Source organism: Felis catus, chromosome D3 (assembly GCF_018350175.1).
Source record: "Felis catus isolate Fca126 chromosome D3, F.catus_Fca126_mat1.0, whole genome shotgun sequence".
NCBI classification, from domain to species: Eukaryota; Metazoa; Chordata; class Mammalia; order Carnivora; family Felidae; genus Felis; species Felis catus.
The window spans coordinates 11,544,418-11,615,533 of record NC_058379.1 but is presented as its reverse complement, the minus strand read 5'-3'; the positions used below and the strand labels follow the sequence as shown (position 1 = coordinate 11,615,533).

General features: G+C 51.2%; 2 long non-coding RNA genes and 1 pseudogene across 2 annotated transcripts in view; 1 reads left to right on the top strand and 2 right to left on the bottom strand.

Moving 5' to 3' along the window:
• Positions 1-20,064: 20,064 nt before the first annotated feature.
• On the bottom strand, positions 20,065-21,314 carry LOC101087176 (annotated as a pseudogene).
• A 46,593-nt stretch (positions 21,315-67,907) lies between these two features.
• Positions 67,908-68,746, bottom strand: LOC109493204. The gene is made up of 2 exons (XR_006588142.1): positions 68,664-68,746; positions 67,908-68,549 (listed from the first exon to the last, which is right to left on the bottom strand). It is a non-coding gene; the product is annotated as an uncharacterized LOC109493204 (long non-coding RNA).
• Positions 68,747-68,763: 17 nt separating this feature from the next.
• LOC109493205 overlaps positions 68,764-71,116 on the top strand; it is a 5,338-nt gene continuing 2,985 nt past the window's right edge. The window contains exon 1 of the long non-coding RNA XR_002147301.3: positions 68,764-68,893. This is a non-coding gene — a long non-coding RNA (uncharacterized LOC109493205). The remainder of the gene's footprint in view (positions 68,894-71,116) is intronic.

Sequence of the window (71,116 nt, the reverse complement as noted above, 5' to 3'; positions counted from 1 at the left end):
TCTTTCACAGAGGGACGGCCAACCCAGGCCAGGTCCCAAGAGGGCTACCAAAAGTTTTCCCTTGCCTCTAGATCATGAGGACGGCTGCTTGAAACCCGGTTTGGCTCCTCTGTTTTCACAGGGGAATGAGCTGGCACAGAGCTCCAAGGGATCGGAAGGTCACAGAAAGGCACAGACGCTGCATTATGAGCCCTCGGGTGGAGCCGACGATAACGCGCACTGAATCCCGGTCACCGCCTGTTTGGGCTGCGGGGGCTGCTAGTCACCAGGGTAATCTGATCTTACAAAAAAAATAATAGGAGGAAAAGGCAAACCCCAGGCCCTCCCACGTGCGCCTATCTTGCTCGATGGGTTGTTTCTCACTGGATTCGCTATCAATATGGGAACAGCTCTGAGGGGTGGGTGGTGGGGGTGATGAAAGTTTCGAGTTCTTCTTGACTTGAGTCCAGATCCTGGCTCAGGGGCGCCCGGGCGGCTCAGTCGGTTCAGCGTCGGACCCTGGGTTTCAGCCCAGGTCACGATCTCACCGTTTGTGAGTCCGAGCCCCGCGTCGGGCCCTGCGCTCGACAGCGTGGAGCCTGCTTGGGAATTCTCTCTCCCTCTCTCTCTGCCCCTCCCCTGCTCGCTCCCTATCTCTCTCAGAGAAGTAAAGAAATAAACTGAAAAGAAAAAACAATCCTGGCTCCGCCTCCTACTACCTTATAACCTTGATTACGTTTATGGAACCCGTCTGTACCTCAGTTTCCTCGGCTGAGGAATGGGAACGAACACGATGACCCACATCTCAAGGGGTTGGTCATGGGAGACAGGAACGAGGCAAAACGCCCAGCGTGGCGCCTGGAACATCAGCAATGGGGATGGGTTGTTAGTCGCAGCATTTTTACTGATGGTATTAGGAAGTATTCAGTATCACATAATTAGTAACAGCAGTCATGCCCTAATTCCAGATGGGGACACTGAGGCATTGAACGATAGCGTGACTCCGGGCAAACCTGCCCAACTGCCATGTCAATAATGGGCTTTGCAGACCCAAAGAGTGGGATTTTTAAAAGTCTTCCCCATAAATAAGGGGGCGGAAAGCAGTCTCTCGGCTCTGGAGACAATTTCCTAGCTGAGGATCAGCCAGTAAGATATTTACGACGCAGCCTCAATAGAAGGATATTGTTCGGGGTGAACTGAGCATCTAAAACGCTTCCACTGGTTTCGTGCGGGGCTGTCTTTTTCATAAAGAAAGATCTCACTGCCTCACGTAGGGGCCACGGGGATCATTCCGGGGGTGGCAGCACTCTGGGAAGACCCCGGGAGAATATTCCAAGTGAGGAAGGATTTGGGAGGGAGCTGGATCAATTACCTACCCTGGTTTGCAAAGAAAGGAGAGGAAAACATCAAAACGGGATCAAGGTCAGCGAGGGAAATCGGCCAAGGTTATGCAGCCAGAGGTTTGCACTCGTGCGGCACCTACTATGTGCTCTGCGCTCATGGGCGCTTGATTTTCCTTTTTCCCATTTGCTCCTTAAAACATCCTGGTTGGAAAGAGAGTGATTTTTTTTTTTTTTTCACTTTACAAATGGGCAAAGTCAGGCCTAGCGAAGTAGAGACATGCTCTACTAAGCCCTGGATTCCAGTTCAAGCCCGGCTGGCTGCTCTCAAAGCCCGTTCGCCCCCTTGTTATCAAACTGCCAAACCAGGGTAACGGATGTGGGGTGCGGGGATCCACGCGGAGGAAAGGGAGGCCTGGAGGCTGGAGGCTGGTGCGTGCAGGGCCCATCCTTGCTAGCTGGGGAAATTCTGGCCCCTGCAACAGCCCTCCTTCCTTGCCAAGAGCCAGAGGCTGGAGCCCTGCTTGCTCCCACCTCCTGCCGCGCCCCCCCTCGCCCCCCAACCCCGGGTCCCTTCGAAGGGTGGAGAAGCCTTTGAAGTGACCGGTGACGCCGTGGAAAGCAAGGCGTCAGGGACTGAGGAAGAGGTGAACACGGGGCCAGCAGATAAGCAACCTAAACAATCACGAGCGCCCTCCCCGTCACAGAATGAGGGATTTCCGACAGCGGGTCCTTGCCTGGGTTTTGCTTAGTCTAGTTTTTTGGAGCTTTGAAGGATGATGTTCCCAGACTCAGCTAAGCCAGAGACCAAAGGAGCATGAGCTCAGCATTTCGTTTCCACCGGCTTTCTGCAGAGCTGGGGCTCTGGGCTCTGTCGCCCGGAGGTTGGCTCACGCGTGGCTTCCCCTCTCTCTCCCTGCCTCCGTGTCCAATGCATCCACCTGGGGCCCACAGAGTTCTGGAAGGTGCGCCGGGCGTCAATGTGCATTTTGCGCTTGGGAGCACACATAGCCTGTATCAGAGCCTCTGTGATCCCTCCCTGAAAAGACGAACGTCGTTCATAATAAATGTGTCAAAAAATGCAAGTAGTTACCGAGTAGGTAAAGAATGACAACTATTTTTTCTTGTTACTAATACTCTATGGTCTTAGGTAGCGATTCCCCTAGAAACAGAGGAGAATCTGGGTGCCTGTAACTTTTCTTTTGTTTTGTTCTACTTCTGGAGGTGGTCCCAGTAAGCACCCGGAAGGGTGCAGAGGAATTTGAAGGAGAACAGCCCGTACAGAATGTGACGGGGGCGGCCGGGTGGCCCGGTCGGTGGAGCCTCCGACTTCAGCTCAGGTCAGGATCTCACGGTTTGTGGGTTCGAGCCCCGTGTCGGGCTCTGGGCCGGCAGCTCGGAGCCTGGAGCCTGCTTCGGATTCTGTGTCCCCCTGTCCCCTCTGCTCCTCCCCTGCTCTCACCCTCTCTCTCTCTCTGTCTCTCAAAAATAAATAAACATTTTAAAAAATCAAAAGAAAAAACAGAATGTGTTTGTGAGCAGGTTACTGCTGGAGGAAACTGAGGCTCAGTCCCGCTGGGGACCTCTGAGAGACTATACAGAACACGCTGTGGGGTTCTCCACCCGGGGGACAAAAGCTGGAGTCTGTATCGTCCAAATCCGGTCTGTCACTGCCCGTGACTCCAGGGCTACCGCGGGAGGCTCCAGCTCCCCAGGACTGCTGGTCTACCCCGGGAGCTAAGGCCAAGGGCACCTCTCAGGTGCAGTTGCAAACATTGGCACCAGGAATCCATCAAGGTGCATAGGAAGGATGCGTGGCTCGGAGCATAGGGGTGAACTCCTCGCGGTATCTACTGCATCCATAAATTCACATTTCCTGGTTTCATCGCCGAGTGCGCTTTCTCCCCGCGGGAGACCAAGTTCTAAAGATGACAACCTTGGGTTTTGCAGTAAATTAAGAACAGGGCTCATGTAATATTTATAATATAAGTATTTACATAAATGCGGCGGGCTTAGAGGTGAGCTTCTGGGCCAAAGCGTCGTAAAACATGTCACTGCGTCGAAAATACATGTGTGTGAACGTGGCAGAAGGTACCACGGGGAACGTGAGGCGAAGGAACATCGAGGTCAAATGGGACTTCCGTAGCTAGCCCCAAGTTTAAGAGCCAGGGTCGGGACTCACAGAGTTCAAGTCCCACCTCTGACTATGACCTCCAGCGACTCGCTTAACCTTTGAGCTTTAGTTTTTGTCTTTATTCCCCCTTGTCCAATGGATGCTCGTCTTGATTTTTTTTTTTAACCTGTCCAATGATATAAATACCGCGCACAGCTGTCGTGAGAAATAAATGAGGGAGGGCACAGAGGCCGTAGCTAGCAACTGTATTATTTGCTTGGAATACTTTCTTCTCCACCCTTGCTGTGGCTTTCTGCCTCAGGGATATACGTGCCCATTCCATTGACTGTCGGCTTGGCCACGTGGCTTACTTTGGCCAATGGACGGGAGTAGATGTAACACGTATTCCATCGGAGACTTTAAATGTGCTTATAGATCATTCCGGAGCCATGAGAAGAGCAATCCCTGGGTGGTTGATGAGGCTTTAACTGGGGTCCCAGAGTTCTAGACACTATAGAGCAGCATCGAATCGACCCACAGCCAGAAGCAGAGGCATATGAGCGAATCACAGGCCAACGACTGTGATTTGTGTATGCCGGGGAGATTTGGGTGGGGGGGGGCTGTTCATTCTGCAGCATTATCCCAATATTAGCTGACTGTTACACAACGTGTTCCATTTGGCATAAGACCTAACACATTGTATTGCTATTACTGTCATTGTTCTTATTGTTACTATTAGAAAGAGGGGTTGTTAGGCAAATGCATCCGGGCACACTGTATGTGATACCCATCCCCCCCATGGAAGATTTAGAAATATCATTAGCATATTAAAGGCTCTGACAAGTCCCGTAATTTTTTAAACATTGGAAAATTTTCTGTAATAGACACGCCTTTATGTAGTTTAAAGCATTTGGGGACATTTGGGGCACGCAGGCTTCATGTTCCAGCTCAGGAATTGGTTACTCCCCATCCCTTGTCTGATGGGATCCGAGAAGCCTCAGAGCCTACCGGCTACAGCAGCTGCTCACACTTTGCAGCATCCTGTTAGCCAGCGAGGGGAGCACCTTCTTCCTCACGGCTGTTGGCAGGCTGAGGATTTGGCAGCCACACGTGCTCCTGGCGGGGAGCGGAGATGCTCTCTAACACTCAGAGCTATCATTTCACGCGTTCTTGTCGTGTACTAAGCATTTTACGCGTTCCATTCTCCCAGAGCTCCACAAGGCAAGAATTTTGTTTGCCTCCCGGGACAGAGGAGGAAACTGAGGTTCAGAGGAATCGAACAGACTCGCCAAAGGTGACCCAGCTGATAAGGGTGGCGTCAGCAGGCAAATGCAAACCTGTCCGATGCTAACTGGCTGCAAGCCTTCGAGCGCGCCGCGTGCTGACAGAGAAGGCAGAAGGAGAATGCTTCATTCTCTTTGTCCCATCCCCGCCTCACCAAGGGGGTGGGCAGTCGCGGAACCAAACTTTCCAGGCACGTGCCAGGACCTGGAAGTAGTCGGGCATGAGCTAGATGGGCGCGGGGAAGGAAGGTGTCGTGGGAGCCAGAGGATCAACGGTGTGTTGCCCAAGGTCACGTAGCCAACCAGGGTCAAAGTGGAGACGAGAACCTGGGCCTTCTGTCTCTCTCTCTCTTTTTAATGTTTATTTTTGAAAGAGACAGAGCACGAGCAGGGGAGGGGCAGAGAGAGGAGGAGACACAGAATCCGAAACGGGCTCCAGGCTCCAAGCCGTCAGCACAGAGCCCGACGCGGGACTCGAACTCACGGACCGCGAGATCGTGACCTGAGCTGAAGTCGGGCGCTCAACCGACGGGAGCCACCCCGGCGCCCCATGACCCACGAGTCAGTACTTAACCGAGGAAGGACCAATAAAATAACCACTTTCTCTCTACTGTCTGGTGAAAGTCCCCCGTGTGGCTGGAAGCAGGATTCTTCTGAGTCAAAAAGAAATTAATCTGCAAGACGCCGTGCAGGTAGGGATGTTAAAGAAGACTGATCTAAGCAGCAAGGAGCAGGTGGAGCACCAGAGAAGCTCTTACCCTGCTTTCTTTCCTTCCCCTTCCCCGGCAGGATGGTGGGGCTCCAGCGGCCGCCTGTGATCATGGGACAGCCCGCCTTGAGGACCGGGGCGCAGAAAGACACGAGCCGCCTGCGGTACCGGTGACATCACGGGGCCACCTCTCAGCCCTGGTTGCTCAGCTCCAGGGGGCGCCACTCACACTTTCCGCTGTGAATGGGGCTCTCTGCGGTCACGTGACATGGGCGCCCTCGCTGGCCCCTCCCCCCCAGTATTTTTCCACGAGAGAAGGTAAGAAATGTCTGTCTTGCTGGTTCCATGTGTCTCTGACGTGCAGCGGAGTGCCATGCGATTGCATACGTCCTTCGCCTAGTTTCACCTGCCGGGGGGCAAGTGACTTACCCACGGCCCCACGGGCGAGGGAGTGGGATAGCTGGGCTTCGAACCCCGGAGTATCCAACTCTGACCTGGTGTGAATGCTCCACGTGACGCTGTCTTGTCTCCGGCTTGAATGTAAATGGAACCACGACCACAGCTGTCATGCTTAACTCATACACCTTAGGACATTCCCAGGCGAGGGTGTCACACGGGCCAGGGTGCAGAGGAGACCAACAGCGTTTCCTAAGGGTTCAGAGGGGACCCGGCCTCTCTTTCACCCCCAGTTGGGACTACAGATCTGCCAACAGACACCTTTAGGCACACACACACTCTCGTACGCACACCCACACGGGTTCACACTCGCACACCCACATGCGTTCATCCAGGCACACACGCACTCACGCGCCCAGGCACTCGTGCACGCCTCTCCGTGTGCGCGCGGCCCCAGAACCTCCCCGGGCATCCTGGGCTGGGGGAAGACGCCCGAGCCTGATTCTGCGGCAGGTGAGGACATTCCTGCTCCAGGCCCTTTTTGACTTACGACTTAAAAATAACCTCACCAGCTTTAGGCGCCTCGGCTCCACCGGTCTCCCCGAAGTTCACATGTGACGGGTTCCAAAGAAAATGTCACCGGGGGCCCAGGGAGGCCAGAACACCTGCTCTGCCGACAGAGAGGCCAATGGAGACGTCCCCCCGGGGTGTTTCGCCGGAACTGCCGTGTCTGGGGCCTTGGCTGGCACCTGCGTGGGTCCCGGGGTCGGCAGGGCTGAGGGGTAGCAGGTCCCTTCTCTTTCCTCAAAGCCGGCTGGGCGTCAGAGTAATGAACCTGTTAACATGCACAATACGGGGTGGGGCTAAGAGGGGGCTCAGAATCCAAACCAAGAGCAAGCAGACCACGTGTTGCTTCCAAACCCGGGCTTTGAGTCAGATCTGCCTAGAATCAACTCTGGCCCTGACGTTGGCTCCCCTTGGCAGGACATTGGCCCGTGAAAGCCTCAATTTCCTGGTCAGTTTACGGGCGGGAGGGGGCGGGGAGGTCGTAATAGCAGCTTCTGGCGGTTTCTGCGGGAAGTCACTGAGATAGCGCCCGTGAAAAGTGGGTCCCAGGGTCTGACGCAAGGCTCGTTCTCAGGGGCCGGGGGAAGTTATCTCTCAAAGAGGACAGACGAGAGAGGAACTCGGAATCCTAAGCGCGGGCCCCACATGGCTTTCACGTCCCCAAGGCCGTGCACCGTTGCTTCGTGAATGCTGCCGGTGGGTCCCCGCGAGGGGGCTGCGGGCGTGGGAAGGACGGATCCCACCAGCCGTTTAACTGGGATGACGGAGGGAAGCGGGTAAGGTGCTCAGACACCACGTTTCAGCGTCTCGTACCCGCCCCCCACCCCGCTCAGCCTTGGCCGGTTCCGGAACCCCGGCGCCTTCCCTCAGCTCGCGTTTGGCCCGTGTGAATCTCCGTTCAGACGGTTTGCATCCGAATTGCTCGAATGGCGGCGAGATGAGGGCACCCAGCTGGGTTACCTGCCCCCTCTGTGCCTCAGTTTCCTCACCTGTAAAACGGGCGTCACGCTCTTTGCCGGACAGGGTGATAGCATGGTGTCTGTCACGGAGTAGGTGCTCCAGGGGTGGGTCCCGGTCGTATAAAAGCGGCTTTGGGTCCCAGGAGACGCTTGGAGAAGGCGTTTGTGTATTACGAAGATTCTCTCTGGAAGTCGGGAGAAGTACGCTCTTCGTGGACTGGGTCAGAGGTCTGCGGACTTTTGCGATTATGCGTTGCCCTCTGTCTGTTGGAGGCTCAACCGACCGAGCCACCCAGGCGCCCCCACAACGACTATTGAGAGACGTTCTGATGTGTTGTCCCAAATCCCAAAGGATGATTCTAGGCGCCCCCACTTTGTATCCCACAGAGTCTAGGTCCTTCTATTATTCAAAGTGTGCTTCCGGGATCCACGTAGGGCTTGTGAGAGACAGGGAATGAATGTCACAGCTCACCTCGGACCCGCACCCGCTGAGGCAGAATCTGCCTTTTAACAGGGCGCTGAGGGGACTAGAATGTACCTTCCAGTTTGGGAGCCGCTGGTCTCAGGAACGTAACCGGGGGGAAAGCCCTCGATTTTCACTTTCCTTCTCTGTCTCGTACCTTCTCACCACCTGAGGTTTGAACGGCTTCCGTCGACGTCCGGGGAAGAAGCTGGGCCCCCGGGGTTCTGCACCAGGTCCCGCGGATCTGCCTCGGAATAGAATGCCCCAAGCCAGGCTTGCTGAATATTTTCCATTTAGCCTATATTCAGCGGTGCCAGCCAATTTGGAGTCATCCCCAAAGACAGGGCTCCTGGTCTCCATAGTTTGAAATGTAATTGCCGGGCAATTCCATAAATCTGCTTCGAGAAGGCCCCGCGATTTTTTTTTTTTTTTTTTTTTTTTTGGAGGTAAAAAGCTAACAAAACTAATCCCTGGCCGTGCCTTGAAGTGGACTCAGATGGAAATAAAATCTTTCCACAAAGTGAGCTTTGGCCCCACTTCCTCATTTCAGGTCCAGAAATGACTTTCAGAGAGCATGTTAGCAAGAGCTCTGGCTGGAGCCCGGGAAAGGCAGGCCCGCGGCAGAGGGGCGGAGGGGGGAGGGGGGGCTCCGTCACCGGGCAAGCACGCTAACGGGCAGGGCTGCACAAACATTATGTTTTAATTCTGAGGGTAGAAGTAACCGTTAGAGAATTCATCAGACGCTAGACAGGAACTGGCCTTGGAGTCTGCCGCCCCGACGCTGCCCGGAGTCTGAGTGGAGTGGAGTCTATGCCCGCTATTCGGGTCCCGGCCAAAGCGAGGCCTTTGGTTACCAGCAGGCCGGGTGGACTTTCTGAGAGCGGAAGGAGGGGAGCGGTGGCCAGGCCGTCGGCCCGGGCCGAAGACTGTAAAAAGAGCCACATGGTGAGTCCCTGCTGGAAGGCAGGATGTGCTGGGCGGCACCATGGCAGGACGAGTCTGTTTTTCCTCCTCCACCGAGTTTGCCCCCTCGGACGCCATGTTGGAAACCAACAAGGGCCTTAAGGGGGACAGATCGTGCAGAGGGACCACTCATCCCTTTGGCGCCAGTCGCTTGTGATGGCAGATGGCTGACTGCTGCGAACTGTAATTCCCAGTGTCCTTTGCGTCTGGCTAGGATTAGCCAATGGGAGCCTCCACTGGGGGATCGCGGCTACAGTGATGGGAGATGCTGAGGTCATCCTCCCATACTCCACGCTCTCTCTGACTTGAGGGGCCTCTCCAAGCGGTGGCTCTATTTCCTAAATGGCTCTGGCTTTTTCGTTGTCCCTTCAAGGGGGGTAGCCCCGGCTACTGGACTCTGGTGACATCACCTCCTCCCTTGGTCTCTCCCGGCTTCCCACTCTTGCTGATCTCTGAGCCGTGTCCCATGCCTGTTTGCCCTTGAAGCTCCTCCAACATCTTTGTAACTAATGACCTACGTTGAACCCTTTCTCTCCGACTACCTGGCTGGGTGGTCAGACTAGAGACTGACCAATAAATGTTTAGGGTCTGAAGGAGCAGCTTGAATGAGCTCAAATGAACAAGTACTTAGGGAGCGTTGCGTCAGTCAATAACTCCTTCCGTCAGTCAATACATAAACAATGTATCACAAAGACACGGGTTATTCCAGGGATTTGGAAGAAAAACACTGAACAACAGACCAAGAACAAATAGAAAGCAGAAAGCTTCCAATATCTAGATAACAAGAACTAATAAGGGAGCCTCCTTAGGATACAGCTTTCGAGATGAACCGGTTCCAACTGCTTTCCCTCCACGTCTCGTGGGGCAGGCATAACCTTGTTTTTGTTTTTTTTTTTTTTAATGATTTTGAATTTTTTTAAAACTGTATTTTGAGAGAGAGAGAGAGAGCAGAGGAGGGGCAGAGAGAGAGGGAGACAGAGAATCCCAAGCAGGCTCCGCACTGTCAGTGCAGGGCCTGATGCGGGACTAGATGTCATGAACCACTGGATCGTGACCTGAGCCGGAATCAAGAGTCAGACACTCAACCGACCCAGGTGCCCCGGGCATACATTTGCTTTATTGAGTTTTGCAGACACTGCGATTGTCACAAATTATGGCACCATTTTTCCAACAGCATTTGCTCACTTCGTGTCTCTGTGTCGCATTTTGATAATTCTTGCAACAGTTTCAACGTTTTCCTTATTATTGTCGGTGTGGTGATCGGCGATCGGTGATTACCACTCGCTGAAGGCTCGGATGACGCTCAACGCTTTTCAGCCAGAAAGCATTTTTTGATTACAGCTGTGCCCCTGGTGTTTTTCAGGCACGACCCTATTGCACACTTAATTAGGCGACGGTAGAAACATGACTCCGATAGGCACTGGGAAACGGAAACATTCACTTGACCCACTTTATTGTGATACCTGCTTTATTCCGGTGGCCCGGAACGGAACCGACGGTATGCCTGAGGCTTGCCTACACTCGTGGTTCAGTCTTTGGGAGAGAGGGGCTCCCGTGGCCCGGGTCCTGAGGCCACGAGTTGACGGGAAAGCCCAGGGCACCGTGACTGACAGTCCCACCCAAACTGCAAACATCGGGAACAGGAGCTCGGGTTAGAGAACAGGGCAATTTGGTTGGGGTGGGGGTGCTATTCAGTCCATAGCGGTTCCCTTACTTAATGTAGCAATAAGGGCATCCGGGATGAAACCGTAAACCCAGAGTACCCTGAATGTACCCTGGACTTGAGCTTGTATCTTTTTTTTTTTTAAGTTTTTTTTTTTTATGTTTATTTATTTTTGAGACAGAGAGAGACAGAGCATGAGTGGGGGAGGGGCAGAGAGAGAGGGAGACACAGAATCAGAAGCAGGCTCCAGGCTCTGAGCTGTCAGCACAGAGCCTGACACGGGGCTCGAACTCACAAACCGTGAGATCATGACCTGAGCTGAAGTTGGTCGCTTAACCGACTGAGCCACCCAGGCGCCCCTGTATCTTCTTCTTCAGCTAGGAGTGCCTCAATTTCCCTTCGAATGACGTCCGTGTCAGACTGCTGGGTTGTCACTCTGAGTGAGCTGGAGGCCACCGAGGTTTTGAGGAGAAGAGGAACACGATCAGATATGTTTTAGGTCGGATCCCTCAGGCAGAGAACGGGTGAAGGTTGGAAGGTGAAGGAACAAATGGGTATGGAGCGTTAGAGAAAGAGAGATTTAAGGAAGAATTCAAGGCAAGGTTGGCGGGGCACTCAGGCCCATGCCTGATCCATTTCCGGTGTTGGGCATAGACGGGATTTGCCCTCCGTGCCACCACGGGAGTTCGTATGCAGAGGGAGAGCTTGAGCCAGACGGGGTCTATCTGCTAGTTTCAGGCCAACCAGGATTATTAATCTATCCAGCTGTCGCGGGTGGGAGAGTGATGGATGGCTCTTGGCTCCATTGGCACCGGCTGGGTCTCTGTGTCATCCTCGGGAGCCTCTGAATCCTAGCCTCTCTGGCTGGCGGAGTCTGGGCTTCTAAGTGGAGAGTGAGTGGGTGAGGCAGAAGGGTCTACAGGCATGAATAAAACACGCAAGCTGCCTCCCCAAGGAGCTTACGTGTGAGCGAGAGAGTGAGGTATTAAGCAAGTGAAAAGGAGAAATGTATCATTGTAAATCCTGGCCAATGCCAAGGTGGAAAACGTCAGAATCGGGCAGGGAGAGGGTGGAGGGAAGTCCTCCTGGGGTGAAGCGGCATTTGGGCGGAGACCTGAAGAAGCCTCAGGTTTTGTGCAAACCAGGAGGGAAAAGCATTGGTGGCCAAAGGAACAGGGGATGCTAAGAGTTCGGGGCTAGAAAGGCTTTCTTGGATTCAAGGAAAGAAATGTAAGAATGCAAGTCTGGTGGGGGCAGCAGGTGCAAAAGGAATCCTGTTTATCCAATAAAGATTCTCCAGTCTTTTTTTTTTTTGTTTATTTGGCGGAAAAGTAGAGAAGGATGCACAGGCAGGAACATGGAGTTTCGGGGGGGGGGTATTTTATTGCCCATAATTATTTTTTGTATCTGGAAGAATTACAGGATGGAGGTGTGAGTAGCGGACCATCGATGCTGCTGGTCACTCGGCTGGTTTCTAGTATTCTCATCACGGAGTCGTCATGTCCCAGCTTGACTGAGTCACGAAATCTACTTGAAAACTTTATTTTGCCCGGCGCAGAGCCTTCCATTCCAAAGCCGGTTCGTGTTCCATAGGGTTTTTTTTTTTTAATTTTTTAATGTTTATTTATTTTTGAGCGAGAAAGAGAGAGACAGAGTGCAAGCGGGAGAGGGGTAGAGAGGGAGGGAGACACAGAATCCGAAGCAGGCTCCAGGCTCCGAGCTGTCAGCACAGAGCCCGACGCGGGGCTCGAACTTACCAACCATGAGATGGTGACCTGAGCTGAAGTCAGACGCTTGAACAACTGAGCCACCCAGATGCCCCAATGTCCTAGAGGCTTTTAATTCATGCCGTTGAGATTCATTCGCACCCACCTCATCAAAACAGATTTGTTTGGTTTCAGAATCCACACAACATCGTTTGGTACCCAAGAAACCTCACGATCTATGCAGCCTCCCCGGCCGGTGGTGTTCCGTCAGTTCTGAACAGGATCCGGGGTGAGCTGGGAGCCCGGCAGTCAGAAGCTTTGTGAATCATCGGCAGCTGAATTCTGCATTTTTTTTTTAACTTTGTTTCCAGCTTGAGAAAAGGATTAGTCCCTGACAGTATTTCAAAGAGGTCCTACTCGGCCTCGCTGCTCTCTGAGACGAGGTGATCGCTCATTCATTCAACAGGCGTTTAGTGAGCACTTACTATGTTCCAAGCGCTGAGCTACAACGGCAGGTGTGCTATCAGCATGGGTATGACTCATGCCCCGTCCTCGATGCAATCCCTAAATGGAATCTGCCGTCTAGTGAGGGAGACAGTCTACAACGACACCCTCACGACACGCGAAGTAACTTAATAGCACCTGCAATTTTTCCACAATCGGCAAATGTCTCTGGAAGCAGCTGCAGGTTCTAGACAGCGTTCTGGGCGCTGGAAACACAGCAGGAAACAAAACAGACACCGCCAAAGTGGGAGACTAATAGCACCGAGGTTGAAATGAGAAAATGTACGCACGGCCCTTAGCTCTGGGACGGTTATTCCCAGGTTTTTCCCTCGCTCTAAATCTTCGATGGCTCTCCCGTGCTCAGGGGGTGATGACGTTCCATCCAGCTTCTTTACCAAATCAGGCCGGTTCTGCTTTGACCACTTTCCAGCCGTGCAACTGTGGGTGAGTCGCCCGTGTTTTTCTGAGCCTCAGTTCCCTTTCCTGTCGACCGGGGATGACAATGGGACCCATCACAAGGGGAGTGTTGTAAGGACAGGACTCAACACTCAATGAATGTTAGTGATTATTATTATTATTTTAAAATTTATTGCTACTTGTGGAGAGTCTTAATTATTTAATTCCTCCATTTCACGATAGTTAGAGCAACTTCAGCTGGATACATGGCAAATCAGCATAAAAATATATTTCCCAGGGGCGCCTGAGTGGCTCAGTCCATTGAGCATCCAGCTCGGGATTGTGGCTCAGGTCATGATCTCAGGGTCATGGGATCCAGCCCCGTATCCAGCCATGCTCAGCATGGAGCCTGCTTGAGATTCTCTCTCTCTCTCTCTCTCTCTCTCTGTCTCAAATAAAATAAAATAGGGGCGCCTGGGTGGCTCAGTCAGTTAAGCATCTGACTTTGGCTCAGGTCGTGATCTTGTGGTCTGTGGGTTTGAGCCCCATGTCGGGCTCTTCGCTGACAGCTCAGGGCCTGGAGCCTGCTTCGGATTCTGTGTCTCCCTCTCTCTCTCCCTCTCTTTCTCTCTCTGCCCCACCGCCTGTTCATGCTCTGTCTCTCTCTCTCTCTCAAAAATAAATAGACATTAAAAAAAAAAGAAATGGTCATCACAGAAGGCTTCCCTGAGGAGCCAACATTTGAGCTAAGATGTAAATGATGAGAAGGACCATTCATGGATAGATCTGGGGATGCCTGTCCTAGGCAGAGGAAACAGCACGTGCAAAGGCCCTGAGGCAGGAATGAAACTGGTGCGTTTGGGCTAATAGCAAGAAGGGCAGTGGATCGGAGCAAAGTGAATACGGTGGAGAGGGTAGGAGATGATGTCGGAGCGGTGGGCAGGGCTGGATCGTAGGGGTCCCGGTGGCCAGAGTATGTAGATTTTATTCTTTTAAAATTCTTTAAGTTTGCTTATTTATTTTGAGAGAGAGAGAGAAAGAGGGAAAGCGGGAGAGGGAGAGGGGTAGAGAGAGAGAGAGGGAGAGAGAGGGAATCCCAAGCCCCCTCCACCCAGTCAGCACAGAGCCTGATGTGAGACTCGAACCCACGCGCCGTGAGATCACGACCTGAGCTGCGGTCAAGAGTCAGACACGTAACCGACGGAGCCACCCAGGCGCCCCCAGATTTTATTCTTCATGCAAGGGCAAGCCACTGGGGGAACCTAAGGTAAGGAGCGAAAGAAGGTGACTTGTACGTTCAACATCATTCCGGATCATAGGGGGTCCCCGGGGGCTTCTGGGAAGCCTGTGGTCGTCGACCAGGCAGGAGAAGGGCCTGGCTTAGGTGACAGAACTGCAGAGACGTAGATGAACCGCGGATAGATTCCGGGACGAACTGACAGTGTGCTGCGAAGGTGCTCTGGGCTCATAACCCTGGCCTGGAGCCGCTCATGACCCCGTGAGAGAGACAGAATAGGCGTCGTGCATCCGCTACCCGTGACGAGAAAGCCTCACGCGGCCCGTCGCAGCCCTGAAATCGCCACCGACCTTGCCACACGCGGAGTCCCGTTTCCTGCACGAGGCTCCTTGAGAACTGAGATCCTTCTTTGAACCCCCACCGGCCCTGGGCCCGGTGGACTCCCCGTCCCTGTGCACCGCGCATATCCTGTTGGATGCCTTGAGAGTTCACCCAGCCCCGGCTGTTAATGCCAGTATATTGGCATTTCGTATTGACTGAAGTCTTTGCAGTCTTCAGCCACCCCCACCACGATCCTGTAAGCTGGATCTTATCGGGACCCCCCCCCCCAGGCCCCCCATTTTACAGCGGAGGACCTTGAAGCTCAGAGAGTTGAGGCCGCTAGTCCCCGGTCACACGGCGTGTAGATGGCGACAGCAGGACGCCAGGCTGGCTCTGCCCGCGTCCGCAACGAAGCCTCTGAGCTGCAAAATGTCATCCTTTCTCCCTCGGGGATAACCAGGCTTCAGCTCCCATCTCCTTAAAGAAGAACGTGGGAATAAGCGGACGGGCTGAAGAATTCAGCCCGCTTACCTCTCGCTTGCTAGCTGTGTGCCCTTGGCTAAGTGACTCGCCCTCTCTGCTCTCCCACCTCAGGTAGTGTCTGTAAACTTTGGTAGGTTGGGGCGAAGAGACCGTCCCAGACCACAGGGGCACATTGGTGTATGTTCCGCTGTTGGCTTAGAGTGTGGAGGATCATTTGTGGTCAGGAAGGTCCGCTCTCGGGGCGCCTGGGGGGGGGGGGCTCAGCCAGTTAAGCGTCCGACTTCCGCTCAGGTCATGATCTCGCGGTTCATGGGTTCGAGCCCCGCGTCGGGCTCTGTGCTGACAGCTCGGAGCCTGGAGCCTGCTTCGGATTCTGTGTCTCCCTCCCTCTCTCTGCTCCTCCCCTGCTCGCACTCTGTCTCCCTCAAAAATAAACAATAAAAGAAAGAAAGAAAGAATGAAAGAAAGAAAGAGGGGTCTGTTCTCACTTCATGGCTGTGTGGCCTCGGGAGAGTTACTTTACCTCTCTGGGCCTCGTTTGCCGAAGGGGGCGATAATGAGAACGTCTATTTCGGTGGGTTGCTGGAAGGGTTAAATGTGTCCAGCCCAAGCACCCAAAGCTTATTATCACTGTTATCTTACAAGGACAGGTTCAAGGTTCACCAAATGGAAGAGAGGCTGCCTCAACGACCCCTTTTTAAAGCTACAGAAGGCAGCGGCTGAATTCTCCTCGGCGCGAGTTATTCGGCCTTTACGCGTCCCCTGGACCCACCCCTCCCTCTAAGGTCCCCTTCCCTTCCCCTCTTGCGATTTGATGCTCCTGAACCCGGTGGTTTGGGTCCGGGAGTTCAGACAGCCGGCGGTGCTCTGGAGCTATAAGAGTTAAGCCTCGTCCGACTCACAGACGCAGAAAAACGCCACAAAGACGCGAGGGAAATATTTCCATGTCCGATAAGGAGTAGAAATGGGGCAACTCATTCCACATGGGCTGGCTGGGCGGGTGGGGTCCGCAGCCCGTGTAGCCGTGGCCGGGTAAGCAAGAGGCTCGGAGTCCTGGGCGAGGAGGGGGGCATTGCGGGAGGGCACCCGAGCTTTCTTATGGGGCACGGGGGGGGGGGGACGGCGAGAACGCGTGTCAACATCTGTCGTTTGGGAAGAAATCGCCGCTTTGGCGACAGCGGGCGGCGGGGAGGGTGACATCCGTTGGTTTGCAGCTCCGAGTCCATCTGGGTAAGATTCGGGTGGATTTTAGAGGAAAAAAAAAAAAAAAAATCACACAGCCCATCTTGGTGGGCTGTTTGGCAGGACCGGAGAATGTGATTTCCCTTAAAAGCCGTGCCTGAAAAATAAATTAAATTCCGCTTGAGTTGAATTTGATTAACCAGCCGTTTGGCTGGCTTCAGCCCATTGATGTGGGTTACGTTGTGTGCTATTCTGATCCTGTCCTCCGGGCTCTTACCCAGCCTGTGCCTCCTGCCCGGAGCGCTCTTTCTCCTAATTTTTTACCAGGACACTTAACTAACACTTACCTAATAGTGTTTCCCGGCCAGGCGTTCTCTGAGTGCTTTCTAAAACGCTAACTTCTCTATAGTCCTTCCAATAAAGCTGTAGGGTCGGTACTATTATTATCCCCCATCTGCTGAAAGTGAGGCTGAAGCGACCCATCCCCTCCGCCCTCAGCTGCTCAGAAACCGGGGGGGCCCCGCCCCAGGTCCTATGCACTTGACCCCCACGCTGTACCCTTCCCTGACTCTCAGAGTGCCTTCTGGCCTCCACCTAGATTTCCTGGCCCGGGATGCTCTGTGAGCCTTAAGAGCCAGGCGGCTTGGTGCTCCTCTCATCTCTTTAGGACCATTTATTTGCCCCGAGAGAGTCACAGAGGTGACCAAAGAGGTGGGCGGTGCCCTCACCCACACAGCCTCCCCGCGGGGCCTTCAAGACCCGCCTTGGCTTCAGACAGGTGCTAGGGCCTGGCCATGTTGGGCCAGCGATCTCTGCTCTGGAGGGCCCCTTCTGTTGACCGAGACTGTCGCTGGAGGCCATTCTGCTCCCCCCTCTTTCCTTTTCCCCAGCCTAATGACAGCCTCGTCCCCATGCCTCCTGTGTTTCTAGTTCTGAGCTCTGTGCCTGCTCTCTATTTGTGATGGGGTAATATTTTTTTAAGTTTTTTACAATTCATGTATTTACTTTGAGAGAGAGAGAGAGAGACAGAGAGACAGAGTGTGTGTGTGAGAGAACAGGGGAGGGGCAGAGAAAGAGAGAGACAGAGACAGAGAATCCCAAGCAGGCTCCACACTCTCAGTGCAGGGGCTGATGTGGGGCCCGAACTCAGGAACCGTGAGATCATGACCTGAGGTGAAATCGAGAGTCGTCGGCTTAACCCACTGAGCCACCCAATCTCCCCTGTAAACTTTATTTATTTATTTGTGTTTTAAGAGAGAGAGAGAGAGAGGGAGGCACAGAATGTGAAGCAGGCTCCAGGCTCTGAGCTGTCAGCGCAGAGCCCGACACGGGGCTCGAACCCACGGACCGTGAGATCATTACCTGAGCCCAAGTTGGACGCTTAACTGACTGAGCCACCCAGGCGCCCCTGAATAAATTAACTTTGGTGTGTGGTGTCGGGCTTCAGATTATCCCTGCTCCCCCATCTGGGCACGCCCTACCCCCATTTGAGCAAGGTCCTTGGTACCCATTGCTTCAGAGAGAAGTTGAGACGGCAGAAAATGAAAGAATACAGAGTCTCATCCTGGCTTTTCAAATTCGAACTCCTGCCACCTTTAGTGGGGAACTCAGGTCATAGACAGTATATTTGGTCTTGATTATGAATCAGAATGAGCGTTCGTATCCCAAGTGAGAGAACAACGCCCAGGCTGAGAGGGACAGAAAAGCTAGAGAAAACTTGAGGACGGAAAGAGGGAAGGGGGCCTAAGGGAGAGGTCCAGCCTGAGAGGCTAAACAGACGCCAGGGCCTGGATCAGCCCCTTCCTGAAGGTACATCCACGAACCAGGTGGGATCTGAGCGGCACGAAATTGTCCAGCCCTGCTCCAGTGAGTCCTGGGAAACGCCTGGCCGGGAAACTACACCGGCTGTCCTTCCTGGTGTTGTCCAGCGGGGACCTTATTTCAACCACGGCCAGAGTGCCGCGGCCAGTCTACAGGACGCGAGACTACCCGAGACTTTGCTGGGTCCTGGTGTGTTTTTTTCCCCTCGGAACAACCTCCCCTTCCATTCGTTATCTCACGCACCTGTAAGATGGGGCCCTGAGCATCACCGTGATGTGTGGTGGTCCAGAGGATCAGAAAGCCCCCCACGTACTCTGTGTGGGTGAGGCTGAATGGGACCAGCATGAGTCTGCCCCTGAGCTGGGTGGGTAAAAAGATTCCCCTGGTCTATGAGCTTCTAGCTTTATTTAGGTCTTGGCTCAAATGTCACTCTCCAGAAAGTTCTTCCCTGACTTTGGACCAAAGTCTCACGTATTCACCAACTTACGAGCCTATTTCTTCCCGCTTACCACCATCAGAAATTGTCTTCCCTATTTATTTACTGGTTTAGCATCTCTGACCTGCCTCAAAGGTGAACTCTACAACTCTAGGACCAGGGGATCTTGCTCATGGCTCCACACCGGGTGCTTGGTCCAGGGCAAGCCACATCCACATCCTGTAGGAGGCACTCAGTCCTCTAGAAGGAATAACTGAAGTCCTCCTGGTGTTCAGAATGAAGCCCAAACACGCAGTGTGTTTCTGCGGACTTCTTGTTGGCAAATGGATGAATGGATCCGTTGAAAGGGGGGTGAAGGGGAGGGTGAGAATAGCCACTGAGATGTGGGTTGAGGGCATACCAGTCATGGGAGCCGACTTAGCCAGAGCCGGGGCCAGGTTGGTGAACTTCAGAGTTGGAAACGGTCCAGGTGGACATCTCTTGCTTGAGGTTAGCAGCAGAACACCAGCCTGCCTGTCTCACTCCTCTTTCTGTGAGGTAGACCTTGGCCAAGTTTGAAGGTATAGCTTCTTCCCCACCTACTTTTATTTCAGTAGGATGAAATTCCTGATCACTTAACTCGCTTTATGGCCTTTTAAAAGCTTCTCTGCTGGAGCCACAAATCCTTCAAGGGCCACCCCGAATGGGGAACATCATTGGCTTGCTCTCTGTGCGGGCCCTTGGTGGGCGATAAATCAGTGTCCTTGATTCACTCTGTTCTTAAAGCCAGAGACAAGAGTTGCTTGCCATAGATGGTGAACGGGCCAATGACTTTCTGGAGAGTGGATCTTCCCTGAAGAGAGCAGAGGGGCCGTCAGGAAGCAGCTCGAGGGGTATACTGAGAACACTTGAGTCATATTCTTTATTGGAGTCTGGGACCCAGGGGGTATCTCCAGTCCCCACTTGTTAGTTGGTCAAGGGGAGAGAAGACAAGCCGGTCAGTGCTCGGGAGGGCTGGTCTGTCCCGGCTGGCTGGCGAAAGACAAACAGCCTATGAACGGTGAAAGGGAGCGTAATTAATGAGTATTCCAAAGACCTTGACAAAAATGTATTTGTACCTCTATATATTCCTGTAGAAATCCGTGTTTCTAAAATGAAAATGAAAGAACGCAGGCAAGCCAAAAGAAACAAAAAATATATATACGTATAATCCCTCTACCTAGACATAACATCATTAATATGTTGTGGTTTAGCCTTCCAATAATTTTATGCATAAATATATATGCTTTTTATTAAAATGGAGCTGTACAATATATTCCGTTGTATGGCCTGTCTGGCAAATAAGGGTAGAGCTACATCATCATTTTTGATTGTTACATAAGATTCCAATAGATGGATGGCCCGTAATGAAATAGTAATTTAACCCACCTGCTACTGCTGACATTTAAGCCATTTCCAAGTTTTTGCACTCTTGAATAGCGGTGCAGTGGGCATCTTTTCATGTCTGTCCTTTCGTATATTTCTGCATATTTTTTAAAGCCATCGCAAATGTGATGTCTGAATTTTAAACAGATTCTTGGATTGGTGGCTCGTAACCATGAGCTCGTTCAACGTTAGCACAGGTCTCATCCCCAGCAGCTTTTCAGAACTACTCCCTTCACCGCGCAGTTCCGTGAGCTGTCCTTCTTCAAACTTGGCCTTCTTGAGCATTGTTACTTTTCTAACAAAGACATCATGGAGTGGATAAATAGGCTGGCAAGACTCTTCCGTGTCTTTTCGATGCCGTCTGGAATCAAATTATTGACTGCTTCTTCCAACTCATTTGCACCTCTTGGGTCATGGTATCCATCATCTTTTCCTGAATCTGGTGGACCCATTGGTGCTGAGCATAAAAGGGCTTCCCAATCTGATTGTTGAGTTTTGTAGTAAAACCAACACAAAACGGACAAAGCAAATACCCATCGGTAGTCTTGACATCGACATGAGCTTCAGTCATGGTCTGCCGTGTTTTGACCAGAGAGCGCATTTTGTCACGGGTAAGATCAATGCCATGGAAATTAGGCAGCTTTTTCCCTGACCCTCCTCAATAATTCACTTGGGTTTTCTAAATACGACTTCATCATTCTGCAGATCAGCAAGGCTCACCTCAAAAACATGACCCTTGAGACCATCAGGTGCGATTTTGGTTCTTTGAGTTCTCGTGTCTGGTGTTTTTCTAATATTTCTTACATTGAACATAGCCGGTGTTTTCACATCGCACCACTTTCTTAGAAAATGGATCAGGGGTTGGGGCGCCTGGGTGGCGCAGTCGGTTAAGCGTCCGACTTCAGCCAGGTCACGATCTCGCGGTCCGTGAGTTCGAGCCCCGCGTCGGGCTCTGGGCTGATGGCTCGGAGCCTGGAGCCTGTTTCCGATTCTGTGTCTCCCTCTCTCTCTGCCCCTCCCCCGTTCATGCTCTGTCTCTCTCTGTCCCAAAAATAAATAAAAACGTTGAAAAAAAAATTAAAAAAAAAGAAAATGGATCAGGGGCACCTGAGTGGTTCAGTCGGTTGAGCGACCGACTTTGGCTTGGGTCATGATCTCGTGGTTCACAAGTTCGAGCCCCTTGTCGGGCTCTGTGCTGACAGCTCGGAGCCTGGAACCTGCTTCAGATTCTGTGTCTTCCTCTCTCTCTGCCCGTCCCCCAATCATGCTCTCTCTCCCTCTCTCTCTCAAAAATAAATAAACCAAAAAAGAAAAAAATGGATCCACCACTTTCTTCTTTGCTCGTTTCTTGCTGCCTTTCGTAAGGTGCTTGTTCTTGCCAACCACCATGGTGCTGCTGGGGGAGCCACAAGGGCTGTGCATATTTCTTTATAATAAATTAATTTAAGTGGAATGGCTGAGCTGAAGGGTATGCACATTTTTATGATAGTTTTGGATAAATGCTGCCAAGAAGACTTTCAACAAATGTGTATCAATTAAATGCTCACGAGAAGTATTTATGAGAAGACGCCCTGATAGAAATTACTTTAAAAGCAGCATGTGTTTGTGAAAAGGCAATCAAACAACAGAGAACAATAAAGTGAAAGTCATTGCTTTAATTTTCCTTCCTAGAGAAAATTATATTTTGACTGCACTGGTCTCGGATCCCAACTTCTATCCAGTCTCGATGCTGACAGGCGAACTGCACCCTCTTTGTAAAATTTGCTTCTGGACTATAAGCTCTGGGAGGGCAGAGGCTATATTTGCTTTGTCCACTTTTGCACCCTGGTCCCTATTTCAGGGCCTGGCATACAACGGACATTTGTTGTATCAGTGATTAGTAGGTGTGGAACTAATTACCCCCAAATTCAGCAGTTGAAAGCAATACACGTTTGTGATCTCAGTTTCTGTGGGTCAGAAATCTGGAAGTGGCTGGGCGGGTCTGGCTCAGGGACTCTCATGAGATTGCGGTCTCATCCGAAGGCTTGGCTGGGGCTGGAGGCTCCATTTCCAAGGTGTTTCCCGCACATGGCTGAAGTCATGCTTGCTTCTGGCAGGCAGAGGCCTCGATTCCTTGTGATGTAGATTTCCTACAAGGCTGCTTGGGTGTTCTCGCCACATGGTGGCTGGCCTCCCCCAGACAGGTGATCCAAAGGAGGGGGCAAGGTGGAAGCTGAAGTATCTTTTATGAACTAGCCTCAAAAGTCACACTCTGTTATCTCTACAACATTTTCTTGGCGACCTAGGTCAGCCCCTTTCAGTGTGGGAGGGTCTTCTGCAAGGGCATTGAGTCTAGACAGCAGGGGTCATTGGGGACCATCCGGGAGGCTGGCCAACACCTTTACTAAAATGAGCTGAATGAGTGATTGAGTGAATGAATGATAGCCTCAGAACTGGAAGGGGCGAATGATGCTCCCTATGTCTTCTAAGCCGTTCTGTGTAGAGATGGGATAATTATCCAAGAACTGAGTTTGGACTAAGCTGCGTATGTGCTGTAGAAACTGCTGGTCTGAACTATTCCTGCCTTGAGTCAGGATGGGCAAGCAAAGGCTGACAACCCTTCAAGACATCTGGGAAATTCCCAGTGGAGCCTGGTGGTTCAGACCATCGGCCCAGAGAAAGGCTGGTTCTTACCCATCTAAGGAATGCCAGGCTGCATGTCAATCAAGGTAGGGTGGGTCATTTGGCCAAGGGAGGTCACTCTCATCATTGGAATACTCAGTAGTTTATGACCTCCATAAAGCCATTAGCCCTAGGAGATGAGGGGAAAGTGGTTACCAGCACCCTCTGCCTCTCTGGGGTCCATTAGCATCAGGGTTGTAAACTCGGTCTCAGGCCATGGGTGACTGCTTTTATTATCAATCAATTACTCGTGCTTGTCAGCAAGTCTCAAGCTTCCTACAAGCCTAGAATGTGGCCAGATAACCGTGGTGACTCTGTGCAATTAAGATCTACCCTCCAGGGCTCAGTTTCCCCATCTGCACCGCAAAGGCTCGTGCTAGATCAGAGGCCCCCACACATCTCACTTCCAAAATCGATTTCTTTTATTCTACTTCCGTTGTGTCTATTTCACGTTTTGAAATGGTTTCTCCAGCAACCAGCATTCCTTCAAAAAACTTATTTTTCTTCCCCAGTAATCTTAGTAAAGACAAGCGTCTTTATATAAAAAGAAACATACAACTGACAGACGCAAATTCTGACTGCCACAGGTGGGGCTGCACCCGGAATGCATATGAGGCCCCAGACATATATTTTTTGCAGAGCCCTGTCTATGTAAATGATTTGAGTTGCCTGAAATCGGCATGTGAGGACCATTTGGGTGGCACGGGTCTGTGAAAGAAATACCACGCAGGCCTGCGGAAGTGATCTGTATCCTGCAAGTAGGGCTGGCCATGGGGCCCTGTGACAGCCCCAGAGGTACAAGTCCTGGACCTCCTCAAGGCGTCTGGTTGGTCTCACGTGTGGGTCAGGGGGTCAGAGAACCACAAAGGGGAGTAACATGGACCAGGACCCATATGGGTCCCATCCAGACTCAGAGCACTCTGCTTAGACAGCAGAGCTGTCTGATTCCAGGCATCAGAGGGGACGTAGAAAATTTCAAGGGGTGGGGGGGCTGGGGCTGGGTCCCCTCTAACTCAGATCCAACGATCAATCTAAGGATCGACCCCTGGACAATCAATACTTTCGTGATGAGTTGTAAACGCTCTGGCCAAAAATGAAATAAACACATTTCTGTTCATCTGCAAAGCCGAGTCACTGCTAAAAGAACAATTCTGTCCGTGCACTGGAAATAAAGAACAAAAGTTGAGGCTCAGTGTTGGTACCTTCTAAGATCATGGAGGACCAACCACTCCCATTGCTCTACTCACTACTTTTCATTGAGCAGCCATTTTGCCCGAGACCTTCTGCACGTACCATTTCTTAACCTTTATAAGAAGCCTGTGAGGGAGTCCCTCTTACTGATGCATAAACTGGGATTCATAGCACCTTTGGGCAGAGAATTTGCAGGCGTGGTTGGTCTCCATGAGTTATTCTCTGATAATTGCATCCAACATTTACTGAAGGCTTTCGATGTGGCTGGCACTGTTTTGAGTACCGAGCAAATATGGACTTGCTAACCCTCACAACTGTTCTTTGAGGGAGGAACTACCACCATCCCCATTCTATAGACAAGAAGACAGAGGCTCAGAGGGGTTAGATCACAGACCAATGTCACAGAGCTCATGTGTCTCGGAAATGGGGTTTGGAAGCAGACCATCTCCCGCCAGCCCATGACCTTTAGCCACCAAGTTACACTGCCTTTCTCTACCTCACTTTCCCAAGATGCTGAGCCGAAAAGTATCTAGCAAGTGGATCTTCTGGAAGAAGTGTTCATGGACAACACAAGTTACTCAGCTCTGTCTTTGGAGGTAGAAAACTAGACTTAAAATTCGTAATGGGCAATTCATTTGTCCCACCTCTCCGAGCCTCAGTTTCTTCCTCTGTAGAATGGAGACGATCTCATCTTGCTGGAGGACCACCCAGGGAGGTCAAGGTGGTGGGTGAAAAGAGCCTTGCTAGCATTTCCATTCTTAGCCCAAATTACCCAAGGAAGTGATGACTGACTCATGACGAGGACAATCTTCATTGCATGTGCAAAATGGAGGTAAGCTCCCAGGTAAGCAGGTGGGGGGGTGCGTGCTGATGTCAAAAGAAACGCCGATACCTTGTTTGGCAAGACCTGGTGTAGGCAGAGCAGGGTAGGTTAGAGACTGGAAGAAGTTATGCATCTGTGTCCCGGGTTGGGTTTTCTGGAAGCAGACACTGAGGCAGAGTTTGGGGTGCGAGGTGTTTATGAAGGATCGATACCCATGAAGGAAGAGGTGAAAGCATCCCTGGACAGAAGGAAGGACGGTCTTCAGTGCAGACCTGGAGAACATCGGCTGGCTTGACGAGGAGGCTGGGAGCGAATATTGTGGCACAGTTGTCCTGCATCAGGGCCATACTGGCTGGGCATTTAGTCCTCCGTCCTGGGCCCCTGGAAGGGCATGACCTTGGGCCAGTGGCTCTCTGCAGCTGAGAGAGACCTGAAGGGGCTGGCTGCTGGGGGCCACCTACTGACCTCCCTCCCTGCAGCTGGACAGCAAGTCCTTCCTTGAAGAAGGATCTAGAAGGCGCATCTCTGTGCTGACTAAGCCTGCCGGAGGGGGGCAAACCATTAGTTTAGCAGACTCCCTGCCCTCCTGTCTGAGTCCCCCAGCCCTGGAGGGGGATACATGTGTCTCACTGCCCAAGTCTCGTCTGGCCATCAAGAATGCCCTACAACACGTCCTCGTGTGGCTGCCGATGGTGGCCGTCACCTCTGCAGAGACCCTCAGGCTGGTCAGTCATCACAGAGCTTCACTGGGAATCCTAGGAGCTCTTCACTGGCCTCGTGGCCCAAAAGCTGGAAATGGATGCTTTTGAGGTTTCTGTCCTTCAAACCCCAACATCTGAAAACACGGGAGGCCAATCCTTGGCCAAGTAAGGTTTACAAAGACAGCCTGTTTCTGGGGGAGCCAAAGGCTCCCCAGAACCCAAGGACTTCAGGGACCCCTGAAGGAACACAGGCTCCGGGTCTACAGAGAAGTCACGCTGAGGTCCTGCTAGGTTCTGCCTTTCGGCTTCCTTAAGATGTCGAAGGATGTCAGCGTACTTTGTGGACTCCGTGAATTTTTGGAACATCTGAAGAGAAATCAGCAACAGAGGCAGAGTCAGAGTCAAAACTGAGGCCAGTGGAAATGGTGGGGATGGTCATTACGTGAGTCAGAATTTGATGGCTTCAAATAACAGCATGACCAGTAATTATTGTGTACCGATGTATAAAATAATTAGTGATTTATTACTGCAATATTTCCCTTTTTAAAATGACCTTTTAAAGTTTATTTATTCTTGAGAGAGAGAGGGAGACAGAGCATGAGTGGGGGGGGGGGGCAGAGAGAGAGACACACACACACACAGAATCCGAAGCGGGTTCCGGGCTCCGAGCTGTCAACACAGAGCCTGACGCGGGGCTCGAACCCATGAACCGCGAGTTCATGACCTGAGCTGGAGTCCGACACTTAACCGACAGAGCCACCGAGGTGCCCCTATTACTGCAATATTTCTATAATTAAACACTTGCATAAATATAAAGCGATTAATCGTTATTATAGCTGATATTTACCGCACGCCGCTGGGTGCTTGCACTGTCTCATTTCGTCTCCCAATAACCCCGGTAAGGGAGCCACAATCATCCGCATTGTACACGTGGGGAAATTTCATCTCAGAGAAATTAACTGACTTGCCACGTTCCTGATGAGCCGTGGAGCGAGTTGGAGCAAGCAGCAGGCTTACTCGGAGCAGCATAGCGTGGTCTGGCTTTTAAAAGCACAGTCTCTCGAGCCGGATGGCCCCGGTTTGACTCCCAGCTGGACGATGCTTACCTACTGTGCACAAGTGATTTAGCCTCTCTGTTCCTCAGGTTCTCGTTTGTAAAGTGGGGTTGGTGCTATGTCCGAACTACAGAGGGGCGTCGAGAGGGTTGGATGAGTTAGCACCAGGGCATTCGTAGGACAAGAGCTGGCATATGATAGGTATTTCGTTTTTTTTTTTAAATTTTTTTTTCAACGTTTATTTATTTTTGGGACAGAGAGAGACAGAGCATGAACGGGGGAGGGGCAGAGAGAGAGGGAGACACAGAATCGGAAACAGGCTCCAGGCTCTGAGCCATCAGCACAGAGCCCGACGCGGGGCTCGAACTCATGGACCGTGAGATTGTGACCTGGCTGAAGTCGGACGCTCAACCGACTGTGCCACCCAGGCGCCCCTATGATAGGTATTTCGTAAGTGACTGCCTTTCGTGTTATGTTGTGCAAATGTGTTCGCATATCTGATCCCAGAGCTCCCACCCGCTTGGGTCCCACCACGGTGATGAGAATCATGGCGTCCTTTGACCACAGAACACAGGACGGAAGGGTCTGTGCAAATGTCATAAATAGTGACTCAAAGGTGTTGTCACTGGACCTGCTAACTTCGAGGTTTTAGACAGCTGTTGGCGGAACTCGTGATTCTGCAAGGCGGTAGGCGGGGTGGGGTGGGGCGGGGTGGGGGGGCTCAGCCAGGCGGCTTTCTGGTCTCCCCGGGCTCACTCGGGCATCTGGTGTTAGCAGCGGGTTGGTTAGGGCTGGTCTCCAATCCCTCCTGCTGGTGTCTCTGTGCCCGGGTAGTATCTCTCCAGCCAGCTCGGTGGGGTTCATTCCCAAACTGGCCGGGGCGGGGGGGGGGGGGGGGGAGGGGAGCGCGGTTCTCAGAGGAAAAGGGGAAGCTGCAATGCATCTTGGGGCCTTGGCTTCGACCAGCATTGAATTCCTTCTCCTACATTCTATTGGCTAAAATTCTATTGGCTAGAGTAAGTCACATGGCCACCTTGCATTCCCGGGGTGGAGAACAGGATCTGCCTTCTCCTGGGAAGAGCTGAAAGGTCACGTTGCAGAGGAACAGAGGAGCGGATAAAAGCGTCCATGCTTGCAGACAGACCACCTGCTACCATATAACCTAGGTGCGAGTGGGTCAGTTTCAAGGTTTCTGCCCTACCGTCATCATAGACCGTCGGCGTGTTCTACAAATGCCAACCCTTTGGCGTCCACCTTTGTTCATCAGTCTCTTGTATGCTAAAGCGAAAAAAAAAAAACAACAACCCTCTTTTTCATTGTATGTGGCCCAGATTGTAGCTAGAAATGTAAAGCCGTCAGTAGAATATTTACCTGGCGACTTTGGGGTCTGGGACCTGGATTCAAATCCAGGCTCTGTCGGCTACTTGCTGTGTGACCGTGGGCAAATCACTTCCCCTCCCTGAACCTTGGTTTCCTCCTGTGTAAAATTGGACTCATTAGACTGTCTGTCACGGGGCTTTAGGAAGGCTTATGGCGTCACTGACTTCACAAGAGCTGGCTTCCTCAATTATTATTGTTATTATTACCATTATTGTTATTGTTATTCCCACCCCCGTTGGCAGTTGGAGCTATTTTGTTTCCTTCCGTCCTCTGGAAATTCCTGAGGCAAGAAGTGAGAACGACAGACCGTGACCTGTAACCGTGTGAGGAGCTACGGACAGCCGTTTCCAACCCCATTTCCTCCTGCGTCAAGCATCAACGAAGACACCTACCTTCTTAAGTTCTTTTTCATGTTTTTCTTTATTTTTGAGACAGAGAGAGACAGAGCATGAGCGGGGGAGGGGCGGAGAGAGAGAGGGAGACACAGAATCGGAAGCAGGCTCCAGGTTCTGAGCCATCAGCCCAGAGCCCGACGAAGCGGGGCTCGAACCCACGGACCGTGAGATCGTGACCTGAGCCGGAGTCGGACGCTCAACCGGCTGAGCTCCCCCAGGCGCCCCATAAGACACCTACCTTCTTGAAGCCAGAAGACCAAGACGAAATAAATAGCAGCCGAGTGCCGTATTTAACCTCTTGGTGCCCCTGAGAGGGGAGACCGGCAGGAAGGATCAGAAGGCCGGTGGGAAGTACGGAGCATAGCGTCGACAACCGCTTTTGGGGCCCAGTCTTTCTTTTTCTCCCCCCCCCCCCCCCCGCCCACATCTCAACGGTAAAAGACCCAGACTGGGCAGTCATACCACCAGCCACATTTGAAGGGATTCTGGGCACTAAAGGGAGGGTGATCCGGCCAGAGAAGCCTGTGCCTGGAGGCCTTCCGAGCCCGGCTCTGTGGCTCGGGCGCGTGGGGATGTGTTTCTGATCGACACCTCAGCTCGGAGCCACGCCTGCCAGCTCCAGATCGGGGCCTGACCGGAGCTGGGGCTGGGGGAGGCGGGGGTACAGGTTTCCACCAGCCAAGGCTCTCGGGCTCACCTTGGAAAGTGTGCCAACTCTGAAGATCCTGCCCCAGATTCCCGACCTTCCCCAACTCTTTTGTTGCTTCGCTTAAGCCCGCAGCTCGGCACAAACCTCTCTTCTCCGACAGCACCTTTGGGGCTGGGGATCGGGGACAAAGAGGCTGCAACTCTGAGTGGAGGCACGGGCTGTGGGGCGGGGGGGGGGGTGGGGGTGCTGCTTGTGTGCCCTGAACTCCTCTGATCGCTATCGGATCCCTTCCATTCTGACGGGGGGGTGGAACGGGCATTATTGTTTCCTTTCGTCGGACAGGAAAGCTGGGGACCTCGAGGTCTGCGCTGGTAACTAATGTTCGCCGAGCATTTCTTACGTGCCGGGCAACATGCTAAGTGCTTCCGATGCTCGGGTCTCATTCCAGCCCATCCATTTTTTTTCCCGTTTTACTAATGAGTTCGCGGCGGCCCCCGGGAAAGTGAAGCCACATGCTCCGGGCCACACAGCTGGGAGGCAGCACAGATGGGCTGTGCTGTCGTTCGGAATCATGAGCGGTCTTTCTAAACCTTACGTGCCAGGGGTTCGGATGAGCTAAGGAGACCGCCATCCCTCCCCGCAATGAACTGCCCGCGTGGCATAGGCTGGCAAAGTCGCCAAGCTTTTTATTCTTCCTTTTAAGTAAACGGTTCTAGGTAGCTATTGCTGCGTGAAACTAACACCAAACAAAAAACTACCCCCACGTCTGGTCGAGTAAAACAACAGTGCCAGGATTTTGTAGGCCGGATATACAGTCGCGGCCGAGTAAAGAGGTCCACGATGGCCGAGGCCTGGCCGGGACGGCTTGTCTGGAGCCGTGTGTCTGGGGCCTCGGTTCTGGTCATCAGCTTGGTTCTTTGTTTCTATTCCACATGGCGTCTGTTGGGGCCGGAAAACCCAAGAGGTCTTCTTCCCGCCGCATGTCTAGGCTAGGAATTCTGGAACGGTTGGGGGGACAGTTGTGTCCCTCTCCACGTGTGCCCCTCCGCGTGACTCTGCTGGGATTTCCTCACAGCATGGCCGTCTCAAGGTGGCCAGACTTCCTCCATGGAGGTCCGGGCCTCCAAGGGTCCGTGTTCCAAGAGGTCCAGGGAGAAGCCGGGAGGATTCTTAGAATTCAGCCTCGAAGATTCCAGAAAGTCAGCTAAGGTCCTAAATGTAGCCGCCACCGAGGAGGGTATCTTGCACCTCGCTGAGAATTTGTCATTCGGCTGCGGCACGTTTTAGGGGCCGCTGTGGAATCCCAGGCAACGGGGCCTCCAGCTGGGGACTGAGCATGGTGGGGGGCTCCAGGGCCCGGCCATGTCTCCCCAAGGGCCACACTCCACGAATGAGCGACATTTTCTGTGGAGCTCCACGTGGGGTGGCCCAAGACGAGGGATCTGGACGGTGGGGTAAGGCTGTCCCTGCCCAGCTCAGCTTCCATCCCCCTCCCCTCCCCCACCTTCCAGGGAGGCTTTGCTTCTCCCCGAAGACGCTCTTGCACTCCCAATGCCATCTCACCATCTAGAGACCTCAGCTGCCACGCTGAGGTAAGCGCAGATCCGAGGGCAAGCGCCAAGAGATGGGCAGCCGTCTCCCGCCAACCACACCCGCTCCACCCATGTCTAACACGCACTCCCACGAAGAAAAGTCCGCACGTGGCCAGTGTTCGGCTCAACGAACCGCCACAAGGCGGACACACGTATTTCCCATCGAGACGAAGACATAAAACTCTCCCAGCCCTTCCAACGCCCTCCCTACCCAGGCACGGCCTTCCCAGCCTCCTACCCAGAGGTAACCATCATCCTGACTTCTAAGACCACAATTGAATTTGGCTCCTTTTTGTACTTCGTGCGAATGGAATCATAGGGCGCGTCCTGTTTTGCGTCGGGTCTCGTTCGCTTTGCGGCGTGCTTGAGATGCAGAATGAGGGCGGTGGCGTGGATTCATCTTCACGCCCTGCCGTCGTATGAGCACATCCCCATTTATTTCTTTGAGCATGCGCTGTGCATTTCACACGCGTCGCCGTGGTCCCGGTAAACTTCGGACGTTGTGAAACATGTGCGGACATGCGTACCCATGTTCCAAGATGAGCTTATCTAGAGTGGTCACTGTTTTCTTTCTGCATCCCCGTGGATCGTACACGCACCCAGCCCTCTGTTGGCCCCTGGCTTGAGGGACAGGATTCTGGTGACATAGATACACCGACAATCATGTGACACGATTGGATGATCATAGGCTTTGAAGTCAGGCAGACCCGGATTTGTCTCTGTTTACTAGCCGTGCGGCTCGAAATAAGGAATGTTATTTCCTCGTGTATGGGGGCGCGCGTCTGTGCCCTTGCATTCATCCAGCAAAGGTATCATGCGAACCTACTGTGTCCCAGGCACAGCTCCGGGCACCGGGAGGATAGCAGAGACTTCACAAAACCACAAAGCAGCGGGCAGCGCCCTACGGTTCGAATTCTGGGAGAGGCGAAAGGACTGGGTGCAGCGATCCAAAGAGACCGCGGTGTTTTGGGCAATTCTCAACGAAGTGCCGTGTTGGGAGCAGACAACACGGGGTCAACCAGCCCACAGCCTGCCTTTCCCGGGACTTTCCCGCACTGGACCTTCCATCCACCCAGTGGCCTCTCTGCCTTGGGGGCTCTCCCTCCCCGGGCCTGTCTTCCAGGGTGCGGTGGGAGGGGGCCAGTCTCGCGGCAGGAGGAAGAAGTCAGAGGAGCTGGGGGAGGCAGGGATAGAGGGGTGGAGGGCGGGGTGAAGGGGGGGAGATTTCCGAGACCCCATGGCTTCATCAACCACCCCTTCCGCACGCCCACCTAATAGTGCCCTGCTTCTCCCTCCCTCTGCCCGAGTTATCTGGACGTGGTGTCTAATTGAAATTGAAGACCTGTTTAGCTGTGTGCCTACACAGTCTGCTCTCAAATGTGGGCGACCACAAAGTATGCGTGGTTCTTCACGTTCCCAGGAATCTGACAAAGTGATTGATGCCCAGTGAAGCTATTTCTTCAGAGGTCTGGAGCCAGTCTCTTGCTTAAGCCCTGGAATTGAAGATTCGTCCAACACGCCAGTCTTGTGTTGCCCGAGCCTGAGAAGAGCCAAGGGGGACGGGTGCCCGGACGGCCCCGAGAAACACCTACAGGCTCGTGTGGAAGCGGGGATCCGTGCTGTCAGGCCTCCCGGCTAACAAGCCCTGAGATCTCACCGGCCCGCAAAACCCTCGGAGGGACGAGGCCCGTCTGCGAACGACAATAGCTCCCTATCCACGTGATCGCGACAGGTCCGAGTTAGGGGACCGTTGTCTCGAACGAGCAGGGATTCTTTTTTTGTCTTCATCCCAAATCCCTTGGAAAACCTGGTAAGAGATAGAAATCCCTTAATCAGGATGGATAACATTTGTGCGTACGGTTTGAACAACGGCAACAGGTCAGACTTGAAACAGGAGAGGCAGTCTTCCAAGGACTTACGTTTGCTTCCTTAATCCTTGGGCAAAGCTCCAGAGGTCAATACCCTTAGGTTGCCTGCGTATCCAAGGTTGCTCAGCTGGGACATGAACTCTGGAGTCAGATCGGTGGCCCTGCTCCTGACCGGAAGCGCGTGCTGCCAGGCAGGGGCCCTGGTGGGGGGCGATCTAGTCGCAATTCTCTGTGGAGCCCATGATAGCGTGTCACGCTTGGTTTTGAACACTCATATTTTACACGTTCGGGTAGATGCCTGTTGGTTTTGCCCGTCCGACGTCCTTTCCTGTGTGAACCACCTCCGTAAGCGCCCCCCAGCCCCATCTCAGGCCCGATTGTTCAGACCGGCTGCACCCACCGTCTACGCAGGTGGTATTCTAGACCTGGCCAATGAGAGCCGGCAGTCCCCTGGCCACAGAGGTTGGCTTTAGAGGCGGGTACACAGTCCAAGCAAGGCCGATCGAGTGCCTGTGAGTGTTGGTCGGGGGACTTTGGATGCAGCTGCCGGGAACGAGAAAGTCTCCTTTCTGCTGGGGTTGCTAAGAAGTAAATGTCAACATTGTGGATTGATCCAAGGCATGAGCCCCATCAAACATGAAACGAAAACAGAAAAACAACAACAACAACAAAACCAGATGCTAGAAATAGAGGGTCTAGATAGACGGCCACTACTCAGTTATCACATGGTCACCTTGATCCATCCATGCCTGATTTCCTCTTCGGACAATATGTGTGTGTGGGGAGGGGGGTAGTTGTTCTGTTATGTAACTGAAAGAGTCCTGAAAAAATACACAGATGTTTTAGCATCTTCTTCCTTTTTCTATCTCTACACGCACTCAGTCTCTCTCCAGGACACAGATGGCACATGGCACAGCACTGTTTGAAGCACTCACCCCTTGACCCCTCAGTTATTTTTCAGACCCCTAGGGTAGGTGTTAGGTCTCAAATATGGGTGCCCTACATGCTCCGTCTGCGTAGATTCTTTTTTACGTTTTTTTTTTTTTTTTTTTAATTTATTTTTGGGACAGAGAGAGACAGAGCATGAACGGGGGAGGGGCAGAGAGAGAGGGAGACACAGAATCGGAAACAGGCTCCAGGCTCCGAGCCATCAGCCCAGAGCCTGACGCGGGGCTCGAACTCACAGACCGCGAGATCGTGACCTGGCGGAAGTCGGACGCTTAACCGACTGCGCCACCCAGGCGCCCCTATCTGCGTAGATTCTTAAACAGTAGGCGCTCCATAATTGCTTACTAGCATAATGGGATTAAAAATAAAGCCTTTGCTATCTTGGAATGTGAGCCAAACTTCAAAGAAAGGGGCTGGACCCACTTTGCAAGACAAGCGGCAGGAGCTGAAACCCTGGTTCTTATCACCCATCAGAAGGGGAGGAACGTGATGGGGGGGGGGGGACACTGGAGAGAGTTGTTACATGCCGTGCCTTTCTGTTTCGGCTGTCCTCTCTCCCAGGACTCTCCTTCCCCTGTATGCAGGCGGTGAATGCAGTCTTCCTGTAAAACAGCTGTGGTGTTGCCCTCTAGGGAGCTTCCCGTGGCTCCCACATCTAGAGCTCTTGCTCCTATCCCCTGGCCTTCTTTTCAGAGCCCTTCATGTTTATGTGGGTTATAGTGCTTGAAGATACACACTAATAGTGTACTGGTATGACATGTCTTCTCTCTCTGAGACTAACGGTGCCGACCTGGCACGGACCTGTGCTGTTCCCCTCTGTACCCTGGAAGTCGGGCGTGGGGTGGAATTCATGTGGCTCTGTTTTCCCGCTAAAGGAAAGATCTTTTGTCTTCGTATACATTTCACGGGTTTGGATATGCAGACAGGGGCTGAGAGCTGAGTTTGGGAGAGAGCGAAAATCCCTCTGGAAAATGGGGCATGGAGAATTCGGAGCTCATTGAGGTGGAGTGTAGAGGTGGGGTGGCGGAGGGATGAGAAGAAGAGACAGAAGGAGGGGCGCCTGGGTGGCTCAGGCGGTTGAGCGTCCGACTTCGGCTCAGGTCATGATCTCGCGGTCTGTGGGTTCGAGCCCCGCGACGGGCTCTGTGCTGACGGCTCGGAGCCTGGAGCCTGCTTCGGATGCTGTGTCTCCCTCTCTCTGTGCCCCTCCCCCGCTCATGCTCTGTCTCTCTCTCTCTGTCAAAAATAAATAAAACATTAAAAAAAAGAGAGAGAGAAGGGAACACACAGACAGAGGGACGGAAGACCAGCCACGGGGCCAGGCTGCCGCATACAGTGAGCGGCCAGGAAACGAATCCCCCGCACCAAGTCTATTATTAACTTGAATTTTGAAAAATCCTTTTGCGATATAACCCTCACACCCCCCGTCTGGTATCTTTTCGTCTTAAGTAGAAGCTCTGACGTAGCCAGAAATCTTAGGAGACTGGTTTTGCTTTTATCCCTTGCTTGGGTGGAAAAGGAAAAAAGAGGCGTATTCACAACCGGGCTGGGGCTGACGGTGTGACCAAGGGGGCAGCCGAGTGATCAACAAACAACGATTTCGGCAAGCCTGACCCTCAAGGTGAAGGAAGACAATGAGATCCTATGTCCTCGGGGGGCGCCTGGCTGGCTCAGGCAGTGGAGTTGCGTCTCTGGACCTCGGGGTCATGAGTTCGAGCTCCATGTTGGGTGTAGAGGTTACTTAAAAAAAATAAAATATTAAAAAAAAAAAGATCATAAGTCGTCTGGAAGTTGCTGATATCTGGAGCAGAGCTTATGGCACGGAATGGGGGTTTGGAGCCATCTCGTATAGAACTTACGGGCAAGGAGATCCTGGTGCGGGCTATTTACCACATGCCTGGCCCAGTGGCTCTCCACGTGTGGTTGCTACACCAGCCGCAGTAACGGCAGCAGTGGCACTTAGGAACTTGCTAGAAGTGCAAATTCTTGGTCCCCATCCGAAACCTACCGAGTCAGAAACTCTGGAGGTGGCGCCCTGAGAGCCGAGATTTACAAACCTTCCAGGTGATTCTGATGCAGGCTGAACTTGAGAACCATACGCTAAGCCCTCCGTAGCTTTGTGTTGAATTAGTGAATACAAACCTAGAGAGACTGAGTACTTTCATGGTGGCCTCTGTTTTCGTATCTTTAAAAAGGTTTTGGGGCGCCTGGGTGGCTCAGTCGGTTGAGCGTCCGACTTCAGCTCAGGTCACGATCTCGCGGTCTGTGAGTTCGAGCCCCGCGTCGGGCTCTGGGCTGATGGCCTGGAGCCTGCTTCCGGTTCTGTGTCTCCCTCTCTCTCTGCCCCTCCCCCGTTCATGCTCTGTCTCTCTCTGTCTCAAAAATAAATAAACGTTAAAAAAAAATTAAAAAAAAAAAAAAGGTTTTAACTCCGTGCCGAGTCATAATTCATCCACAGCCTGGCCTCTAGCTCACAGGAGCTAGAGTGGGCTTCCTCTCTAACCGCCTAAAACCAGACCGCTAGTGTCCCAGGTAGAGGGTGAGCCTCGCTGCCTTTGGGTCTTGCAGCGAAAGTGGATATTTTGAGGCCTCCCTGGGCTCACAGTCCGATGGCAGATTGCCCACTGGACCCAAGAACTCAGTTTTGTTCCCTGATGCGTAAGGAGAGGATAGTGATGGTGTTTCTTCAACATGCCCAGGGACTTTTCAAAATCGTCCGCCCTGGCAGATTCTCCGCGAGAGGCACATTTCTCTGCCTGTCGAGCTAGGATATTAAATTAAGCAATTTTCATCAGATAACACATCTTCTGGTTCGTGTAAATGTCCCACCAATCGCTGAGCTCGTAACTCAGCCTGATTGAAAGCAAGCTGCTAATCCGTTTCACTTTGTAGAAGGGTCCTGGGCTGGCTGGGAGCTTGTCCTTGTCCAAGAGCCCCGTGACAGCCATGCTGGGTTGCCCCCTCCTCCACCCCCTTCTCTGTCGGGCTGGAGGTGTTGCCTAGGGTCCGCTCTCCCCGGCCTCGGACCCCATAACCACGGGAGCCCCTGTCCCCGGGGTCGTAGAGGAGAAGGGCCCACGGCCCAGTTCAGGACACAATGGAAATATAGTTGCAACATGCGTGACATTTGCCAGAACGTCTTCCACCCCCCTGCTAACATGCTGCCCAAGTTCAAGTTCAGGGACCTAGTCCTCTTTCATGCACTGGCCCCATCAAATGTTGGCTCCAGCCCTCAGTAGCTGCCTGCTTGAGTTTCTTTATCTTTAAAATGAGAAGACCACATTCCTTAGAGGGAATATGTATAGAGCAGAATATGTATAATAGTAAAAGATGGGTCTCAGTAAATGTGGGTGTTCTTGCTATCATTATTTTTAATTTTTTAAAAATTTATGTTTTTTTTTAAATTTTTTTTTAACATTTATTTATTTTTGAGACAGAGAGAGACAGAGCATGAACGGGGGAGGGGCAGAGAGAGAGGAAGACACAGAATCGGAAGCAGGCTCCAGGCTCTGAACCATCAGCCCAGAGCCCGACGCGGGGCTCGAACTCGCGGACCGCGAGATCGTGACCTGAACTGAAGTCGGACGCTTAACCAACTGAGCCACCCAGGCGCCCCAAAAATTTATGTATTTTTGAGAGAGAGAGAGAGAGAGAGAGAGCACGAATGGGGGAGGGACAGAAAGAGACGGAGACACAGAATCCGAAGCAGGCTCCAGGCTCCGAGCTGTCAGCACAGGGCCGGATGTGGGGCTCGAACTCACAAACCGCGAGATCGTGACCTGAGCTGGAGTCAGCTGCTCAACCGACTGAGCCACCCAGGCGCCCCGGGGGTTCTTGCTATGATTTTTGTTTGCTCTATGTTTTCATCTCTAGGTGTCTGTCTCTTTAAAAGAAAATAGATTACCACCAGGCATTGGGTACTTACTCTATACTAAGCATCACTCAAGGCTTTTAACACACCACTCAGGTGGTCCGCCGGTCCCCGGGTGCCCCACTTTGCCTGTAAAATGGGACATGGTTTCTGGGAAGATTTGCAATAGTATGAATCAGGCTTCTAATGGGGTGCCCCGCGGAAATGCTGGAGAAATGGGATAGATATTATTAGTTACATTTGATGTGTTTGGAGGTATATGACTTGGGAAATATGACTTTGGGCGAAGCGGGATTGGCATGGGTTGGAGAAGAGAAGGGAAGGCGTCAGGGCGGAAGGCACGGCCAGGTAACAGGTGCAGTGGTGGAAATGAACATGGGGCGGGGGTGGTGGGAGGAGAAACGTATTCCCTGGTATCGTCTCTCTCCTTCTTTGGGTGTCTGGGCAAGAATGGGACGGTGGGAGCCTCCTGATAGGACGGAGGCACCAACAGGTACTGAAAGGTTGACTAGACCCTGAAGCGGTCAAATTCATGTAAACACATCAACTACCCTGTTTGTCACACCCACGCTCCCGCCCCAGCACCCATCGCTGTGTCAAGCGCAGATTAGTGCCCACAGGGTTTGTTGACTGAATTCATGGACAAGAGGTTAAGATCCCTGGTCACAAAAGGAGCCTTGCTTTCCCAGGTAGAACTCATACTCGACCAATTAAACCCAGCCTATACCCGCCTTGGTGGTGTAAAAAATAGGAAGGACTCAAAAATCACTCCGGGTGCCCACCTGAGACTCTGAGTGCGCACTTGGGATGCCGTTCTCCCAGAACGGTCGGCATGCACCCACCCATAGGGTCACCAGGTAAGAAATAGGATGCTCTGTCAAATTTGAATTTTAGGTAAACAACACTTTTTCTTAGTATAAGTATATCCCAAATATTGCATGGGATATACTTACACCAAAAAAAAAAAAATCATCGATCTAAAATTCTAATTTAGTAGAGGGGCTCATATTTTTATTTGCTAAACCTAGTCCCTGACCTCCCTCTGCTTTAAAGATTCCCTAGTCCCTGACCTCCCTCTGCTTGGCCAACCACAGTGTAATGCTTGGTGATACAGTAATACTATTGCATAATTCCTTTTATCTGGCATACGGGAATTTTTTTTCCCTCCTTGTTGGATGAAACCACCAATCGTAAATTGCAAAGTTGAAGTTTTTTCCCCTAAATTTATGCTTACCATAGAACATCGAAAATCATGAAATAAACCATAATTCATCTAGTTAGAGATAATCTCAATATCCGACATTGCCTTTTTCTTTCTCTTGGGGACACATAGTTTCTTTACATAATTGAGAAAAATACATAATTCTCTACCATGATTTTTCACTTGGCATTATACTATAAATATTTTTATGTCATTAATAATTCTGACATTGCCTTAAAAAATTTTTGCAATGTTTATTTTTGAGAGACAGAGACAGAGCGCAGGGGAGGGAGGAGCAGAGAGAGCGGGAGACACAGAATCTGAAGCAGGCTCCAGGCTCTGAGCCATCAGCACAGAGCCCGACGCGGGGCTTGAACTCACAAACCGTGAGATCATGACCTGAGCGGAAGTCCGACGCTTAACGGACTGAGCTACCCAGGCGCCCCTGACATTGCCTTTTTAAATGACAATAATATTCCATTGCATGGGTATACATGGGGTTTTACATGTTTTAATAATGTAAGTGCCCCAAAGATGAATATTTCTTTTTTTTTTTTTTTTAATTTTTTTTTTCAACGTTTATTTATTTTTGGGACAGAGAGAGACAGAGCTTGAACGGGGGAGGGGCAGAGAGAGAGGGAGACACAGAATCGGAAACAGGCTCCAGGCTCCGAGCCATCAGCCCAGAGCCCGACGCGGGGCTCGAACTCCCGGACCGCGAGATCGTGACCTGGCTGAAGTCGGACGCTTAACCGACTGCGCCACCCAGGCGCCCCAAGATGAATATTTCTATGTGTAAAATTGCTTTGTGGGAAAGCAGATTTTTTTCAGATTTTCCCCTTATTAATGGGGTCTGAGTTGAACGGCTATGAGCATCTATTTATTGTTTTTTTTTCCCCCTCTGGGTTGTAAAAGAAATTCATGTTTTGTGGGTCAGATTTGGCATATGCAGAGAAAAGTGTAAAGTGACAATAAACCCCATTTGTAACCCCACTACCAGTAGGCAATATGCCAACGTTTGTCTGTGTCTGCTTCTGAAGGAAGACTCCCGAAGGTCCTGGTATATAGTTGTTTTCCAGATAGGTTGTATCATTTTACATGAGACCCACAGAGAACAGGCTGTAAGTTTTCCACAATGTCACCGTTACTTAATACTATCCTTAAAAGGAATTCGTAATTCCACAGTTGTTCTCGTTTGGGGATCTTTGATTTCCTGGTGAGTTGGAATATTTTTCAAAACACAGTATACGCTTCCGTGTGAAAGACGCGTGCGCGGCCCAAAGTGACGGACAGTTGGGGACCACAGAACCGACCGGTCCCAACGCTGAATCCCAGTGCCTATTCTTAACGTTTGAGGGGCCCCTTCTAGGCATTGCCAAGTTCCTTCCGCTGAACAGGCACACGGATATTGAAGGGGAACATCTCTTCAACACGTATTTCTCCAATGTCTCTTTTGTAGCGGGCGCTGAGGTCCAGCAGTAAACGAGGTGAAGGAAGGTCTTTGGTTCTCCTCTTTTAGAGTCCGCGAAGAGACTGCAACACCCTTAATCAGTGTGACTTTGACTGACTTCTGTCTGGCTGGCTTGGTTCTAGAGAGCAGAGGTTGCAGGGGCAAAACGTGGCCAAGGCAGGATTCCAGGTAAATGAGGTTAGCGCTCGACACGGTCATGAACTTGGAGCAGCGCTTCCCTCCCCTGACGCGGTTGCTCTTGACCCATTCCCCAAACTACCGCGCTCCTCTAAGACCTTGCCCAGCTTCCTGTGAACGTGAGCCACCAGACACAGATGGGGCCAACCAGGACTGGAAACTAGACCAGTGAGAACCTTTCTCTCCACTCCTGAGATGACCACGCCCATCCCGATGACGGCTGATTCTTTTTACAGATCGGAGAGCTTTGTTCTGAAATGAGATTTCTTCAAGTGGGTTTTGTGGGGGATACAGATATTTACCATGTGCCTATTCCATGCAAGATACGGAGTTACGCAAAGACGGACAGTTGCCTTTGCCTGCGGGACAGCTCAGAGCCTTTATTATGCTAATGTGCTCAGTGAGTTTCAGGGAGGGTCAAGACAATGCAGCATTTCTCAAACTCACTTGACTGTAGACACCCTGTTTATTTTGGTCTTTCCTCTTTTGTTTGCAAGACATCACAACCACTTCGGTTCTATTCCACAATGCCTGTTAACCCACAGAGCTGTGCATAATGTGTTCACGTTGATATTCTGATATTAACACAAAGCAAAGTTAAAGGTGGTCACCAGTGTAAAAACTTAGGAGAGAGAGAGGAGGGGAAAAACCCCCACACCAAACCGGGAAGTCCTGCATAGATGCTTGGCCCAAAGATTTATGCCCGACTCTTAAGAGGCCACCTAATTGAATAGTTACAAGACTAAAGGTTAGACCTACTGTTCCCTGACTAGTTTCTTCATCTGGACAGGATTTAATTGTGACATCTACACTTGGCCGTCCCTTCCTGTCATCACGGTTAGAGAAGCTGACTTCTTGAGAAGCAGCCATCCTGTGGTGTCTTTTTTCTTTCCATGAGAAAAACACATGGGGGGTTGCAGTTTGCAAAGCGTCCTATAAGCCAAGGCTGCCGCTTGACCCCGCTCGGAACTTTGAGACCCTCGGATGGGCTTCATGCAAGAAATCCTGTTCGATGTTCTAACCTTGCCTCTTGGGGCAATAAATTAAGAAGGCACGGGGGCTTTCCCCCGCTGCACGTCCAAGTGCTCAGTGGCTGTTGGTGAGAGCGGATGGTGCGCTGGGGTTGCCGCAAGTTCCTACTGGAAGTGAATGAATCTTTCTAGAAGCTCTCTGCTGGATCCCCAGGGGAGGTGCCTCTCGCTTTGATCTCTGAGACCAGAGCTTCACAGAAAAGCTCAAAATGTTGTCATGCCCGGGTCTGTGGCAGGCGCACACTTGGAATTTATTGCTGGAATGGATAAGAGACAGGCTGAAAACACAGAGACGGGGCTCGTGATTTCCCAGCACTGCTCCCAGGGGCTTCTCGGAAACCCTGCGTGCAGTCACCCTGCGAGCAGGGCATCAGAGGGCCTCGCCTGTTCCTGCTGCTGTCCTTAGACACGGAGAACGGGCACAGCTCATCCCAGCTGTTTCAAGAACTGGGATTCAATTTGGAGAAAGGGTTCCAGAGGCAGGGAGCAGAGCAGGAAAAGGAACAGGCGGGACTTGGGGGTTGGGAGAGGGGAGTTTGAGCACCGGCAATGCTCTCAGAATAGTGCCGGGCATTCAGGAGACTGGGATCAGCAAACTGTGGCTCGAAGGCCAAATCTGCCCGGCCTGTTTTGGTAAATAACACTTTACCGGAACACAGCCACACCCACTTCTTTGTTTTCTCTCCCTCGAGATCTTTTTTTTTTTTTCTCCACAAAGTACTTTTTAAAAAAAAATTTTTTTTTTTTAGTGTTTATTTATTTCGAGAGAGAGCACTCTTGTGCCAGCAGGGGAGGGCAGAGAGAGAGAGAGAGAGAGAGAGAGGCAGAGAGAGAATCCCAAGCAGGCTCCGGGCTGTCAGCGCAGAGCCCCGCATGGGACTCCATCCCATGAACCGTGAGATGGTGACCCGAGCCAAAATCTGGAGTCTGATGCTTAACTGACTGAGCCACCTGAGGGCACCCAGGCGCCCCTGTGGCTGCCTTCACGTGGCACGAGATGAACGGAGTAGCTGGGGACAGTCTGTATGGCCTGCAAAGCCAAAAATATTTGCCTTCTAGCCCTTTACCAAAAAAAACGTTCACCCATCTTTATGTAGAATATTAGCTCTTGGCATTTACATGACTCAGAACAATTCCCTAGGGGTATTATGAATAAAATGAGGATAAATACACCAAGGGCTTTAAAACGTGTTGAAATGAGCCTATGTCTGATGCAAAGGGATGGTTTACTAAGCCACTCATGCAGATAATAGAATTTTATGTAGAAGTTTTTAAATGCTTTATTTTTATAATTTTTAAATATTTATTTTTGCGAGAGAGAGAGAGAGAGAGAGACCGACAGAATGCAAGTAGGGGAGGGGCAGAGAGAGAGGGAGACACAGAATCGGAAGCGGGCTCCAGGCTCTGAGCTGTCAGCACAGAGCCCGATGCAGAGCTCGAACTCACGAACCGCGAGATCACGATCTGAGCCGAAGTCCATTAACCAACTGAGCCACCCAGGTGCCTGTATGTAGAACTTTTTAAATGATGGGGTTGGGGGTGGGGTGGGGAATGGCTTAATTCTACGAAAACACACACACACACACACACACGCACATGCACGCACACGGTTCTCCCCACGTGCTAAGCAGTTGCCAGGTATTATGTGAGCCCCTCCTCCAATATCCTTGGGAAGCGGGTGCTATTTTTATCCCCATTTCACAGAGGAGAAAGTTGAAGCTCAGGGTGTGAAAGTGAGGTGTCCAAATTTACACAGGGTGGAAGGCAGGCAGGTTCAGAACACAGGCTTATCGGTGTTAAACGAAACAGAAAAAGAAAAAGAGAGAGATAATAAAGCCAACAAGCCAGCTGGCCAAAGAGTACATGTAATAATATCTAAATCTTGTAAAAATAAGTATAAATATGTGTGTGCGTGTACATATCTAGGCATAACAGGGAAGGCATATATTAAAATGTTAACAGAAATTACTTTGGGGTCATAAGGTACTAAGCAATATGTTAAAATTTTCTTCCTTACACCTGATAATGTCTCCCCTTGAACCTATGCCATCAAGAGGGAAGGAAGATTTAGAAGAAAATGGTTTGGGCACCGATAGGTCCTGTTTGCTGATCCTCCTACGTTAGACCTCATTCCCAGCTATGTTAATAAGGTCCCAAAGCAAATGTCAAACTTAGTAGCAACGATTCCAGGTGCCAGGAATCAGTGCACCTAAGCTTCCAATTTCCCTCCAGGGCTCAGACCCACGCCCCCTCCCCCATCCCCCCCCCAGCTCTCCCCTCAACCCCCTTCCCCCCTATACCCTCCCCTCCCTGGAGGTCACAAAACAGCCATGCCTCTCTCCTTTCTTGGAGGTCTGTGACTGCCTCCGAACTTTGAAGAGACTCCTGCTTTTTATAAATATTTTGGAAGCATCTCAAGCCTTACAAAAAAAAAAATAATAAAATAAAAAAGCCACTTAAACTTAGAAGAGATGCATCTTGACAAATCAAGGAGGCCATGAGATCATCGTTCAGGTTTTTATTGTATTTTCCCTTACTCCAGAAAGTGGGAATGCATCCAAACCAGAATGTGGACTGCCCTTTTGTATTTCTGGAAGAATAAAAGGAATCTGGCTATGTCCTGCGAAGCATCCGACATTCACATATTTTTTCTGGCCCAGACGTTTTGCCAAATGTCAACGTTACTTGCAGAATGTGGCTGTTTTTATTTTAATCTGCAAATATCACTCCTGTGAATTATGACCTTTCCCTGGTTTGGGTATTAGAATGGGAACCGGGGAGCTAGTGAACGGGGATCCAGGCAAGGGAAGGACGTGTTGGAAAATGCAAACTTAAGAGGTATCTGTCGAAACATTCTTGTTAAAAATGTTTTTCCCACTTTGCTCATTTTGAGACACTTACGATTTTTTTTTTTTTTAGAGGTTTGGAACCATCACCTTTCCCCTTGGGGTTTCATTTTTACTGCAGTAAATTCATACAGGTGGGGCTGGAAATGTATATTAATTGAACGACAATTTATGCCAAACATTCTGCTGTGTGCTGAGGACAGATTCGTGCACAGGCAGGCAGGGTCCCTGTTATTACGGATATGATGAGTGAGTGCAGAATACAATTTAATGACGTCAAGGGTGCAAAGTATTTTGGAGGCTATACTGGGTGATATGGGAGCATGTAATGATTTTAACCTCGTCTGAAGGGTCGGGGGAGGCTTTGGGAAGCAGTGACAATTGGGTTGAGTTATCTGAAGGCGGAGGGGACGGAGATGGGGGTGTTGGGCAGACCAGATGTCTTGGGCAGAGGGAACAGCCTACGTGAGGGGCTGGGGGCTGGGAGAGAGCACGGCACCCCTGAGAAACCAGTTTCCTACTGTAGGGTTACAGGTAAGGGTAGCGACGAGTCATATTTTAAGAGCCTCCTGGCACTTACCGACGTGCATCGTAGAAAATTGTGCTTATAGATCGTACTCCGTTCAAAATCTGAGCAGGAGACGCGAACATCTTCTTGAATTCTGATTCATTTGCACTTGTGTTCTCAAGGCTAATGCAATAATGAGATATGGACAAATCAAAGCCATAAGGTATCTTTTTTTTTGCTTTTATTCCAAGAGGCAGTATGCGCTCCATATACACGCCACGTGTTTCTTCTATTACTTCGGGAGCAGAGGCAGTCCCTGCGGATGGGAGAAAAAGGCACAGGAATTGGCATTCTTGCTGGGGAAAGGTCAGCCCGCTTGCTTCCCTCACCCCAATATATCCTAAAAGATCTGGCTCCCCCCCACCCAGACTTTGGCCTCAAGGCATTTGGGATTGAAATCAGAAACTACTTGAATGAGCTGCTTCGCGGTAAGTATGATCACGGCCCTTCTCCCATCGGAGGAAGGGCGTGCGCAGAAAGAAGCATTTATTGAGCGCCTCCTAGGCACTGAAGATTGGCGCACCGTTCGCCCTTCAGCCTCACGAGTCCGTTACCTCACCATTTCTGCGATCATTTCCATTCTAGAGAGGAGAGGACCCGAGCTCAGAGCGCTGGGGCCTCCTTTCGGTCCCTTCCACTGTTTGCCTCTGAGTTCCATTATTCGCGGACCCTCCAGAGGGGGCGCTGATCTGGCCCTGCTTGGGTCTCCCAGTGACACCTCTCATCTCCTTCCTGAAGTCAGTGGAAGGAGCAGAGGGTGTTCTCGGAGGACTATTTCAGAACCGACCACCTGAAGGGGCGAGATGCGGGGACTTCTATGATTCACCATTGGCGCGGAGGGGGCGGGGAGGCGAAGAACTCTGCGCCACTTGGAGCGTAACCCTCACCCTGAACAGGCGCGCCCAGAGCAATTTAATTTCTCTCTCCTAACCTTGGGTCAAATTTGTCCGGTGGGGGCCGTTAGACTCCTGGGTTCAGGTCAGGGCTCAGCTGCTTGCCGCCGTGTGACCCTTAACCTCCCGTCGCCTCAGTTTCCTCCTTTGCCAAGTGGAAATATTAATACGAGGCTCTCCGGATTTGACGTGCTTTGTAAATGCCCAAGCCCCCAGCAGGTTGTTTTAATTTTTACTTTATTTGTCTTTGAGGGGTCTTTGACCCCAGTGGTCTCAAAGGCCAAGTGTTCCCGGCTTGGAGTTTTTTAAGAATTGACAATTCGGCCGCAAGTTTACGTCGTCCAGGGTCGCTAAGGAAGCGTGGCAGAATCGAGAACTCGGCTGGGTTTCGGCGGCACTGAGAGGTGCATCTGATTTCTGGACTCCGAGTGAATTCTACCGTGAAAGGGCCGGCTCATGGGCCTTCTAGAAGTGGCCTTGCGCAGATAGAGCGCGACGATGCCGAATCCTTAATCAGGGATAAAAGCCTTGAAGTCTCAGAACGTTCCTGCTCTTGGCTTAACACCCAGAGCAAAGGCTAACAGGTGCTCTGCCCAGGGGGGCATGAGTCTCTGCACCAACATTTCTCACTTCCTCCCTTGGCACCCCCAGGGTGGGGGAGAGGGTGGGGGGGACCCCCTTTCAGGGCATTTCCCCAGGTTCCTCCCTCCATCCCAGAAATGGTGGTCCAGAAGCTCTGGGAGGACACACAAGGGCCAGACATCCCAGCATCCCAAGACATCCCAGCATCCACTGATCAAATCAGCCCAATGGACCCATTTTCTTATGCCCACAGGGGTCTTTCCTAACAGGCCGATGTTGAGTAGAGACAGCAGAGAAGCTTACAGGGGTAGGGGGTGTTTGGGTTGACTGAGGCTAGCATTACATTTTAAGGTTGATTTGGTTCCTGTGAAGGGGACCCCAGATTCTAACGTGTCATTCCTGGTCAAAGCGACTCCTTAGGAGAAAACAAACCGATGAAGGTGTTAACACTCTGGGGTCTGGGAACTGACTTAGCTGGTTCAAATTCTGATTCTATCCCAACCGTGTGACTTCAGGCAAGTTGTTTAACCTCACTCAGCCAATGTTTGAATAAGCCTCCCCAGAGAGATGCTCTCTTCTGGGGTCCTATAGCTGCTTCTTATGTGTCTATGAATTAAAGGTCTTACCAAAACAAACTGAACCGTCATGCTATTTATCTACCTATCTACCTATCCCTCTGTTCATCCGTCCATCCATCCATCTACCAATTCATCCATCCATCCATCCATCCATCCGTCCGTCCACCTATCTCCATCTATCTGTATCTGTGTATACTAACAAGTACCTACATCCAGATACCAATCTAAAAATTAGCTCTTGTGAAGGACCCGCAGGCATGTCACTAGCTTTTCACAATTGAACAATATATTTTGAAATCCTTTCGTGTTAATGATTATACATACAGGTGCGCCTGGGAGGCTTAGTCGGTTGAGCATCCAACTCTTGATTTCAGCTCAGGTCATGATCTCATGGTTCTTGGGATCGAGCCCTGCGTCGGACTCTGGACTCGCAGCATGGAGCCTGCTTGGCATTATCTCTCTCTCTCTCTCTCTCTGTCTCTGTCTCTGTCAAAATAAATAAGTAAACTTAAAAAAATAATGACACATACATATCATTCTTTAATCATTGCAAAATAGCCTTCTTAATTATATAGCCTTCTTAATTATTTCCCTGGGTTAACTCCTAAGAATGGACTAGCTGGGCTATCTGTAAAATCCCTGCTATTGGCTTGCCCTTCAGGAAGGTTCTACCAGTCAACACGTCCACCAACAGAGAATGAGAATGCTTGGTGCTATTACTACTCATTTTCACGGTCAGTCTCCTCCTGATTTTCAGGGTTGCCAATAGAAGGTGCCATTTAGCATGCTGTCACAGGTCACTTCCTGCCCGGGGGTGGTGGAGGGAGGGGTCCCTTAAGGCCAGGTTTGCCCGGTGGCTGACTTATGGAGGGAGCTGAGGCCTCCAGCCCCTGTAGTCACAGCCGTTAACAGACTGACGCTGGAGGGCTCACAGCCTGGCGTCCCTAGGAAAAACCCACAGAAAACCATGGATTCATAAATGGATCCTCTGTGGTTAACAGAATTCTAAACGTAGAGCTCACAGCCCTTTAACAAACGGGGAAACCGAGGCTCACGGGAGGCCAGTGAACTTCCCAAGGGGGCGCAGGGGGTCCTTGTGGGGGAGGGTCTCTCCGCACCCCCTCCCAGAACTTGCTTTCTCCCCCAAGCTCAGCAGCCCGAAGCCTTAAACCCTTTCACTTTGAGAGAAGCTCTCAGATCGTCTTGTGGTTTTGATTCCTCTTTCGCAAGAGCACTTTGCATTTTCTCCTAAATTCCTTCCAGCTGTCAGGTAGGAGAGCCCCCTGATAAGGATTTCCCTAGTGTGGGAGAGAAACATTTACCAGAGGTAACTGAGCACACCAGGCTCCCTCCCCGACAGTTTCCAAGCATATGGAATATATTGTGGTTGGACGGAGATATATTTTAAGAATTTCTTCTGCGTCTTTTCAGATCCATTCCACCAAGGATTACTACAGGTGTCATGAAAAGTGGGCTTTTGCTCCTTTCCCCCGAGGAGGAGGCAGGCTTTGGCGGTAGAATCAGCCCCACGGGTATGGGAGCCAGAACGAGCCTCTGCCCATGACTGGAGAAAGAGCCTGGGACCGAACCTCTCCAGGGTCCCCAGGCTTGGTTGCTTCTCTGTTTTCCCTGCTGGGATGTGAGTGACAATGATAAATATTTATTGAGTGCTCTCCCCGACTCTACCCCATTACCATCTAGAGTTTCCTTCCTAACCCTTCGATGGTTTCGGCTATTTCTTTGTTTGTGGTCTGCCTTCCCTCATGAGGGCAGCAACTTTCTCTGTGCTGTTCCTTCCCTGGCTTCTAGAATATCGTCTTTCACATAGTTGGTACTCAATAAATACTTGATGAATAGGCTGACCTTTGCGTATTTATTCCATTACTGGATGTTCACAACAGCCTCAGAGGGGAGGAATTGTTATTAACCCCCGTTTCGTAGGGGAGAGGAATGAAACACAGAGAGGTTAAGTAACTTGACCTAGGTCACACAGCCTGTGGGTGGCAGATCCTAGACGCACACACAGGTCCACGTAATTCCAAAGCCCGTGTTCTTAACAGTCCATGGGAGACTCAAGGGAATCGCTTCGGGAGGCCAAGTCTTTGGGCGGACGCCCTTGCACCCAGTGTCTGTCAACCCCTAGGCTGGGTACTGGAGCCGTCATGGCGAAGAGGACACAGTTGCTGCCCACAAAGAATTTATTGCCTACTGGAGAAGTGAGTCAGCAGTCAATGGCAATGCTGTACGATCAGTGTTATGATAGGGGAGTGCTCAGGGGACCAGGGCGGCACTGAGGAGGACATCTTTGCCACAGCCAGGAAAAGCTTCCCAGAAGGGGTGACATGTGACACCCATCATCATCTTCACCTTTACCATCATTGTGCTCAGAATGGTAACTTACTGGGGCGCCTGGGTGGCTCAGTCGGTTAGGTGTCTGACTTCAGCTCGGGTCATGATCTCGTGGTTCGTGGGTCCGAGCCCCGCGTCGGGCTCTGTGCTGACAGCTCGGAGCCTGGAGCCCGCTTCGGATTCTGTGTCCGCCTCTCTCTCTCTGCCCCTGCCCTGCTCACGCTCTGTCTCTCTCTCAAAAGATAAATAAACATTAAAAAAAAAAAAAGAATGGTAATTTACCGAGATCTTTCTTTGTTTCGCAGTTCTACACACGTTGGAAATGTAGCTCCCAAAGTAACCTCGCAGGATATTGCTATATTGATTTTATAGACAAATACACCGAGACCCAGTGAGGTCACCTAACTTGCCCACGAGCCAAGGTCAGAGGCTGCGCTGAGATTGGACCTCAATTCTTTCTGGTGCTAGAGTTATTGCCCTCCATTTCATCTGAGGCCCGAAGGGTGTGTGTGTGTGTGTGTGTGTGTGTGTGTGTGTGTGTGTTGGGGGGGGGGACCACCAGATAAAGGGGAGGAAATGTGTTCTCCGAAGCGGGAATATCGTGAGCAGAAGTTAGGAGGCAAGAGAGTCAGATCTCTAAGGGAGAAGTAAGCAAAGCGTTCTAGAAGCTGTACTCCAGGGCCCCAGCTACCGACGAAGCCTCCTCAACTAAGACATATCGGACCCAGACACATGCCTATGGCCCAACTGTGTCTAATCAGCAGAAGTCATGAGGTTAGCATCATGTGGTAAAAATGTGGTTTGTCAGACAATAGGCCTTATGGGCAGGGCTACGGCCGATAGCCAGGGTGAGCAGAGGTGGCCAATGGCCACATAACACTCAGGCCAACCGACTTCCCAAGACTCATGCTTCCAGGCTGGTCCAAGAGGTTGCCTGGCAATCCCAGCCTTAGGTCCCAGACCCTGGTCTTCCCTTCCACCGGATGGACGGATCTTACTATTGGAGCAATCAAGGGCCCAGGCAATCAGATCGACCTGGAGATTTCTCTCCCTCACTGAACCTTGCAGGGCCCAATTTTCTGTGTGTTTGCCTCTCTCGCTGGCATGGTGTCATGGTTCTTTACTGAAGCAACATCTTTATCGTAGAGTATCTGGCCATTTCTTCAGATGTATTCAGACGCTGAGCTCCCGCCTCCTTCCGGAAGCATCCCATCCACAGCTGGTCCAGGCGGTCAATGAACCACATGGTTTCTTTCCAAAGGACCACTGATCCGATTGTGTGATTCCTTAACCGTAGCTGATTGGACCAGCCGATTGAATTATGCTACGCCTGCTTGGATCATGTGACCCATAAGCCCCCAACTGATCCCTTCAAGGACAGCAGGCCATTGTTGAACAAGACACCGATGATCCGTGAGGAGCGGCACATACGATGAGCTGTTCATCCATTACTGCCTTCTTTTGTGTTAATTTTTTTTTAGTGTACCATTTTAATTCCTCTGTTGACACTTTCACTAAATTTTTTGAGTTATTTTCTTAGCGGCGGGTCTCAGGGTTCCAATTTATCACAGTCTCCTCCAGATCAGTGCTAATTTAGCTCTAGCAAAATATATGAACTTTACCCTACGATAGATATAAAACATCATAAAGTTGTTAAAGTATATTGAGCATTTCTGCAAACCAGTCTCTATGCCAGATACTTCCCAAGGGCGATATCATTTAATCTGAAAAGTAAAACCAAACCATAAGGTAGTGTTACGATTATCTCTATCGCAGAGATAGGAAAAATGAAGTCTGGAAGTGTTTGGATCATCTGCTCAAGGACGTATTGCTAGCAAGCAGTAGAAATGGAATTCTAACCCATGCAGTATGACTCTCAACTTTGGTAACGATTTCAGGCCAGATGAAAAGGTTGTGAATCCAGCGTCACTCTGGGCGGTAGACATAAGAACTTGAGGGTTGGTTCCTAGACTACCAGCTCAGAGCTACAGCATGGCTAAGAATTGCCAGCCTCTTCCTTCCTGTGCAGTATTCAGTTCAAGAGTTGATCAACCCTCGGTGAGTGTCCACTAGGTCCCCAGGGCTTGGGAGAGGCATGTCACAGACACATCTGTCAGAATCTCTTTTGAGCCTGGACCACTTCTCACTACTATCCTCCACTCTGAACCCCTCCCCCATGCATTCATTTGGAAGACATTGGATTGTCCCAGTAAGGGAGCATTGAAAACGCAGCCAAGTGCAACTTGTATATTTTCCACCTTCTCAGTGAGCCTGAACTAATGGGTCAGCCCAAAGTGGCTCGGAGGAAATCAATACTTTTCCCTTGGTCCCTGAGCTCCATGATGAGCCTGATTCTGATTGCCTCCTCCTGTTTAACCCTTCCCTGCAATCTTGGCAAGGATGACTCACTGAAGTTTCTTCTTTCTGATGGGGCAGAAATTCCCTCTCTATTTACTCTCCCCAGAGCTCTGGCTGAGACCACTTTCCCCTCTGTCCTGCCATCTCCCAGACATGTCTGCTTTGAATCATTGCCTTAGCGTATCCAGGGAGCAAGGCTACCCCTTTAACAAAAGGCAGGACTTGACGCTGGGGCTGATTCAAATCTTGGAGTAATTCCATCCTTCTTTACTCACTTGATACTAGAGGAAGTCAATCAATAGAATGGTGGAGAAGGTGTTGATGGCTCTGACCACCTCCCCCAAGGACTGTTCACGCACCCCATCATCCCCCGCCATGAGACAGATCTGTGTCATTTAACCTGCTTTCAGAATTTGAAAGCACTTTCTTCTTTGGCTCTCCGATCATTTTTTCAATTAGGATCAAACAGATGCCACTAATCTCCTTTAAAAGCTAGTACGTGACTGAGCCAGGACTCGAACACAAGTTGTCTGACTTCAGAGCCCAAGCTGTGTCTTGCTGGTACCCATTACAACGCATCTCGGGACTACAGTGCTTGCCCCCGAGTGATGTGGATGACTGTTCTGCCAAGCCCACCCTGACGGCAGGAAGATTCCCGCATTTTACAGAGGGATAGAATGAGCAACAACGGGGGTGGAAACGTGAGCCAAAGGACCCCAGGATGGAAGAAACAGAAATGGAAGCTGATGCCCCTTCCTCCCGCGCTTGCCACTCTCCACGCACAGATGCTTTGAGAGCATTCCTTCATTGTTCTCAGCACAAACATCCCGACTTAGTCTGACATCTGAAGAAATCAAGATACAGGTGCAATTGCGAACACCAGCACCAAAATTGATAATAACTTAATGAGACAGTTTCTCTGTTTCCTACCATCCAAGTATAAGCCGTCCAGGGCTGAAATGGCAGCTCTGTGGTGGCGGATGTCACGTGCTTAGGCTTCTTCTCTCTGTTCACATCCCATTGGTCTGAACTTAGTCATATGACCATAACTAACTGCAAGGGAGGCTGGGAAATGTAGTCTTTAGCTGGATGGCCATATAGGAGCTAAAATTTGGGGCAATCCCTTACTAAAGAAAGAAGGGGAGGACAGATAGTGGGAGACAAAAGCAGTTTCTTTCACAAGTAATCAAATTGCTGTCACTGACATTTATTTTTATACAACACACTGTGTGTGTGTGTGTGTGTGTGTGTGTGTGTGTGTGTGTTTGAATCCCTTGTACATTCACTACCACACAGAGAATCACATATGATATTTTGGTGTGATTCCCCTCCCCCCCCCCCCCCCCCGCCCCCGGACAGTTTGCATCAGTCAGGTCCCAGTAGGAAAGACATGGCACGCTCAAACAAGTACTTAAAGCAAGTTTAATATATAAACTATTTACAAGATTTGGACTGGGTATAAAACCTCAGGGCTATAGCAACAGTGGTATTATCGGTCTGTGTTCTCTCAGGAAAGTGGAATCACAAAAACCTTGGGACGCCTGGGTGGCTTAGTCGGTTAAGCGTCCGACTTGGGCTCAGGTCATGATCTCATGGTTCCAGCCCTGCGTCGTGCTCTGTGCTGACAGCTCAGAGCCTGGAGCCTGCTTCGGATTCTCTCCCTCTCTCTTTGCCCCTCCCTGTCTCTCTGCACTCTGTTTCTCGCTCTCTCTCGAAGATAAATTAACATTAAAATGAAAATTTAAAAACACTTTTGTAATATGTCTGTGTCTGTCCATATTTATCTATCATCTATCTATCTATCTATCTATCTATCTATCTATGTATCTATCTATCCACCCATCCACCCACCTGCCCATCCATCCATCCATCCATCCATCCATCAATCCATCCATCTATCTATCTATCTATCTATCTATCTATCCATCCATCCACCCACCTGCCCATCCATCCATTCATCTATCTATCTATCTATCTATCTATCATCTATCATCTGTATGTGTGTGTGTGTGTGTGTGTATGCATTTCTATGAGAAAATGTACACATCTTGTCCAAGCGAAGTCATTATTTTTGTTCGTTTCTCTTCACGCTTGATTTCTTTGGGGAGCAGATAGGAGATAGACTGCCTCGAAGTTGAAGAGAAGTTTCCAGTCATTCTTCTACCTCTTGTTAGTGGTGACCCTGGGATAGCCACTTAACCTTTCTGCGGTGTGCCATGTTGATTTGCCAAGGGGGGATCCCGCCAGCTGCCCCCATTTCTTCTGAGAGCTCTGATGGGAAAGGTCTGACAAGACAGGCTGGAAATGTTTTCTCAGGGGATAGAACACTCTACAAAGTGGACAGACATCTTGGTGAAACCCAATCGGGAATTCATAACCCAACGCATCTTACTTAGCCCCTTCTTTTTCTGGGTCATAGCAACTTCCGCAAAGTCAGCTTAGCCAGGCTCTACTTTAAGGGTCAGAGTCATAGAAAGCTCTTTACGATGCCCTTCCAGGCTCCCTGTGATCTGTCCTTGGCCACCTTCAGCCTCCCCTCTCATACTTCCTCCCTGTGCCCACTCCAGCCACCACGGCCTTCGTTCTGTTCCTTGACCAATCTCTGTTCATTCCCACGTCTGACCTGTAGCTCTGGCTGTTTCCTCTGCCTAGAACCCTCTGCTCCCATATCTTCATATGACTGGCTCTTTTATAAAATAAAAAAAATTTTTTTTGAAGTTTATTTATTTTGAGGGAGAGAGAGAGAGTACACGCATGTGCACAGGTGTGCACGCAAGCGGGGGAGGGGCAGAGAGAAGGAGAGACAGAATCCCAGGTAGGCTCCGTGTCGTCAGCGCACAGCCTGATGCAGGGCTCAAACTCACGAACTGTGAGATCATGACCTGAGCTGATACCAAGAGTGGGACACTTAACCGACTGTGCCACCCAGGCGCCCCTGAGAAAAATTTTTTGAGTTTATTTTTGAGAAAAAGAGACAGGGTGGTGGGGAGAAAGGTGAGTTGGGGGAAGGGCAGAGGGAGAGGGGAAGAGAGAGAATCCCAAGCAGGTTCCTCACTGTCAGCGTGCAGCCTGATGCGGGGCTCGAACCCACAAACTGTGAGGTCGTGACCTGAGCGGAAATCAAGAGTAGGATGCTTAACCGACTGAGTCACCCAGGCGCCCCAGCTGGCTCTTTTATAGGGTACAGGTCTCTCCTTAAATGTCCCCTCCTCAGGGAGGCCTTCCACGACTGCAGAGTCTAATATCCTCCCTGTGACAATCATTCCTACATCGACACCTTGTTATATTATGCTAACGGCACTCATCCTTCTTTGAAATCCTTATTCATGTCTTTGTTTATCCTTACAGTCCTCCCATTAGGACACACCCTCAGCAAGAGCGAGGACTTTGCTGCAAAATAGCATCTGGGATGTGGCAGGCGCTCAAAAATGTATTAAACAAATGAATCACAAGACCATGCCTGGGGAGCGGGGAGAGCGAGCTCCGAATTATTGGTTGGCGGGGCTGATGAGTACATAGAAAAAGATACCCCCGTTTGACTCCCCTGGCAGAGACCGTTACCTATTTCTCAATACCCCCCCCCCTTTCCCTTCCTGCACGCCTCCAAATTTTAGCTAGACACTTGACCAGTTAGACTGAAGATTACATTTCCCAGCCAGCCTTGCAGCGAGGTGTGGCAACGCGTAAGTCAAAGCGGAAAGAATGGGTTGTTTCCTTGCCTTCCAACATAGACACGCATCTATTTCCCGCAGGGACTACTGGTAGCCACAGCAGAATCAGCTGTTTTGCAGAACCCTGGTTTTGTTACAAAGTGTGGGCTGCTCAGACGTGGTTTCTTTGGGGAAACGGGGTCTATCGTGGAAAATACCCGCCATTCCGGGGGCGGAGCACACAGCTGTCGCAAAGGCCTCTGGGAGTCGCCGACTCCTGAGCCGGTGTTTTAGCGCAAATATACACGTGGCTGTAAGTTCCATCAGATGCACAAAAGGAAGGGTTAAAACCCCTTTCTCTTTCTATTCCAGATTCCTCCTCTTTTTTTAAAAAAAAATTTAAATTTTTTTTTAGCTTTATTTGTGAGAGAGAGAGAGAGAGAGAGAGCGCGCGAGAGGAGCAGAGAGAGGGAGACACAGAATCCCAAGGAGGCTCCAGGCTGTGAGCTGTCAGCACAGAGCCCCACGTTGGGGGCGGGGGGGGGCCTCGAACCGCGAGATCATGACCTGAGCCGAAGTCGGACGCTTAACCGACTGAGCCACCCAGGTGGCCCCTCCTCCTCTCTCTTATGCTTTCCGCACTGTGGTTGTGGCCTCAGGCATTTTTGGGACTCATCTGAAGGGAAGTTGAGTTGGTAATGTGTTTAGTTTGGATTTAGTGGTATATTTTTCTGCGGTTTGCAGTTATTCTGTGTATGGTTATTGCTAGGCTTTCTTAGCGGCTTCTAGGAATATGCCTACTACCCAGGCTGTGGCATGAACCTGTCTGAAGCCACCTGGCCCCAGAAATATGTGGAGAGCGGAGGAAAAACCTTGCGGGAGGCAAGATTGAATTGTCTAGCGTGAATGGTATTTTAAAAATTAACTGTTTACATAAACAGATGGACTATGCACTAGCCCCCCCCCCCCCAAATGTAGGGAAATATTATGCAGGGTGTTAGGCAGTTCGTTAATAAAAAGTATTACGCCTTCGTAATGGATTTTGTGCCATTTCTGATACTTAACAGCTTTTGAAAATTTCTTGCGATCTCTTGTCTCATGCTAAATAGATGTTCTCTTTCATATTTGCTTGCCCACTGTACTTTTGTTGTATTTTCCTTAAATGATGCCCTGACTAGTGTAATCTTCAGGCCCCCCAGTAACGGGGCAGGTGCAGCGGTATGGAAGACAGTAGGACACGTCCTCAAGCATTTTATTGACTAGAGGTTTCGCTTTACAGCACAAGGCGTTGATATTTAAAGAATCCTCTGTCCCAGAAATTGGTGAACCACAGCCTGTGGACCAAATGCGGCCTTCTGCCTATTTTAGTAAATAAAGTTTTATTGGAACATGGCTGGGTTCATTTGTTCGCGTATTGTCTATGGTTGTGTCACACTACAATGGCAGAGTTGAAATGTGCAAAACTTCAAATATTGACTCTCTGGCCCTTGAACAGGAAAGCTGACCCTGCCCTATACCGTGGGGTGGGGGGGGGGCACTCCTGGCCAGCTGTGAGCCTAAGCTGTTTGCTCAGTGTCCACAAAGCCGTCAGGAGGAGTCACAAGGCTCTCTCATGGGCCGCCACCCAATCCAGGAAACGTTCATCAGAACCACCCTTTTCCAATTATGCCTTGATTAATTACTCTTCTGCTCCAACACTTCCGATGGCTCCCCAGTGCCCACAGGACTCCAGACAGGCACCCACCTGTGAGCAGGCTCTACCCCATCTCTCCGATATCCTCCCCTGATCCACACATTCTCTCTTCTGGCCATGTAGCTCCCTGAAGCTATTTCTCTCTCGGTATCCGTCGACCCCAGGAAGATATGTGGGGAGCTGGGAATCAAACCCCTGCACTGCCTGACTTCGAAATCTATTCTTTCAGCGACTGTGTTAGATTGCTCCGCTGGCAAAGCATTATTTCTAGAATCCCAAGTTGCAGCCCGGGGACACGGTCACCCAGCGAAAAACTACATTTCCCAGGCTCCCTTGCAGCCACTCACAGCCACGTGAGCGAATTCTGGCCAATGGGATGAGAGGACGAATCCCAGGTACAATTTCCTGGTCGTGCCATCAAAGAGCTGGGCCCTGTTGTCCACTTCCTCTGATCCCCTTCCCCCTTTCCCCACCTTCTCAGGCCACGGTGGGGAAACCTTATGTTGACGATGCAGAGAAACCCAGCGCAAACCCCAACAGCCCTCCGTCACTTATGCTCAGGCTATGACAGAGGGGAGAAATAAACATATCTTTTTAAAGCCCCATTTATTTGGGCCTTTGCTTTAGTGCCTGAACCTTTACCCTTACTAATAACCTTCTCACCACTATCACTCCTCCCGATTATTACGGGTTTTTGTTTTGTTTTCCTGAGACGGACGTAGCGAGAGGCTGGTAGAACGGCACTGGGGGCTGATTAGCCTTTGGAAGGTGCCTTGCAAGGCGACGGAATGGACACCCCAAACTTTCCGGGTGCCGTCAGCTTTCACGGAGTGAAGGCAGCCACATTCTCAGACCCCACATCCAGATCTCAGAGCGGCTGCGTTTGGAACACAGCCTCGTGTCCTGTGCGCATTCCTCCGGCCGGGGATATATTACAGGCAAAATAAACAGGGCTGACTGTTTCCATCTCAACTTCGCGCTTTGCAGGAAGGAAGTTGGAACTTGGATAAGGGACAGGCTTTCCCCAAGGGGAAAAGAGTGGGTTGATTTGGACCCTTTCAGGGGTGGATTAGGTTGGCTCCTCTTCCGCTGGGATTAGTAAATGTCATGCTTCGGAACAAACAGGCTGAGGATTTGCCTCTCCTACTTGGCCATTCCGGGGCCCTGGCCTCTCCTGGGTGTCGGTCAAGTGCAGCGGTAAGTGGTATTATGCAGGAAGGCTGCACTACCACAAAATGCTTTTCCAACCCAAGGGTTATACTGCCTAACATTCCACCAGCAAGAAATGAATAACTTTGGCTTCAGCATTACCCTCTTCCTCCCCAATCCTCATTTATGGGGAAAGAACAGCTGGCCCTATAAAAATAATTGGAGGTACAATTTATGTTGACTGGGTTTCAACTTCTAAATTCTGCGCAGTGCTTGGTGGAGAAAGCCAAGAACAGGATCACCCCGTTCCCCCAGCACCCCTAGGAAACGCCTTTGAAAGAAGCAGCATGTGGGTAGCTCATTAGGGTCTCAGTGTGAAGTGAACCATCGGGGGTCCAATCTTGCCAGGAACTCGCTTTTCTTTTTCGGGCCCCCAGGGATCTGGGGCCCATCTTTGCTGTCACTTTTAAAGACTGAGTTGATTTCGGCTCCTGAAGCTGTCCGATACATTGTCTGGCTGGCAACATGGGCGTGATTAGAGGGAAGTTAAAGAAGGAGACTGTAGAGGTGTGGGCAGGATGGAGGGATACCTAAGGGCTAGGGAGTGTTTTGTGAATAGCAGTAGTGAACTGGGGGGAGGGTTCCTAGACTTAAGGGGGAAGTAGCAGTTACTGGAACTCAGAAGGAGACACCCCTGTGGAGTCAGCTGCTTCGAGAGAAGCTATGATTCTTGGTTGAGGTCACGTCCAGCCCAAGGCGAAATATCCCGGGGTTAACACCGTGACCACTGGCTGAACCCAACTGGAAGCTGGTGAGCGTTGGGGCCCGCTGGGGCAATCCACGCAGGCCCCCTCCCAGACTCAGAGGCAGGGGGGTGGGCCCAGGGCACATGGGACATCGCCACCACAAGTAGGTTTGAGCAATGTCCAGATATAATTAGAGCTCCGAGAAACGACCCTCATTCAACAGAGCCCCTCCTAACATGACATTATGTTCGGGGGTAGAAAACGACTTCAGGCAGTAACAGGTGACAATTATGGAGTGCTTTCTGCACGCTAAGCACTGCACCACACATTTTCACACGTTGTCTTATTCAGTGTCCACGACCAACTGATGAGACCCCGTTTGTCAGAAAAGAAACTGAGGCCTAAAGAGATTAAGCTGTCCGAGGTCAACACCACTGGCAAACGTCACTGTTCAGAACTCCCTGGGAACCAGGCTCTGACATGGAGTTGAGTGTGCATGGAGTTGAGTTTATTAGGGGGTGCTCTTAATCGGCACCCACGGAAGGGAGGGGATGAATGCAGGGGTGGACGGAGGGAAAGGCTGAGCTGTGACTGAGGCTTCGAATTTTTGTTGATGGCGTGGAAAGCTCTGGAACTAGAATGACCCTTCATTATTTAATTTTTTTAAATGTTTTATTTATTTTTGAGAGAGAGAGAGAGAGAGGACAAGTGGGGGGAGGGACAGGGAGAGAGGGAGGCCCAGAATCCAAAGCAGGCTCCACAGAGCTGTCAGCACAGAGCCCGACGTGAGGCTTGAACTCACGAACCGGGAGATCATGACCTGAGCTGAAGTCGGACGCTCAACCGACTGAGTCACCCAGGCGCCCCTAGAATGACCCTTTAAAGTTGTCTCAAGGAGGGCCAAGATGGCCAGGTCTTTGCACTCCTGCCCCCATCGGCCGGTGGACGTGGGCCCCTCCCAGAAAAGTGTGGCCCATACGCCATGCAGGTCTTGGCAAGTGATGGCATCCCTGGAGGGAAGACAGCTGCAGACTTTTTGCAGAAAACACCTCCCCCCCCCACCCCATCCCCACCCCCCCCCACCCCCCGCTGCATCTGCGGGTGTCACGGCATCACCATAGCAAGCGGCAGGGCCAAGGCTTCCACTCTGATGGGGCAGTGCTCCCCCACCACATTCCTCAGAATGAGCTGCACCACAGTCACACCGAGCATGGCGTGTGTCAGCTGCAGGCCAACCTTGACGTTTGCTTCACGGGGCAGCCTCTTCTGTAAGCTCGTTCCCCAGCTGGGCAGCCACAGATGGTTTGTTCCTGTTTCCGGCTGGCCTGTGAGACCTTGAGGTGCATTTGCTCCGGCGTTCATCCTCCCAGCTTCCTTGGGATGCGACTGAATGTGTTGTGCCATCTCGGACTATTCCAGAATAACCCCTGCGAATCCACCCCTCCCTTTCCGCCAACCTTTCTCCCCGCGGAGGACCCACGCGGCAGAGTCTCTTCTAATGCGGTGGGGACTTTCCAAAGTCAGACTGACTTGTGAAAATCCCTCGGACGGTGCCAATTTGGTGACCAGTGGACTGTCTCTCAGTCAGGTCTAACAGGGCATTTGCTCCTCAATGCCAGAGCAGATTGCTGTTTGTGCGAACGTCGGTGAAGCCATCGGCTTGCCAGGTGGTATTACGACGAACGTCTTTAAACTCTAGTGTCGTACCCCAATTGGCGAGGGGCGTGCGTGAGGGGAGGCTCATGGGAAAGGAGAGGGGTATGGATGTCAGCTGGGTCGCCGGACCCATTCCTGACTCTTCCCCACCCTGCTGTGTGCTCCCAAAAAGTTGTTTGATGGCTACAGTCCTGGGTAAGCTGGGCTTGCTCACCCTCTGGCCCTGGTTAAATTTGCCCAAGGGGAGTCAGTCACCAGGAGCCTGGAGGGTGAGAAGGGAGAAGGTGTTTGGTCCTTGTCTTCCCTCCCTGGTGTTGCAGTTTGCAGTGCCTCCCTTCGTGCCCCGCAGGCTGGGGCTAGTGACGGTCCCCAGGGTGCATCACCTCCCTGTTGCTTCCCTTTACCATGCCCACCCCTCTTCCCAGCTCCCTTCAGTTAGCTCTTGGGTTTGCATTGGTTCCTGCAAGGACACCAGCTGATGCATGGCGCGTCTCACCCACGCACTGGGGTGGACACTCACCGAACGGAGCGGTCGAAGGAGCCATTTCCCGGTGATAGCCTGCATGGTTTTTTGAGTTCACAACTCTCCATTTTTGTCTTGGCCTGAGAGTCAGTCTTCTGTTCTGATGGGGAGAAAGGTGGTGCAATGTGTTGGAGAGTAACCCTACTTGCCACATGGCCCTGGATGAGTTACATCGTTTCTGTCTTGGTTTCCTCATCAGCCAAATAGGTATCATGGTGGTACCTGCCTTGTAGGGCTTCAAAAGGATCAATGAGGCAATATTTATAAAGCTTATACTAATTTAAGCGCTTGAGAAATGTTACCTAGTGCTACCTATGGGTCCTCCAGTTGAGAACCTCTGTCCGTTCAGTCCTCCCTCATTGATTCAGTCAACATCTATGGAGGGCCTGGCTGGGCGCACTGTTCCTAATTGACTCTACGGACAGTTCTCCGACACTTAGGCAGCGTGGGCCAACCGTGAAGGCTTCCCTTGCTGCCCCTGAAAAAGTATCTTGGGCCCAAGACAGACCGACTATATAAATAAGCCTCGATAGATACTATGGCATGGAATTATTATAGGAAAGTTTTGAGGCAGGAGGCAATGCACCCAATTTATGGGTCACTATAGTTCCAATTACACACGTTAAAATGAGAACGCACGGCAACAAGCATGGCTCCTCCAGTGTTGATGGGAGTATAAACCAGTACAATCCACTTTGGAAAACAGTGTAGCCTTACCTCCTGGAGTTGATGATGGACACACCCTGTGGACCAGCCATTCCATGTTTGGCCATGCCTTGGACACAATCCTGTAGCTGTGTTCTGGGAGACACATGTGACAGTGCTCACAGGAGCGTCGTGTGTGAGGCGATGAGCTGGAGTCAACCCCAAGGTCCCTCGTAAGCCGAATGGGTAAGTAAAGTGTGGTACACCCACATTCCGGAAGGCCAATCGACAGTGACAAATAGATACGTTTCAGCTGCATACTTCAAAATGGACGACTCCGAAAGACATAATTTTGATCTAAAACAACTCACAGAGAATCATAAACAGCTCATGTCTATGCCTATAAAATGCAAACATTGGTAAAAACACAGGCAATGTGTTGTTTAGAGATGCAGAGATATGACAAAACGGTAAATAAAAGCAAGATAACAATTCCCCTCCCCCCAGAATAGTCCGGGCAGAGGTTACTTTTCAGTGGAGGTGGGCAGGAAGAAGGATGCAATGAAGGAGGGGCACTGGGACCTAAATGCTAATTATTATTTTTGTTATTATTGCTAATGCTGTTTCCCCAGTGTTCCTTTTCTCATTGCTCTGTAAGGTGCTCATATATATTTGTTATGCTCTTTAGAAGCGATCATATATTTCAAAATAAGCTGGAAAAACCTGAAGCTCGGAGAGGTGACGTCAATGACCTCAAGTCACACCGCTGGTATGTGGTAGGATCCCTGATTCCCAAGGCTCAAAGATGAACCGCTACACCACACCTCTTCAATCTGTGGGTTGGCAGAAACATAGGAGGGCAACACATCGCTAGGTGAAAGGGGTCCAGAAGCAGATGACTGAGTTTTCGTACAACCAATATTTATTGAGTAACTGCATTGTGCCAAGCGCTGTCCAAGGTGCTGGGGATAGAGAGGTGAATGAAACAGACCAGGAATCTGTCCCCCTCACACTTGGCATTCTAGGAAGGAGGGGGACTAAATATATATATATATATATATATATATATATATATATATGTGTGTGTGTGTGTGTGTGTGTGTGTGTGAATACAATTTTTAAAGAGAAAACGATTATAATACTGCGTTTACGTAACTTTTAAGTTTCTGAGATTCGGACCTTGGCGTTCAAATGTTCATAGGTTTCTGGTTCTTTCGTGAGTTCAATGTTTGTTAACCTCTTTTGGTACAAATGATACAAATGATACACCTACTTGCTCTGAATACCATTTGTCCCTGTAGGAGCTTGCTAACAATGTTTAAGTATCAAAGTAAAACTTAACTTCAAAGCCATTGTGAGTTAATTTTGTAAGAACAAGGGTCATGTTATACTCCACGAAAAGGCCTTCCTCACAATGAAAGATATTTGTGTTTTCTGAGTTCCTTTGGTTGAATTTCAGGTCTGACAAAACGTACTCATGTTCTCATGTTTTTGAGTTTTTCTTGCAATTTCTCCCTCTCATACCCATGCGGTTGTATTGTTTTACCAGTCTTGGGCAGAAGCCAATAGTTTTGAGGGAGGAAGCCCACAGGACCCGGGCAGTGGTCTTCACTCCTGCATGGGTCAGGCTAAATCTGACCCCCTGACATGCTTTTGGGCAATCAGGGGAAGAGGCCACAGGACACAGTGAATTGTCAGCTTGGCTTGGTTCCAAGTACCTCGACTTCCCTCCCACATAGGCAAGGGGGCATAGAGGAAGATAAGAATCCACTAGACACAGTGTTAACCACATCTTGCCTGCAAGGTTTTATATGCCTTAAGACATGATTATTGGATCCATTTTACGTAGTGAGGAAATTGAGTCTCAGAGAGGTGACCCCACATGCAGGGTCACACAGAGTCATGATCAGCATTCACACTCAGATCCATTGGCCTATGGAACCAGATGGATGGGTGGTTCCAGTGAGGGGGCCAATGTTCCTGAAAGACTGGGACAGCCTTTGGAAGAAAGATGGAAACCATGCCCTTTACCTCACCCCATCCCCCAGCTATGAACCCATCCCTGTGGGGCCTGGGAATTGGGTCAGACAAATCAAATATACAAAGCCCAGCCTTTGTTTGACTGTCTTATCTAATGTGCCTTCCCCTCCCCTGGGCAGCTGGGTCCCATCAGATGGGTGGGGGCTGTTAGAGCATGAGCCTCTCCCCCACTCCCCCAGCTTTGGAATCCCTGAGTGACCAGGGGAGCTTGGGACACTGGGGACATCAACAGAAAGAAAAGGGGGTGGGCTGTGTTGGTGACAGCCTGCCCGAGACACTTTTTCCTCCGTTGAAGCCAAATGAATGGATGTTGTTCTTGAGTCTCTGCGATGCCCTCCACCAGGCTATATGATGCTCTCCCCTCCACCCTCAAACCAGAACGAGGGACACAAAAGATTTGCCCCCAATTGATTCCAGCTGATGATGACTCAGACACAACCCTCCCATTTCTACCTCATCACGTAAGCCTAAAGTTGTGGGGTTTTTTTCTCCTTTTTTCTGTGAATAGGAGTAGAAACAAATTTTTCGGGCTTTCTTGGCTTCCCAGGAAAAGTAAATCTTTAAGGGATGAGACCCCTGCGTAAGCCAAGTATAGCAACATTAAGGATAAAAAGCAGGAACTGTCGACGGTGGGCGACATGTGTATAGGAGAAGGGGACGACCCGGGGGTGTGGCCAGATCCCCTTCATGTCTCGCACTGTCTGCTTAGGTAAACACTAAGCCATGGGGCCATTCTGGGCACACTGTGTTGTGATTATCACTGTCTTTTATTTTTTTTTTATGTTTTTTTTTCAACGTTTATTTATTTTTGGGACAGAGAGAGACAGAGCATGAACGGGGGAGGGGCAGAGAGAGAGGGAGACACAGAATCGGAAACAGGCTCCAGGCTCTGAGCCATCAGCCCAGAGCCCGATGCGGGGCTCGAACTCACGGAGCGCGAGATCGTGACCTGGCTGAAGTCGGACGCTTAACCGACTGCGCCACCCAGGCGCCCCTATTACTGTCTTTTAAAACAATCTTCTTTGTATTGCCCGACAGCTTAGACGCTTTCCTTACCATCCATGTTACTGAGAAATATTTATTCTGTTTTCACAAATCTTCTTTCTTTTTTTTTTTTAATGTTTATTTATTTTTGAGAGAGACAGAGACAGAATGCGAGTGGGTTAGGGGCAGAGAGAGAGGGAGACACAGAATCCGAAGCAGGCTCCAGGCTCCGCACTGTCAGCACAGAGCCCAACGCGGGTTCGAACCTACAAACCTAGAGATCGTGACCTGAGCTGAAGTCGGACGCTTAACCGACTGAGCCCCCCAGGCGCCCCTAAATCTTCTTTAATTTTTAGATTAAAAAAGGAAAAAGAGGGGCGCCTGGGTGGCTCAGTCGGTTGAGTGTCTTGTTAATGGAGGAGGTAGTCCATATACAGATTTGTACTGTGTGGTCTGCATTTCATGATGTCACACATACACTTTGAGACACAGGTTCTACAAGGGCATTTGCATGCATGGCATGGGCTGTGGTTGGAAGGATGCATCTTCCCAAATGGTCCTTTACGTTGAACATTTTGGTCGTGCCCAGCCTCCATCGGTAAGGTGGCGATGGCCTCTGCCCAATCTCCGTTATTGGAGTCCTTGTCCCTTACTTGATTGGACTTCCCCTACAGCAGCAACTGTATCCAGTTTCCTGCTTCATATCCAGCCCCACCTCTGTGCTTGTGCACAGAAGGAGCTCAGTAAAATGCTGGCTGGCCTTTCTTTATTCTCTTTCTAGAAAGCCCTGAAACTTTCTGGAATAAATAGCTTCATACCTTCTTCCTGAAGCTTCCTTTTCTTCTCCCCCTTGTCTTCACTGTTTCTTTCTTCTCTCTGTCTTCTGTGCCTTAACCCTGCCCAGAGCATTGCCGGGACAGCCTTGTGACCTCTCGCTGAGGTCACCGATTTCCAGGAGTCTGGGGTCTCCCAAGACTACAGCAGGGATTCCCAAACTTCCAATCAGCAGAATCATCCAAGCAGCTTGTTAAAACACCGAGTGCCGGCCCCCGGCCCCGGCGTTTCTGACTCAGGGAGGGGCCCGGGAATGTGCATTCCTAGCAAGTTCCCCGAGTGCTCCAGAGACTGCACTGTGGAAGTCACCAGCCTAGCACACAGCTGCTCTCAGCTGACCACAGGCCTGGCAGGTGAGGAGAACGGGAGGGCCCAGCCTCTAAAGCCAAGCTTACGACCAACTTGGTAGGTTGCCTTGGGCAACTGGGTTCTGTGTTTTCCTCTATATAGAGGCAACATGATAGTATCCCCAGCAGGATGCTTGCAAAGACACCGTTTGGAAATGCATTTGGCACAGTGCCTGGCCTGTGGGTAGTTCTCACTATGTATCACGACATCTTAGTCTGTGTGGGCTGCTATAACGAAATACCATAAACTGGGCTGCTTATAAACAAATATTTATTTCTCACAGTTGTGGAGGTGGGAAGTCCAAGATCACGGTGCCCGCAGACTCGGTGTCTGGTGAGAGCCCACTTTCTAGACCTATATTTTCAGGGAGGCTCTGGCCTTTACTCAAGGAACCCCAGGATTTTCAGGGATTGAATGAGACCAGCATAGGAGCACCGCCCCCCAAGATGGTGGGAAAAGGGGTTCAGTGGACCCAGATGCCAGGGAGATGGCCCCAGCCTGGCGGGCTCCCATCTCTGGGGGCCATCCTGATGCAGACAGCAGCACTGAGCATGGGAAGAGAGGTTGAAAGTATAGAGATAAATGCTAATCTCCAGCGTAAACATTTCTCAGTGCTGGACACTCTCTGAATGTGCCATAATCCCCCCTGGGGAGGGGACGAGATAACTTGGGAGGCTGAGGCCAGTGCGGGCTAGCGGAAAAGGAGATTGGGAGGAGATGGGAAGAAACAGGGGCCGAGGACGCCCATCATTTATGTGCCTGACAACTCTGGGAGCAGCCTGACTGGAGACAGAGGGAATCTTCCAATGGGACAAGGGGTAGAAAGACTGGCCAGGGTGAGACAAAGGGGGGCAGCAGGCACCCTCCCCTCATATAACCCAAGAAGGCCCAGTCTAGGTACTGTTCAACGATGATGTGCCATCCATGGACTGATCGGTAATTTGAGCCAGGTGACCTTGGGGGTGACCTTGACAGGTTGTTTTCCCTCTCTAGGTCTTGGTTTTTCCATCTTTTAAATGGGGATGTAGTCCCCCCCCCCCCCCCCCCCCCCCGCTCCACCTGGGAGAGTAGAGATGGTGCTCTTGACCTCTATGCCTCTGGATGAAATCAGGCAAAAAGAGAGAGCTGGATCTTTCTCGAAAAACAGAAGAATTTCTTGAGAACAAGCAGAGTGGGGACACAGGTGGGCGGGCAGAAGAGGCAAACGGAAGTTGTAGGCAAAACTGCATCGTACAAAGAATAGAGCTGGACTCATACACGCCTGGTCTGAGCTCAGCTCCTCCACGTTCTGGCTGGGTGACTTTGGGCAAGTCACTTGCCCTCTCTGAGCCTCGCTGCCTCCATTGTTATAGGAGCATAAACACAGTAGCTGCCCTCATGGAATGGTGAGCATGACATACGACCGTACGTATAAACTGCTGAGCGCAGCACTTGTCACATAATCAACTCTCGGGAAACGCTGGGGGTAACGTCTACCCGAGGCCGTTGGTGGTAGCGCTTGTGGGCCACGGTCAATGGTATTTTCCAAAGAGGCCTGTGGTCCTATTCCTTGTCCGCCATGCTCTTCTGCATCCTTACCTCACTACATCCTCCCCGAGGGGGGATCTGGATGGCCTCGGTGACCCATTTGTAACTCACGGAAGTCCGAAAAAGGTCACACTGCTTGCACCTCATTCTCCTGAAATGCCTCTTCCCTAGCTGTTCCCTCCTGGAACCCAACTGCCATGCTGGGAGACACTCGAGCGACACGGAGAGGCCACATGCAGGTGCTCTGGCCGACAGTCCCAGCTGAGCCTGGCATTCCAGTCCCGAACCCAAGCACTGGACATGTGATCGAGATGTTTCCAGGCGATTCCAGCTGTTCAAGTCACCAGTGGCCATTTGTCCGCCAAGCCGAAGCCCCAGATATTGGGGAGCAGAGATGTCATCCCCACTGCGCCTTGTCTGGATTCCTGACCCGGGCAATCTGTGAGCCAAATGAAACGATTGTTGTTTCACACCACTAATCTTGGGATGACTTATGTGGCAACCGATAACTGGAATGTGGGCCGGATGAGGTTCGGGGCCCTTGTAGTGCACACGGGTCAAGGGCTTCTTAGCCTTTTTGTTGCCTCGTTGAAGTTCCAGGAGCATAAACAGCCCCCGTGCCTACCCCAAAGTGTGTTGGGGGATGTCTGGGCTCACCACCCCACTAGGCACACACTAGGGGTCCTGCTAGGGCACTGGGCATTCAGGGGATTTGCCTGGCAGGGTGCCGTCCCTGCTCCCCCGCTTTCGCAGTGTCAGACCAGAGTCTTTATGCTCACGCATGATGCAGCAATGACACTGGTGACGAAGGCCACAAATCACAAAGCTGGGGGTGAGTAACATCATCTTGGAATAACAGATCTCAAAGGGCACCAGCTCAGGGAGAAGTTTCATGTAATAGCTACGGAAATTGGCTAGTCTCACCAATAATAATAGTAAAGGCAACAGCAATTTGCACCGCATGGGATTTTCCGTGGCAAATGACAGAAAACCAGAAACTGACTTAAGCCCCAAGGGCAATTTATTGGCTGGCGTAGCTGAAAAAGTTGATGGATTGTGGAATGGCTTCATCTAGGGGCTTTCTTTCCGTTTCCCTACGTTCAAACTCCCCGCCTTGGCTTTCCCAAGCGGCTGACGGCAACTCGAGGCTCATGGGTTCAGCTGCAGCGCACCAGGAGAACACGCTCTTCCGCTAAAAGATCCGGCGACGGTCTACAATGCATCAGCCCGATTGGCTCTCGTCGGGTCACATGGTCTCAGCCAGCCAATCCCAAAGGCAGGAGGAGGGGGCGGTGATTGGCCATCCTGAGTCACATGGCCATGTCCACGGGGGAGGGGGGCGGAGTGCACAGCACCTAAGCCACGTGGGCTGGCAGTGGGAGCAAGCCCGGTTGCCCAGAGGGAAGTCGCAGTGTGGTTATCGGACACAGAAGCCGCGCTGAGCGGTTAAGCGTGTACCCGCGTGGACGGTGGCGGCTGTTAGCCTGGGGTGTGCCCGGCGTTCTCCCCGGGTGGTTATGCTGCCACCCTGTCCAGTCGTGATGGTCCCTGTTTTGCAGGTAGAGAAACAGAGCCCTGGAGAGGCCAGGCCACGGGCCTCGGGGCCCACCGTGACGGAACTGGGGTCTGAACGCCGGTCACCTGCCGACAAAATTCTTGCCTTGTTTTCTGGCATTCTCTCTGTGCGAGAGAGCCCTCCCTCCTTTCGTTCACCAGCAACAAAGACAAAACACTTGTGATGAATGACATTCTTACGTTTCAACACTCACTAGGAGTCCTGCTCGATTCCTGCTGGGAGATAGCCATCCTTCCCTTTCTCCCGGTCTCCGGCGAGCCTTCTAGAACGCCAAGAGCATGGAGATGAGGTCACTGTAAGATCAGCCTGACGTGTTTTTCTTTAGTTTTTATGATGAGAGCTTTCAAACATACACAAAGTCAACGGAGTGGCTGAAGGTAGCCCCACGCACCCATCACCAGCTTCCACGGTAACCCCCCCCCCCCCCCCCGCTCCCCACCCCTCCGCCCTGATGAAGATGTTGGGGGGGATGGTTGTCACGGCTGAAAAAAAATCGACTTGAATTCATTTGTCGAAAGTGCACGGAGTGACCTTTGGTGGGAAAGTTAAGTTCTAAAATCCCCCAGAAAGGCAAAGCCCACACACGTCCCTGAAATAACGCCTTTACACCACATTGTCCCTCAGATCTAAGGACAGTTTGGTGTTTCTTCATTTGAAGTGATCAGATGAAGTGGCCGGCTAGGGCCAGGTTGTGCTAAACTCTGTCACCTCCCCCCCCCCCCCTCCCCGCCCCGGAATCCTACTGGGTGCACGGGAGCCAAGAAGGACCCGGGAGCCCTTGTTCCCATCCGGCACCGTGCGCCCACTTTGGGGCGAGTGCTCCTGGAGCAGAGTGGTGGTCGGATGGAGAAACCTGCTGGGAGAGGTCACCCCCGCTGTTTAAATTCCTTTCTTCTGTCTAGCGTGGTTTCCTGATGCACGCACAAGCAGGATACCGTTTTACCATCCAGCTGTCCCGCGCTGTGGCGTTTGAATTCCGCTCAAGCCCGATAGCTTGTGACGTGCGCTCGGGGCTTGGGGCAAGCCCGCGTCCCGCAGGGAGAGCCCCAGGCGCCTCTCAGCTGGGACAAGCCCGGCGAGAGGCTAGGGCAGAGGTGACAGGTGGCAGCCACCGCGTCCAGCACCTCGGAGGGGGGCTCTTGCTGGCTAGTGTCCCCTCCCCCACTCCTCCCCCGCTTGGTCTTCCCCTCCGGGATCGTCCTCCCCAGCGGTGCACGGTGAGCCTGGGAGGCAGAGCCGTGAGTCCTCCTCCCGTAGCTGGCCTGCTGGGGCCAGTCGACTTGCTGGGCCATTAACCAGCAAAGCCACAGCAGCCATAAAATTAATTTCCTTCCTAATATATACAAGACTTTCTCTAGCAGAATTATGGGCCGATATGATCAAAGTGTGTAAGTGATGTGCTTATGCTATCAGTTTCAACCCCTTAATGTCCTCCTGTCAAAACAAAATCCTCCAGAAAGGCTTTGAGGGGAATCACGTGGGCATAATGGCTTTCCAAAAGAGAGCCCTAAGTACTTGGTAACATATACAGAGCCGACTATTAGATCGGCTGGTGTAATTGTCCTTATATTTTAATGTAAACACGCTTATATTAGCCGGGCGCTTCATCCCCGGGGCAGACCCGGAGGTGCAGAGCAGGTGGGGGAAGGGTCCGTGGCTTTAGTGGGAACACGGAGCGGGGGAGGAGGCTGTCAAGGCCAGGACACGGACAGGAGGTCAGGGGGCGTGGGAGGGGAAGGGGATGCCGCGGAGGGAGGCAGAGGCAAACTGGGGAGACCTATCTGGCTTTTATTAATAACACGAATGGCTCCCGGGTGGCACTTTGAACTTTTGTTTTCCCCGGAGAATTTTCCCATCTCGGTTTCGCTTTGCCCTCGAGGTCACCTCTGCAAGGTGGACTGGGAGAGGGAGGGCCCATTTCACGGATGGAGACACTGAGGTTCAGAGAAGGGTCTTCGGGGCTGGCTGGCAGGAAGGAGACGTGGACGCAGAAGGGGTAAAAGAGAGCGGAGTGAGGGGGTTATTTACAGAGGGGTAGGCTGGGTTCAGGGAGCTAACGGGGACAGAGCAGGTGATATAGAGGTTTCCAGAGCCTGCTGAGAACAGGAGCTTACAAGAGCACCGCCTGGAAAGAGCCACAGCCTTTGGCAGAGGGACGCTGCCCCTGCCAAACCCAAGGAGGGCTGACTCGGAAGGACCCGGGGGAAAGACACCTCCCTCTCTCTTCCTCTTCCCTCCCTCCTCCCTCTTCCCTCCCTCCTGGCGTCTCCCAGAATCCAACAGGAAGCCAGAGGACAAAGGGGCCTGGGCCTTGGGCACAGCCTCTCAGAGCACAGGCAGGGCAAAGGAAGGCGGAGGACACAGAATTTCCAGCCCGAGGTTGCATGGGGGGGGGCCGTTGGGAGCGCTCCCCCCCCAGACTTTCTGCAGCCCAGGCTTGTTCCCCCCCCCATACGGCAAGCAGCAGCAACTATGGCAGGGATGAGCCCTCTCTTCTGGAAGGCAGACCTCGGAAGGCCACCGAGAGGCCACAGTCCACTGTATGACACCCAGTGAGGCGGATGGCAGGATCTGGAAGCTTCTGGACGTCTCAGACTTTGGCTTTACTTTACGAAGCCGCCGGTGCTGCGCA